We start from the raw sequence: 71,663 nt of genomic DNA, 5'->3' as shown, positions 1-71,663 counted from the left end.
TATCCTCAGCACTGGTACCTGGTACACAGCAGGAGCTCAATAAATGTTTTCCGAATAATGTTAACAGGGATATTAGCTAGGTTTTCTCACTGTCATTTAACTTGCATTTCTGCTTAATATCACAGAAACAAACACATGGAACCTAGAATAAGGAATGAGATACTATTATTCTGTACAGTTTAAAGGAATACCTGCATATACTCTAAGAGTATTTTGGGCAGAAAATAAAAAAGTTGGCAACATCTACTTGAGGGACTAGGGAAAAATTTTTAACTTTATAAACTTCTCCACCTGGGGAATTCCTGATATTCTCTCAGGCAGTAGGGACTTGATCTTGAGGCTTGCCTTTCTGAAACTTATTTCTGCAATGGCAAAGCTAGGCCTGCTTATAATTATGCCTAAGAGTCACACCCAGAGAGCCTCTTTTGTTGCTCAGCTGTGGCCTCTCTCTTCCAACCAACTCTGCACAATTAACTCAGTACTCTCCCCTCTACGTGGAACATGACTCCCAGGGTGAGCCCGGCCCTGACATCATGGGATTGAAAATGCCTTCTGAACCAAAAGGGGGAAAAGAAATGGGACAAAATAAAGTTTTAGTGGCTAAGAGATTTCAAATACTCGAGAGGTCATTCTGGAGGTTACCATTATGCAAGCTTTAGCCAGATATTGTAAACTACCACAGTATGCCAAGCCTCAACCCACAGTATTCCTGAAAACCCTAGGGAGTAAAACTGGGCACTATCCAAGTCTCTATAAAATATTTTCTTAGTAAGTTTTTTTTTTTTTTAGAAACTTAAGGCCTCCAGATTGTTCCTGTGCCAGATAGGCCCTGAAACCTAGAGGTACCAATCTCTCCAAGAACATCAACTGGTTTTATGCTTCTTATGGGGTATAAGGTCAACACCCCTTTCCAGCATGAAAAAGTTAAAATGCTCATTGCCCAGATATCCTTGCAGATTGAAAGATCAAATGAGAGGGAAGAGGTGTAATTGAGAAATTTGGACTTAATGACTGTGAATACTGACTCATTATATAGATATTTCTTTTTAGTGTCTAGTGTTTTAGAATAGCCAGAAGGAAATACCTTAAGTTGTTGAACTGTAATCCAGTAGCCTTGATCTTTGATAATGATTGTGTAACTATCTAGCAAAAAAAAGTTGTGCATGTTTGTATGGATCTGGATGTTTTGTACTGTTCTATCTCTGACAATACTACACTGTCTTACTTAACCAAACTCTAGTGTAAGTCTTAAAATGGGGTAGACCACAATACTAGTGGTCAATAAGAAGGGGGGTTAGGGGTATGGGATGTTTGCAGACTTTTTTATTTCTTTTTCCAGTGTAATGCAATGTTCTAAAATGATCATGATGATGAATACAAAAATATGTGATGATACTGTGAACCACTGATTGCATACTTTGAATGCATTTTATAGTGTGTGAATATACCTCAATAAAATTACATTAAAAAGCATCATGGAAACAAAGGCAGGCATTTTTTAGGCAATTGCTATGTAAATGAATTAATGATTCAATAAACCAGAAAGGTCCTTCACTCTAAAACTGAGTCGCCTTCATTTTTTTTTCAAAGAGGTAAACAAGTTTTCATTGTTGCTGTTTTATTTTTACTATGACTCAAGAATATCATTATTTGGTGAAAATTCATTGACAGTTAAGTCAAAAATTTGAGAAACTCTACTGAATGTATTATTAAGTATCCTGGAAAATCTTAGGACACTCTGACTATAAATTCTAAGTATGTATATTTCCTTTCATTTGGCATTTCTTTGGGTTTTTGTGATTGAGTTTAAGTTGTTTCCTATTTGTAATCTTTCAGTTTCTATTTTTTCCCTGCTTGCCAATTTTCAATCTTTACTGACACCTGCTCATCACCAAACCTTATTGAGATCCTACTAAGGGTACCATAGCTCTAAGTAAAAATGGATCGGCAGATGCTCTTTGAATCACTTTTAATGGACCTTTCAGGATCTTCAAAGTGAGAGTGGAATTGTAGTAATTGGAAGCATGACAATTCTTTGAAACGTTTTGGATAAATCTCCTAACAGGGTCTCTAGAAAGAAAAAGATACTGGCACAGTACTAAGAAACATTTTTTTTTTCTCTTCTTGTTGATCCACTTTCATAGCTGGCAATTATTTAAGGCTTTTATAAATATCTTAACTTAAAATATATTGAATCTTAGTGTTAAGTAATGTAACATAGGAAATATTTACCAATCATTAAGTGAGCAGTTAACAGAACAAAGGATTTCACCTGAAATGAAGTGACAGGAGATAATTTTTTAGTTAACAATTATACATTTTGTTTTCAAATCCTAGCAAATAGGCTCAGTCTTAACGGAGATTTCCTTACTCTTTGAATGCCATCTGATGGCTTTATAGGCCAGAGTTTCTTATGTTTTATGAATTGCTGTTCTAGTACACAGCCATGCCATGGAAAGACTATTAATTAAGAACTGTGAAATCACAGTTCACAATTTTAAAGCTGTAAGGGACCTCAGAGTCTGGATAGTTCCAGGTTTTTCAACCACGGCACTACTGACATTTTGGGGTGGATAATTCTGTTGTAGCTGTCTTGTGCATTGTAGGATCTTTGTAGCATCCCTGCCCTCCATCAGCTTGATGCCGGGAGCAACCCTCAACTCCAGTGGTGACAGCCAAAAATGTCTCCACACTGCCAAATATCCTGGGGGGGAAGGGGACAAAATCATCACCCCCACCGCAGGCTAGTCTAATTCTCCCACAGCAAAATCAGAAAGTTTGGAGAAACTGGCACCAGAATTTATGCTAACCAGACTCCTCCGGTATTATCTGACCACCTTGGAGAGGTATAGAAGGTTATTGCTAACATTGTGTGAACTGAAATCTTTTAGTCTTTAATAATTGCACATAATCAAAGACATTGCAGAGAACAAAACAAAACAAAACAAAATTCCCAATCTGGCATAAAGCAGTTTTTCCATGAGAAGCTGTTTCCAAATCTTCCTGTGATCTGGCCATGGGAGCCAAAATGAATTGAAGCCTTGAAACCCATAAACTACTGAGGCTATGTGCTTGCCGGTGAGAGGCAGGAAGTTTGGTATAAAACAAAAAAATCCAGGAAATTTTATTTTTTATTTCAGAATAATACTAATCCAGGCTGACTGAGTACACCGAAACTAATCTTCCAAAGGTTGCCTTCAATGAGAGACCATATGGAACATCTTTTTGCAGTGAATTTATAACTTCCATTTTTAGTGACCGGCATTTATATGAAATGCTTATAAAAATGTCTTTAAGGGATGTAGAACTGCTTTGTCATTCCTCCAAAGTGAAAGGTGTAAAAGTCCATAAACTTATAAGAGGGTGAAAACGAAATTATTTCATGGGTTATTATACTTATGATTGTTCCTCCAAGAGAAAACAATCTAAAGCTTTCTACAGTCTTCTGGCTTCTGACATCTCTCCCTCTGGAAACAAAAAGCAACATAAGGCCACAGAGCAAATACTAAGATGTGCCATTTGATCAAGAGCCACCATCTCAAGCGTTCCCATAACAGCTTTAAAGCCTTATGCAGCCAGAAGACTGTTGGCAGGTATTTATTAAGAATTTAGATCTTTTCTTAGATTGAGATGGCCAAAAAACAGATTTTTGTGTTGGGGGAAATGTGTTGTGAATACATAGGAAAACTCAGATCACTAACAAGATGGCCTGTAAAGCTCAAAAGCTTGTCTTTACAGGGCTATATCCTCAAAGGGCCAAGGAGAACTCTCTCAGGTGACTCCCTCAGCGCTCTCAGGTGACTCCCTCAGCGCTCACCCCTCTCCCCCGGGGACCCCTGCGACTCTAGAGCGCCCACGCTACTTCCTGCTCTGCCCAACTCCTAACTCCTCTCTCCTGGAGTCGCCACTGTGAGGTCTCTACTTTCCAGGATGCTACCTGGCCCTTCTCCGCGCTTACCTCAGCCACTCTTCCCTTCCCCTTTCCCCTCTCCTGCCGCCTCGGGTCCCCCTTCAAACCTCGGCTTCCTCGCTGAGCCGGGGCGCTGAGACCGGGGGACGGGAGGGGAGCGGAGGGACCCCGGCCGCGCCCAAGGCCGCCATGTCGCACGCTAGGGCTCCGGGCGCGGCCGGGCTGGGCCGCGGGAGTCGAGGGGCTGAAAGGCCGGGCCGCCCCCGCCACCGAGGCGGGAACTCACCTTCTCCGAGGCAGGGGCGGGCGTCTACAAACTACTGTCCCCCTCCCCGCCAACGCCGCCAGCCGGGAGTGGAGGTGGCGGAGAGGCAGGGACAACCGCTGCCGCCGCCGCCGCCTCCGCCGCCGAGCAGGCGGGGCAAAATGAGGAGGCGGAGACTGAACTTCCTGAGGGGAAGTCGCCGCCACCGCCGGCGGGTGACTGGGCGGTGCCGACACCATGGCGGCCGGGTGAGTTAGCGCGCGCGTGCGCACAAGCGGCCACAATGACCCGGGAGCCCTACCTACGCGTCTTCCTGCCCCTCGCCGCGTCCCTCATCTCGCCCCGTCGCCCCGCCCCCTCGCTCACGTCCCTCACGCCGCCCCATCGCCCCGCCCCTCACGCGCCCACACGCCGCCCCGTCGCCACGCCCCGTCGCCACGCCCCTTGCGCGTCCCTCACTCCGCCTCGCCGCCCCACCGCCCCGCCTCCTCCTGGAGGTGTGTGTGCAGGGTGGCACGTGCGGACCACGCAGGAAGGAGTTTGCAAGTCCGCGGAGCCTACCTGCAGCTCCTGCCTTGTCTGCCTGGCCTTTCCTTACGGCCTTTAACACACAGAGTAGATTAGGTAGATTAAGTGGTCATGAGGCCGTCCTTGGTCCATAAATGATTGTTCTCCCTCACATATACACACGAATACATATGTATGTATAAATCTCACTGTTGTCAGTGGGGAATAACTAAGACGCAAGGCAACAAATTCGGGGAGCACAGATTCGACAGCAATCCAGTTGTGTCCCGTCTTGGCATTTCCAGGCAAGTTTTGTTGTTTTTTTTTTTTCCTCTCCAATTTTTGAACATTTTCATTATTCCAAAAAAAAAAAAATAAAAATAAGAATAAAAATACAAGTGAAAAAGAGCACCCAAATCATCCCACCACCCCACCACCCCACGGTCCCCTATTATTCATTTAATTTTTGTCCCCGTTTTTCTACTCATCTGTTCCAGGCAACAGTTTTTAAAGGAAAAGGTTACACAAGTTTTTAGTAGTTGGTGGATATTGGGATACTCCAATTGTCCTTAGGGGTACATAGTTAACTAGTTCTTTACCTTGTGGTTTGTTTATGGTGTCTGGATGTCCCTAGGGTTTTCCAGAACATTGTCACTTGAGACTTGGCGTACTGTGGCAGTTTGTGATATCTGCAGAGACCTGCATAAGGGTCATTTCCAGAATGACCTCCCAATTCTGTTTCAAATCTCTTAGCCATGGTAGCTTTTGTTTTCTTTCTTTTAACACCATCCATCTCTCATCTCCCAGAGAAACCATGGACTCCTGATTTGTGTTCAGCATTTTCTTGCTCTTGATGTATATTCATACCACATGTGGTATGAACGGATAAAGATGCAGTATTCTAGGACTTGTTTGTATCACTCAGCATTTTGAGATGCATCCATGCTATTGCATATAGCTATTTATTCATTTTCACTGCTGTACCATATTCTGCCCATCTTCCTATTAATGGGCCTGTCTCCTGGTACACTGGGCAAGAGTTTCTCTTGGGTATCCTCTCCTTTCCTGTCCCACTGCCATTGCCTTATGTCAGGTTCTCATCCTCTCTAGCTAGAACCCTGGCAATAGCTTCCTAACTGATCTTCCTTCCTCAGGCTGCAGCTGCTCCAATCCTCTCCCCATATTGCAGCCAAAGGATTCTATCTTATTCCTAGCTCACCATTTTTGGAAAAAGTCAGACCACACGTGACTTGGATTCTGCCCGCTTCTTTGATTCCATCCTCTCCCATTGTCCTCGCCTTCCGACCTGCTTTCACCTTATGATTCAGCAGCCTTTAACCTTCAGTGATTCATGTAAATACCATGCCATTGCGTCACTCGCCTTGTTGTATATGCTGTTCCCTCTTCCTGGGATGTTTTCTCCCTTATTTCCTGATGAACATTTGCCCTCCAAAGTAAGTACTGTCCTGAATCCAGCATTTCTCCCATGCATTTTTTTATACTTTATAGTTTTACCACATATGTATGCATCCCTAAATAACATGAAATATTGCTTTGTATGATTTAAAACCTTTTATAAATGTTATTATAATACTCTTTTTTCCTCTGCAATTTGCTTTTTACACTCACTGTTTTTTTTTTTTTTTAGATGAACCCATGTTGGTATGTGAGGTTCAAGTTAATTCACTTTCACAGCTCTATGATATTCCACTGTGCGAATAAACTATGAACTATCCATTCTCCGGACACTGAACTTGCTTCCCATTTTTGCCCTTACAGACAGTGCTGCTTTAACGTTGTTGTACAGCCTCCAAGTGCACACACATGAGAGTCATGTCAGGGTTTGTACTTGGGAGATGCTGCTGCTTTTTAACGAGCAGGCCTTAGGTGAATTTCTCACTTCTCTGAACCTCCATTTCTTCATGTTTGAAATGGTGATAACACCCACCTCAGAGGGCGTTGTGAAAACATGGGAGATAGTGTAAGCAAAGCACGAGTTCAAGCATTCAAACAGTTGTTCAGTTAGAATAGTGTTCAAATGTACATTAAGCACGGGGACACAAGAGGCAATGGCCTGTGCCAGGATGGCTTGTAGTTGTCTGCACATACCACACTATTTGTTTTCCTCCACCCAGGCTGCGTCCCTGGGCTGAAAAGTTCTCCTCTGGTTCTGGCTCTCTCCCTTCCTCATCTGTGTCTGCTGCTTCCGGGAAGCCTGCCCTGATTGCTCAGGCTGCTCCTGGATCTTTTTCACCATGTTTACTCATTCCTCCATAATCCCCTTTCAATGCCATGGTCTTGAAGACGGGGCTTACATTTTATTCGCCTTTGTCTCAGGGGCACCAAGCCTAGTAATCAGTCCCACGTGCTGATAAATGCACCTAGAATAAGTGAATGTAGGAATTCTTGGGAGGAAAGCAATTTGCAACTAAGGATTTCTTGGAGACAGATGGAGAGAAAGGGAAGCCAGCATGCTATTTTAGTAAGAAAGTAAGGACCAGACAGTGTGATGTTTAGTCAGTGATTTAATTATGTAAGATATAACAGACTATTATGGAGGGAACCTGTCGGAACTTATCTTGGAATGTGGGTGCTAGATTAAGGCATATGAACTTTTTCTTTGATTTGTGTCCCTCCCAGTGCTTATGAAATGAAGGAATGAATCTGTAAGTGAATACACTTGGAGGCCTATTTAACATTGTCAGGCATTAAGTCATTATTTATCTCAAGCAGAAGTTGGCAAACTGTAAAAGGCCAGATAGCAAATAATTTCTGTGATGCAGACCATATGGTCCCTGTCACAACAATTCAACGCTGCTGCTGTGTGAAAGCAGCTATAGGAAATATGTAAACAAATGAGCATGCTGGCTTTCTTATAAAATATTTTTATGGTCTCTGAACTTTGAATTTCATATAATTTTCCCATGTCACAAAATATTCTTCTTCTATCTATTGATCTCCCCCCCACCCCCAATCATTAAAAAAGGTAAAAGCCACTCATAATTCACGAGTCTAAAGGAAACTTACTGGTCCCTGGACTAAGGGAACTTTAGCTCCAAATACAAAGGAGGTCCAATCCAGTGATATGGGGCCATTCTTTCAATAAATGAAGCCTTGGACAAGATCTAAAATGTTGCATCTCCCTTGATTTGCCACCAGTGGTGGCTCAGGATGGGACCATTCGACAGCGGGGCCAATGGGAGTTTTTCCAGTCGTCGTATTAATGCAGGTGCATAAACTCTCCCAATGACCCCAAACTTATCCCGAACCTTTACTATGGGCTTGATTTATGTCTCCACCTTCACCCTTTCTTGTGTGCATTCCCTGAGTTGCAGAGTCACAGCCAGCTAAGGGGAATGCAGTCCCCTTCTTAAGGCATCTGTGGTTAGTGGGGCAAAGGCTCAGGACGATCATGTGAATTTGGGCTATGGTTAAACTGTTTGGAGCTGCAACCTGGGGTCTGGGAACATATTCTACCCAAGATTCAGGTTAGCAAGATGGGATGGTTAGGTTCATGTGTCACCTTGGCCAAATGGTGGTACCCAGTTACCAGGTCAAGAAAGCACTGGCCTATCTGTTGCTGCGGGGACATTTAGTGGACTTAAATCATCAGTACTTTGATTGCATCTGTGGATAATTACATCTGCAGTTGGCCAAGGGGAGTGTCTTCTGCACTAAGAGACATTTAATCTTATCAGTTGAAGCCTGTTAAGGGGGGAAGTGATAACTTCAGCAGTCAGAAGAGAGAACCTTCATCTCTACTTCAGCCAGCCAGCCTCCCCTGGGCAATTCATCTAAAACCTTCATCAGAGTGCCAGCTTGTAGCCTGCCTTAGGGAATTTTCTCTCATGCATCCCCACAGCTGCATGAGACACTTTTATAAAATCTCATGCTATTTACAGATATCGCCTGTTGGTTCTGTTTCCCTAGAGAACCCTGACTTATAAACAAGTGGAGCCCTTTCTTATATTAAGAATATTCTGGAGGTCTATGTCTACTCTTGGGATGCACAGCACACTAATAAGTCTCTCCCAAACTGCCCTCTCTCCTGGTCTCTTCTCGTCAGCTTCTTCAACCTTGAGGCTGTGACTGGGAACCCAGGATTGCCCTGTTCGCCTCACGCCTTTTATAGGGTGTGGGGGATCAGTGGTTGGTGTTCTTGGCACGTGTGAGTGTGTGTGTGTGTTGGGCTCAGCTGAAGTGGATGGTTTGGACCTCCTCTTCCACTGTGATCATTTTCATTATCCCCTTGTCTGGACTTTCCCAGCTCAGACCTCTGTCCTCGACCAGGGGCCCTTTGGTTTGAATACCTTGTTTTCCTCCCTTTCTCACCACCTTCCTTTATCCAGACACAGAAAAGAAAGGAGCCAATGCCTATTAAAATCTTTTAAAAATGGAAAAGTTTCCTCTTCTTGAAGGGAAAGGAAGCTGAGATGATTGTGAAGGTCTCTAAAGCGTATGTCTGTGATTTTAAGTTCTACATCACACTGTCACACACTCAGGTTCACCATGGCTCCTAGTTTGATCTCTCAGAAAACATGGAATGAATCTACCTTCTCTTCCCTACTTCAGCTATGTGAAGAAAGCTCTCCTGTTCTTCCTGAATCTTCTCTGGGCTAACCGTCTCCAGTAAGCCAATAAGAAATCCTTTAGAAACTCGAGATGTACTTTTCCTGATGACCGAGACTGGTGATTCTCAATGGTGGCAGTTCTGTGCCTTAGAAGGCATTTTAGAAATGTGGGGGAGGAGGACTTTTGGTTGTCACAATGATCATGGGGTTTTACTGGCATATTGTTGTCAAAGCCAGGGACACCAAGAAGGGGCTTGGGGTCCCAGTGGAAAAAAACTGGGGGCCCCCAGCAAGCAAGGGCAGATTGGCAAAAAAACCTTAATACTGGATTTGTGTTGATTTGCAACAAAGTAGGGGCCTGTGCCCCCTTCCCCACCACCAGTCAGGTAACTCGTCCCTGCATCTCCTGTCTCATTGACCCTCCAGAGGTGCTAGATATCCTGGTAAACAAGGAACAGTCTTACACAATGAAGATTCTCTGTCCAGCCTGCACGACTTTGAATATCCCGATGCACATTTCAGGTAGGTGAAAAACTAGTTCATCATTATCTGAAACTGGAACTCCGTTTTACGTGCACTCATGAGTCATTTTTGAAAAGCTTTAATATACACTGAATTTTCCCAGAATACAACTTCTTGTTAATCGAAGGGAGATTAAATTTCCTTCTGTTCAGAACTCAACTAAGAGTTGTTCATTGTTTCAGAAAATCATGTCACTGATAAAGTGCCTCTTGTATTTGTGTTCCCCAAATCACTTTTTAGCATTTTTAGCTCCCACTGTATGATTCTAATCAGAGGTGCAAGCGTCCAACCACTTTATGATGTCTTCTAGTACGTATGCATATTGAATATTTCACACATTTAATTTATAATGAATATATGTTATTTTATTATAAGTTAACTTTCATTTTATTTCTCCCTTATTAGGCTAGTATTTTAGTTTCCTGGGCTGCTCACGCAAATACCATGCAATGGTTTGGCTTAAACAATGGGAATTTACTAGCTCATGGTTTTGAGGCTAAAAGAAAGTCCAAATCAGGCATCATCAGGGTGATGCTTTCTCACTGACGACTGGCGCTCTGGAGCTGGCTGCCAGCGATCCTTGGTCCTGGGCTCCTTTGTCACATGACAACGCACATGGCGGCCTCTGCTGGCCTCTCTGTTCTCTTCTGGGTTCTGTTGAATTTCAGGTTCTGCTTGCTTCCCCTTGTTTTGTCTCTCTTTCTGTCTGAATTTCATTCTGCTTATTAAGGACTCCAGTAATAAGATTAAGACCCACCTGATTGAGGTGGGCCACAACTTTAACTGAAGTAACCTCATCAGAAGGCCCTGCTTACAATGGGCCCACAGGTGCATAAACTTTCCCAGTGACCCAAAACTTATCCCAAACCATTACTGTGGGCTTGATTCATGTCTCCACCTTCACCCTTATTTGTGTGCATCCCCTGAATTACAAAGTCACACCTAACTAAGGGGAATGGATTAAATTTAAGAACAGGTCTTTCTGGGTTACATACAACTCCAAACCACCAGAGTTTTTTTTAGTTTTGTGAACTAGTAAGTTATATTATGCATGAATTTCATTTCAGAGTAGCAAAAGGAATGTTATGTGATATTTACTATAATGAGGGACTAAGTATAATACTTCCTCTGGCTGATGTAACAATTATCACAAACTTGATGGCTTTAAACAACACATTTATTCTCTTAAGAAGCTGGCAGTCAGAGGTCTGAATTGGGTCTCACTGGGCTGGAATGAAGGTATTGGCAGAACTGTACTCCTTCTGGAGGCTCTAAGGGAGCTGCCGTGTCCTTACCTTGTCCGACTTGTGGAAACCACCTGCATTTCTTGGCTTGTGGCCCCTTCCTTCATCTTCAGAGCCAGCAACATGGCATCTTCAAATCCCTGTTTTACTCTGACCCTTTGCTTCCATCCTCACTTTTCCTCTCTGACCCTGACTCACCTGCTTTCCTCTTTTACGGACCCTTGGGATGACATTAGGCCTACCTGGGGTAATCAAGCATCCTCTAACCATCTTGAGATCCTTAACTCAATCACATCTGCAAATTTCCTTTTGCCACGGAGGGTAACATCATTACAACTTCCAGGGATTAGGGCAGTGGCATCTTTTGGAGGTCGTTATCCAGCCAACCACACTTTAATAATGTTTCGGTTTGCTAAAGCTGCTGAAACGCAATATACCAGAAATGGGTTGGCTTTTAACAATGGGGATTTATTAAGTTACATGTTACAATAAGGCTGTGAAAAATGTCCAAATTAAGGCATCAAAGAGAAGCTACCTACTCTGAAAAAAGGCTGCTGGCATCCGGGGTTCCTCTGTCAGATAGCAAGGCACATGGCTGGTGACTGCTGGTCCTTCACTCCCAGGTTCCATTGGCTTTCTCTCTGAGCATCTGTGGGTTCTCTCTTAGCATCTCTGGGGTGTTTCTCTCTCTCTCTCTCTCTCCAAATATCTCTGCCTTTTATCCTCTCACAAAGGACTCCATTAAAGGAATAAGACCCACCTTGAATGGGCTGGGTCACATCTCAATTGAAACAACCTAACCACAAGGTCCCACCCTCAACAGGTCTGCACCCACAGAGATGGATTAAAAGAACTTGGCCTTTTCTGGGGTACACAACAGCTCCAAACCAGCACAAATAATATAATAATCATTGTTCTGGCAAGGTTGATACCCACAGGTATAGCTAATGCATCGGGCTTGATGTTCCCTCTCTCTTTCTGGTCTCAGGGCAGATTTTCTCCTTGACCATGGCTTAGACTGAACCTGTTCCAGTTTCACAGTTTCTAGAGTACAACCTAATCCCTGTGAGGCTGAGCTGCTGAGGAAAGAATTTATATGCTGCAACACCCTGAGTTGCTCGGCAATGTGTGAGAAAGTGCATTCATTTTGATGCTAACCTGTATTAAAGAATTCCTTTTTAATCTTTTTTTTTCCTCCTAGGAAATGTGTGATATTTACTTTTGGGGGTACCCAACTTTAAATATCTTAAATTGTTATGCTGTTCGAGATACATCGGAAGTCGCTGAGATACTCTCCAGCTCTGGTGGCTGTGTGTCCTGACCTAAAAATCAGATATATGGTCCTACAAGGTATTTTTGATCTGCGTCTTAAAGTCAAAGGAGTTTTCAGAGATGTGATTTGTTTGAAGATCATTAGAATCCCTGGCACCTCTTGTTAGTGTTGGGAGGATAATGTGGCAGAAAAAAAATGAAAATAAAATAGCTATTTAATGTGTTCTATATTAAATGCCAAGCCCTGTGCTATGTCTTTTACACATATTACATCATGTAACCCTCACAACAAGCCAGTGGGGTAGAAATTATTGCCCTTGTTTTGCAGGTTCCATCCCTAGGTTGTAGCAGCAGGCTCAGAATTCCATCCAGAGCTATTTGATTCAGAAGTCAGAGCCTGTAAACTACTATACCGACAGAGCTCCAGGACACAGAGTCCCCCATAAATAAATGTACCCCAGAAACTAAGAATATTAAATGGCTGGAAGATAAGTTCTAGCTCCAGATCTGCACGTCCTTTTCAACCTCAGTGAGAGCCGCCTGGGAATTGTATAATTGTCCCTCCATTGTCCTTACTCCTGGATAAGAAGGACAGAGCACACTGGTATTTTCCTGGTAGCAGACACATGTTTAAGGGAGATTTGATAGATTGGAACAGGGGTTTTTGCTTTCAAGGTCTGCTTCTCTCTGTCTGCTATGACTTCATTATCAGAGATGCTGAGAACAGGGGAATCCCAGATCTCCCTGCCCTTGGGGGGGAACTCCAGGTACAATCCTAGATGAGTAGAGCCCCTTGGAGCCTAAATAATACTGTTATATGGCGTATTTGCATATGCCAAAAGGGGTCAATTTAGCTTTTGCAGCTTCCTGCAAATAGTCCACCCACTGGGGAGGAAGTGGAGGACAGAAGACCCAGATCACTTGAGAAAGTCCAAGCCTGACAGCTGACGGGTGCCAGACCAGCAGCTATCACCATGCCTCTTCTCGTGGACCATTTCAGCTGTCTGCTTTTGATCGACGCAGGCATCTGGCTGCTAAAAATACCCTAGTGACCATGTATTCCACAGTCCACTGAAACTGAGCAGGACTGGAGCCCGGGGCTTAGCTTATACAGACAGTTGCTTCTTGCAGAGGAACTTCTGAAACATTTTCAGACCCAATCCCAGAAGCTCAATAGATCTTGGTCGTGTTCTGCTCTGTCAGCTTTGCTGGCTGGTAGACGAGACCCTTCCCAGGTGACTTGTCTTCTCGCCCACCCCATCCCGCCTCTCGGGAAAGTGGCGGAGGGGGAGGTGAGGGCCCAGTGGCTGAGAGGGGGCAGAGAAGGGGCGGTGGCCTGTCCATTTATAGCCTTGCTCTTTGGGATGCTGAAGGTGCTGAAATAGCAACGGTGACAAGAGACTTGGCTCAGTGTGAGGTATCTGCCGCACTTCCCTGACGGACCCTGAGATGACAGTAGGCAGAATGGAGAGCGTGGAGGTCTTCACTTCCGAGGGCAAGGGCAGGGGCCTGAAGGCCACCAAGGAGTTCTTGGCTGCCGATGTCATCTTTGCTGAGCGGGCTTATTCCGCAGTGGTTTTTGACAGGTAAGAAATGCCTTCTCCCCTCCTTTTGCTTTGGCTGATGCCAAACTCTAAACTACTTGCTCGCAAAACCATCAGAGAAGGGGGTGAAACCCATGTGATTGTTTTAAACAAAATGGGATTTCTGATCGTCAGTGGCTTTCTCCAGAGTCACTGCCAGAGTGGTTGGCTCTGGTTCCTAAGGGGCCAGTTGTAAGGTCAGCAAAAGCTTTGGGGCACTGCTCACACGCCTCCAGTGAACTCGGCGGAGTGGGTGTGCTGTGTGTGTTCAGGGTGGAGGGAAAGGGCGCGTAGAGTTGGGTGTGATGCTGTGGGAAATGTTTTCTTACCGAAGGTCCATGTTTTTAGCTTCTCTGATGTGATAAATATATCAGAGGATAATGTGATCGCTGAGACCTTAAAAAAAAATGTGTAATTGTAATTAACACAAGTAACACAGGAATCCATTTACTTTTGAAAAATTAGAGTATCAACAATGAAGCTGGAATCACCTTTTACCACTTCCTTTCCCACCCCCCAATTCCCTCTGTTTTTCCCCAGTAGCAACTCTTGTTATGATTTTAATGTTCTTGTACTAATATATATATATATATATATATATATACACACACACACACACAGACACACACACACACACACTTATCAAAATGTGTAGCCGTAGTTTGTATCATCCTTCAGACATCATTCTGGATGCCATACTCTTTTCAAGTTTTTGCTGTCTTCTCAAATGGGAACTGTGAATCTGTGGATACTTGTGTTAAATCCTCAAAGACCTGTTTCTTTTAACTACATGTGGATCTATCCATGTCAATCCACATACTATACTGATTATCAATTTTAACTTCTGTAAATATTCCACCCTATGAATGTATGAATATATCCATGTCCCTGCTGAGAGACATTTGGTGGTTTCCAAGTTTTCTTAAAACAAACATTCCCACAAGGAGAATCTTTGAGTGTGTCTACTTGTGCACAAATATGATTGTCCTCCAGGATATGTGGCTACAAGTTGGTGTAGTAGATTCTCCAACGTGGCTTTGTTAAATTGACATTCCCACCCGCTGTGCTTGAGTTCCCATTTCTCTGAAATCCAGTCCACATTTGACGGTCAAACTTTTAAATTGGTGCTAAATCTTTATTAAAAAAAAAAAACAAAAAACTTACACAGTGATTAAGTTATAACGACAAATTGTGGTGACTTGCCTGACATTGACGCGGGCTGAATCCACTCTACCTCCAGTAATGTGGGCTGCCTCATCGGCTCACTTCCCCGAGCATTCTGCAAACGGGCCCTGCTCTGCAGAGACTACTTGAGTAGCTTTCCCTCCTCTCTCCTCCCTGCCTGCCGAGACCAGCAAGAAAGAGGCAGAGAACTGGGTAGGAGGCTCACCGCCACCTGAGGAGCTTAGGTGAGCTGTGGTGACGGTGGAGCTGCTTGCGGGGAGCAGTTTCATTTGATTAATTTACTTGCCTGTGTGTTGAGGGTGGGGCGAGTGTGGTTTAGAGAATCAGTTGGTTCAAGGTTCAGACACAAAAGCTAGAAACTCGGGGACTTTGAACACTGCTCCTGTGTGTCGCCGAGTCACAGCCTGGCCTTGGAAAGAGCAGCTCTGTGTAGTGTCTCCAACTCTCCCAAAGCCAATATAGCAAATCAGTTTCCCTGTCAAGGATGCTTAGAGTTGAGTAGGTTTCCTGCCGTTAACAAAAGTACTACACTCTTATTTTAGAAAATTTACAAAGAAAAAGTAAATCATCACAGAAGGATAACTATTCTTAATGGTATTGTGTGTTGCCTTCCAGCTCGTTTTAAAACATGGGTTTCATTTGTACTTCACAGTTGGGATCTCCCTATATAAACTTACTATGCTTTTTTAATGTAATAATTTAGGTATCTTCTGCCCTACTATACACTCTTCATAACCATAGTATTTAATGGCTGTATGCTCTTCTATTAATCCCTCATGACTGGACATTTAGGCTGTTTATGTGTTTTTGTTATTATAAATAATTCGTATTCATTTGAAGTGATAATCACAAAAAAATATCTCTAGTGTACCTTGCAGATACACATGCTACATACAATGTTATATTATTACAGTAATAATAAAAATAAGGATAATTGGGGTAACTGATCTATAAAATGACTGAAAAATAATCCTGAAGAGATACTTTTTATAAGTGATTCCCCCCAACTTGCCATTGCACAGATGAGGGGCTGCTATTCCTTTGGGCATAGCTGAGACAGCCGGAGAGGCATTTTAGGGTCCCAGTGAAGCTCAGCTCCTGTGCAAGAGAAACCTGGCAGGTAGGACACAGTCTCCCACAAAAGTTTATCTATTCAGTCACTTTATAAAAGTGGTACCTTCTGATCTGTGTTACTCCAAACCCTCCGCCCTACCCCTCCGAGCATGAAAAAAGATTTTTTTAATTGAGTACTGCATTAAATGAGAGTTAATTCTTTCAAATAAAATGTGTTTTATATATATGTATATATATATATATTAGGAAGCATTACAATAAACGAAACCACCATCCAACTTCACGAGAACATTCCGGTAGTTGCATCTTCCCTAACTTATCCTGTCCCCTACTTACACCAAAGGTAGCCATTATCTTGAGATTATTCCCCTGCCTTTTTAATGATAGTTTTATCATATATGTGTATATTCCTAAATGATATGTAGTTTACTTTTTATGTTTTGATCTTTGAGGTTTTAAACAAAGGTATAGTATTGCATGTGATTTTTTGTCATTTTCACACAAATGTTTGTTTATTATTCATCCAGATGGCTTTGTGTAATTAATAAAATACATAAACTCCGTGTGTTCATGTGGACCACAATTTATTTTTCCACTATCCTGCTAATGGCTGCTATGGACATTTTTGCTCCCATCTCTGGCAAACGGATGCATGCATGAGTTTTTCCGGAGTGTGTGGTAGGAGTGGAATTACTGGGTCATAATGTATGTGCTATTCAGTTTTAAAATATAATACCCAACTGTGTCTTTGCTAGAATAGGCTTAGTTTAGCATAAACAGCAGTCATCAGTCTGGTTAGCATCTTTTTGACTGGTTGAAAAAAACAGGTGGTCTGTTTAAAGAGAAGAGAGCAAGAGTAAATCTGGGAAAATCCTTTCTGGCCTGGCAAGTATGTGGCACTTGGGTTGCTGCATTCCCCAGCACTCCTTCTGCTGAACTCCAATCTGGCCTCAGCACCCTTCCAGTGGGGCATTTCTGCAGCCACTCCCAATCAGGTGGCACTGGCTTTTTTTTAAAATGCAATTTATTGAAATATATTCACATACCATGCAGTCATCCAAAGTGTCCAACAGTTGTTCACAGTATCATCTTTTGGTTGTGCATTCATCACCGCAAGTTTTGAGCATTTTCATTAATCCAAAAAAAAAAAGTAAAAATAAGAATAAAAATAAAACTGAAAAAGGACATCCAAAACATCCCACACCCTCCTCTTCCACTATTATTCATTTACTTTTTTCTGCCATTTTTCTACTAATCTGTCCATATACTAGAAAAAGGGAGTGTGAGCTGCAGGGTTTTTACAATCACACAGTCACACAGTGTACACTATATAGTTACACACTCGTCTTCAAGAATCAAGGATACTGGATGGCAGTTCAATGTTTTCAGGTATTTCCTTCCAGCTATTCTAATCAAATAAGAACTAAAAAGGGATACTATATAACACATAAGAATAGCCTCCAGAAAAACCTCTTGACTACATCTGAAATCTCTCAGCTACTGAATCTTTATTTTCTTTCATTTCTCTTCCCTCTTTTGGTCAAGGAGGCTTTCTCAATCCTACGATGAAAGGTCCAGGCTCATCCCCGGGAGTCACATCCTGAGTTGCCAGGGAGGTTTACACCCTTGGGAGTCAGGTCCCATGTAGTGGGAAGGGCAGTAAGTTTACCTCTGAGTGGGCTTAGAGAGAAAGGCTGCATCTGAGCAACAAAAGAGGTTCTCTGGGGAGTGACTCTTAGGCACAATAATAAGTAGACTTAGCCTCTACTTTGCATTAACAAGCTTAATAAGGGCAAGCCCTGATTGTAGGCTCAGCCTACTAAACTGGTAGTCCCCAATGCTTGTGAGAATATCAGGAATTCCCCAGGTGGGGAAGTTTAATATTTCCAATTTTTCCCCAGTCCCTCAAGGGGGCTTTGCAAATACTTTTTATTCTTTGCCCAAATTACTCTGGGTTGTATCAGGGTTTCATGCTAACCTGTACAAACCAGCTGTGTCTCACTCCCTATTCAAAGTTCCATGTAATTATGGTATTTGAGTAAACTAACCATATTAAGTGTGGCACCGACTTTTGGAATGAATTTTATTTGCCATCCCTTTTAGATGTTTTTGTTGGGTCCTGGAAGAAGTAAAAGTGAAGTAGGTGAGGTCAGTTTGCCAAGGGACTGTCTTTCTAGAACAAGGGTATTTTGAAAGTGGACGAGACCCCAGGGTGGTGGGTGAACTGTTAAAAGTTGTTCTCTGTCCCTCTTGCTCTCCACTCTGAGAGCTCCTGCTTGCTTCTGTGTAAGGTGGGAATTTGAGAATTCATGATTCTCTTTTTTTTTTAGCTAATTTTACAAAATTTAAGAAAAAAAATCCTATAAATCTGAAGGAAGAGTATAAAAATTCTTTGCAATCTTAGCATTCAGAGAAAACTGCTGTTAACATTCCAGCATGTATTTCCTTCCCATTGTTTTGTGCAAATATTAATGCACAGAAAATATTTTCTTAATCCTGATGAGTTGTAGGTGGGGTGTTAGTGAGAGAATCACTACAGCAAATATACTCCTTGTATGCAAATTATTAAAAATGTCTGTGTGGGGGGTTATTTTACAATGGAAGGAATACAGCACGGATACAATATTATCTCCAAGATACATACTGAAGTTTAACATCTCTGAAATCATGATGTATCCTATAATCTATAGCTCATGGTTTAATTGAGAACATTTATTTCTTAGTGGAAAATAAAAATGGTGCATTTAATAACCAATGGCCTCTTGGATTCAATGTAATTAAGGCATATATATATATATATATATATATATATATATATATATATATGTATATATATGTATATATGTATTTTTTTCTCTGAAAAGAAGTGGAATTATTTTGTAACCTGCTTTTTTACTTCACAATATGTTCAGAACAACTTTCCAAACCATTGGTCTCCTACTAAACCTCTAGTGGCCGTATGGTATCTGTTTCAGTTTGTTAATGCTGCCCGTTGTCAAAATATCAGAAATGGATTGGCTTTTATAAAGGGGGTTTATTTGGTTACAAAGTTACAGTCTTAAGGCCATAAAAGCATCTAAGCTATGGTGTCAACAAGTATACTTTCACCAAAGGAAGGCCAGTGGCATCCGGAAAACATCTGTTGGCTGCGCAGGCACGTGGCTGATGTCTGCTGATCCCGGGTTGTATTCCAGCTCCTCTCTGTGCATTCTTCAAAGTGTCCCTCTTGGCTGTAGCTGCTCTTCAAAATGTCACCCTCAGTTGTTCGTGGGGCGTTTTGTCGTCTCTTCGCTTCTCCAGAGCAAAAGTCTGCTTTCAACGACTGTCTGCAAAATGTCTCTCTAAGTTGCAGCTCTGAGTTCCTTCTGTTTGTTAGCTGTTTTATATGGCTCCAGTGATCCAATTAACATCCACCCTGAATGGGTGGGGTAACACCTCCATGGAAATTATCCAATCAAACATTTCACTCACAGTTGATTGAGTTACATCTCCATGGAAACACTCAAAGGATTCCAGTCTGATCAACAGTGATAGGTCTGCTCACACAGGATTGCATCAGAGATAATGGCATTTCGGGGCCATAATACATCCAAACCGGCACAGTATCCCTGTGGTGGACTGTTGTATATTCATTTAACCAGGTGCCATATTTTGGATCCCAGGGTTGTTTCCCACTTTTCCTAGTGGATCTTCCCATATATGTCTGATTATTTATTAAAGATAAACTCCTAGAAGTAGTAAGTTTGGATTCAAAACACATTTTAAAAACTTCTGTACAGATTTCCAAATCACTTCACCAAAGGGGAGCCTATCAGTTTTCTCTGCTAGCAAATTTGCCTCCCCATCACAACCCTGGCCAACACAGAAAGCTGTCTTTTACTTTTTTTCATATTTTCCAACTTAATCTGTAAAAACTTATTTTAGTATTGTCTTAATTTGAATTTTTTATTATTAGAGAAGTGAAGATTTAAAAAAATATGTTTATTGGTCTCTTATTTTGTCAGAGCTGCTATGGACAAATACCATTCAATGGGTTGGCTCAACAACAGGAATTTATCTGTCACAGTTTTGAAGACTAGAAGTCCAAAACCCAGATGTTGGCAAGGCTGTGCATCCTCCCTGGGTGATGGCAGTTCTCCTCTACGTGGTGATGTCTCTCTCTCCTCTCTGGCTTCTACACCTTCTGGCTTCTCTTAGTTTTTGTTTCTACGACTGACTGTATCTTAATTTCCTTTCTGTATAAAGCCTCCAGAAATATGGATTAGGACCCACCCTGATTCAATTTGGCCACACCTAAACTAATGACATCTTCAAAAGTTTAAAGGTCCTATTTACAAATGGGTTCACACCCACAGGAACATGGTTTAAGATTAAGAACATGTCTTTTGTTGGAGTATATATAAGATTCAATCTACCACAGTTGGTCATTAACATTTCTTCTTTGGTGACTTGTCTATTTTCAACTGATGCCCTTGTTTTTAAAGTATATGGGTAGCTCATTTGTTTATTATTCTTTAATGTCCAGGTCTAATTGTTTGAATTCCTCTGTATCATTTCAGTTTTTTAGCTCTTTTGATTTCAACTGTTTTAAAGTCCTTAATTAGCTTTGTCTTTCTTAAACATCACATGTCTTTCATCATATTTTTTAAAAAAATCCATTTTTCTTATCTTATATGTACCTTTTTAAATGATGTCTAAGCTTTATTTTAAGTTTCTTTTTAGTTTATTTTTATTCTAATTGCTTATTGTCATTGTATTCTCCCATTTTTCATTTTTAGCTTATTTAGTTCATATTATGTCAGACAGAATGAAAAGATACATAGTTTAGCCTCAAGAGTGACTCATGCCTTCAACAAGGAGCTTTGATCTTTCCGGTTTCTCTAGTTGACTTAGAAGGGCTCTTCCAGCCCCCTGAAGTAGAGCCTCTACCTTTTTCAAACTCTAAAATCAGTCAGTTCGGGAAACTCAGTTGACCCACAGGCTAACATCCATGGAACACTATTCATCAAAATATGAATAAAATAGTGTCATCACCATCATCATCATCTTCAAAAATACCCACATCTAATGGGATGGATTCAGAAGAATTGACTGGACAAAGAAATTTGAAACACATTATGCAGTAATGTTGGAAAACCTCTTCTCCTAATAGCCAGCTACAAAAAATGAACTGTGAATTGGAAAAAAAGAAGGTTGTGATTTTTTTTAATCAATAGAAGTATTAGAACCAGTCACCTTGAACAGAAGTTAGAGTCATATTTCAGGTCAAAATAGGGAAAAAAAACTCCTAGAAATCAGAGCTGAAGCCACCTAAAATTCCCATAGGACATGGAACCCCTTACTTTTAGAGGCACCACCTCACAATATGTCAAACTGTAGGTTTTGCTTACCACGTCTGAATGGATTTTTGTAATTTTGCTTCTGAAATTGTTATGGATTTCCATTTTGCATTTTTGGTTTTTTAAATTTTCTGGGAACATCAGGCCCCAAACATTTTCCTGGGCTACCTAGGAGCTTTTAGGTCCTTGGCCCTGATCCTCTGTTACCTGAGAGGTAGAACAGGCCTGTCGGTTCTGCCTGGAGATGGAAAGGGCTATTTCCCAGGCTGTGCATTTCCAGCTGACACCCTGGCAGGGATGCTGTGCATGGAGTTGGGCAACAGAAGGGGAACTGGGTCATGTGACCCTGAAGCTCTCTTCCAGCCCGAGATTCTATGGGTCACATGATTTCTTCAGTAAATGCAAAGATTCCAGTGTAGCAAGAGAGGAGTGCTAGGCTAACGCAGGGATGGAGCTTATTTTCTGATTGTTATTTTATTTTAGCATCAAACACAAGAAAAGGCACAGGAATGCTCACTGTAGAAAGTTCTAGGAGCCAAAATACTGTTCAGTAATTCCATTTTAACGGTCCCAGATGTCTTGAATTTTGGGTTTATAGTCTAAGATTTCCTAACGTGCATCCATGGACCTTAGCTAAGGACCCACTTATAATTGGAGAGGAACGAAGTTATGTGGAGAGACACACATGCTTTTTATTTCTGGGGAGAAGCTTTCTTCACTTCCAAAAAGGTCCCCAACCAGAAGAAGGTTGAGGCCCATTGAATTTGTTAATCCTCTCTTACAAATGGGGAAACTGAGGCTTCGTGAGGTGAAAAGGGCCCTTCCCATGTCACCCAGGAGAGAGTCAAGAGCAAGCTGGATGTCTTGGCACCTTGTTCAGTCAACAACTCTCACAAATTCTTATCAGCCTATTAATAATATTTGTATTAGTAAAAGACAGGGTACCCATCTGCCAATTTCAGAAGAATCAAAGGCTGGTTCTGGGATCTGAGAATGGTTAGATGCAGACACTCATTGGTAAGAAACAGAGGTATACAGGTAATTAAAAAGGAAAAAAGGTGTTTATAATAGTAAACAAACCTAGTAGTTTCCTATTACTGCTCTAACAAATTACCACAAATTTGGTGGCTTAAAACCATGGAAATTTATTCTTACAGTTCTGGAGGTTGGAAGTCTGAAATGGGTCCCAGGGTTGGATTTCCTTGCCTTCTCTAGAGGCTGAATGCGTCCCTGAGTTCATGGCCTCCTTCCTCTATCTTCAAAAGTGGCAGCTCGGCACCTGCTCCCCTTCTGACCTCTTGCCTCCCTCTTATAAGGACAGTTGTGATTACATCAGGCCAACACAGATAACTCAAGATCATCTCCTTACTCACATCTGCAAAGTCCCTTTGCCAGGTAAGGTAACGTATTCACAGGTTCTGGGGATTTGAATGTGGACATCTTCATGGGGCCATATGAATTTTCTGAATTAATCCAATTCATCGCAAACAATGTTATGAAGGAGAAAGGATATTGGGTTTTTAAAAAATTACTTAAACAATAATTTGACCAGTTCCTAAATGATTCTGATTTCAGGAGTTGAAAGTGCTCAAGAGATTATGTACATGTGTGTGTGTAGGGAAAAAGAGCAGCATGAGAAAGAGTTGAGTACTGTTGAAGAAATTACCGTCAGCTAGGCTTTTTTTTTGTTTTGGAAATCAGGCCAGTTACGAGCTTCTTTATGGCCAGCAGAGACAGCTGGGCTTTCAGCCTTCGTAATTCTCTGTGGGCCTTGAAATGTCAGGATTAGCCATGGTACGCACAAGCACACATGAGGCCTTTTATCTGATACCAGCTGGTGCGTGGGAGGTGGGGACAAATGATGCTATAAATGGAAGTAATTTAAGAAAGGGATTAGAGAAATTCCTGAACAGTCAGTTCCAGAAATGAATGAATAAGGGTTTGTTAAAGTACAGCCTTAAACATTGGCGCTTGATGTTGAGGATAACTGTTGTAGGTGTAGAATTATGTTTTTAATTTGGCATGTTTAGCTGCAGAGTCAAAACACGTGGCTATTTCACATGACCAGTTGTGAGCAGTATTGCTAATTTTTATTCCATAATCCTTAAGTTCAGAAGCTAAGGAATAATCACCTTTTAGACACAGATTGGATTAAATGCTGTTGTCCCCTGAATGGTGTCATCTTCACTCGTTTGCACCTTAGGGTGTGTTTTGAGCATGACAGGAAGAGTGTGGTCACAGCTAGAGCTTGGGAAAAGCCTACAGCTCTGAATGGGGTGTGTGAACCTCATTTGCGTCCTAGAGGATTGCCTTTTCCAGATTCCACATGACCCCCGACCTCAGTGGAAGTGAGTCTCCCTTCCTTACACCCTACAGTGAGTTATCTGCCTGCTTGCCTCACCTTATGGGACACGTGTCCGTGTCCCAGCCCAGCCCGGGGACTCCTGAAAGCCGAGATCTGTCTCTTGTTTATCTGTAAGGCCCTCTGTTACTTAGCTCAATGCATGGCATATAATAGGTGTCCAATAAATACTTATAAAAGCAAGGAGGGAAGGAAGGACAGAAGTAGAGAAGGAATTTAAAATATCATGAACTTCTCCAGGTGTGTGAAGGTCGGGATATTGTTTAAGACACCCCACAATTTTTTGGAGGCTACGAGTTTCTTAAACAGCCCGAAAAGACAGAACTGTTGGTTCAGTTTTCTCTGGCTGGGTTTTTGGGAGGCTCTCCTGCCATGTGGGCATATTCTGTCTGTGTTTATCTGCCCAGTTGCCGATTATTACCATAAAAGGAGCTGAGCAGCAGGTGCCATTGCAGCCCACTTGACTCTGACAGTTGACATACCCCAGGGCAGGGCAGTCGAGCAAAGAGGGAAGGGGGCGTCCTCAGGTCTGCAGGTGGGAGCGGTGGCCACATCTGTTCTCTGTGCTGGGGGCAGTGTCTGGCGTGGGAGACCCCTCCCTGCTAGGAATAATATCCTTACGAGGGTAATAACAACCACTACTCTAAAGGGCTGATGTGGAGATTAAAAGATGGAAAATTGCTAGGAACACCTCTCTGGAAATTAGGATGTGCTATGAAAATGGGAGTTGATATCCTCTTGGGTGGATGGGAAAAATGGGACTTGGAGGTCAAATGAGACTTGCTGAGGGCCCCCAGCTAAAGTCTGGCAGGGACAAGGACTCCTTCTTCTGGAATACAAGTGGCTTTAGGACTTCATGTCTTTCTGTCTCTCTCCCCACTGGGGGAAGGATAGGGTGTATTTCTGCCAGGTTCTCCTGTGGTTGGGGTGTCTTCCTCTCTGGCTGCCCAAGAACTAACCAAGGCTGGAGGAGAGCAGAACCTCCGGGATCACTGGGCCCAGCCTCCCCGTGGTACTGATGGGATGGGGGGGATCGGGATGACTTCTACCGAGCCCTCATCCTCCACCAGGCTCTGTGCCGGTGCATTACATAAGCTACTTCATTTAACTTTCAGAATCACTCCCAGAGTGGGGAGGTTTCAGGGGATTAAACATTTCTTTATACTCTTCTTCTTGCTTGAATATTTTTCCTGTAAGTATATTTCACTAAAAAAAGTCATTAATCTAAAAGAGACCAAAATCTAGGTGTTGTGCTCCCGTGTTCACATAAGGAAACAAAAGCTCAGAGAGGTTCCAGGACTTCTCTGGGTACACGGTGAGTAGATACTGGAGTCCGGAGCTGAACCCAGCTCTGAGTTTCAGTAAAACCCGGCTTGCCACCACCGAGGGGAGATGGAGGCCCAGAGCGACAGGCTTTTTAGAAAACGTCTCCTACCTACCTACCTGAGCCCTTTCTGGCATGCCTCTCAGAAGGAGCAGGTTCACATTTTCTCTCATTTTTATATTCTTGCTCTTCAGTGTTGCATCAGCGTCACCTGGGAGCTTGTTAGAAACACAGAATCTCAGACCCCAGCCCACTGAGGTCTCAGACCCCAGACCCTACTGAGTTGGAACCTGCCTTTTAACAAGATCTCCTGTGACATGTGTGTGTACTAAAATTTGAGAAGCCTGCATCATCAAACCCACCCTCCTCCTTCTTCCCAGTTTCAGCCTTGTGGCTAAGCTGTAAGGGCAGGTAAGGTGATGGAGAGAAGGGCCAGTCTAATCCCAAGGAGACCTAAATTAGAAGACAGCTCACGATGCTTCCTGGGTTTCGCCAGCTTTTAAAGTTTGACTCTAGACTCTAGACTCAGGCAAAATGTTAGAATGGGAAATAAAACAGATTTGTGAACCTGGAGAAAATAGTTTGGTGGTTAACATTTGGAACGCATCAGGAGTTCAGTATGAGAAAAACAAAATCATCCCAAATTGATCATGTTTTCTTTTTATGAAGAGTAATTGAAATTTTATTGTAGCAGAGTGATGGCAAAGAATCTAATGAGGTAATGCGACAGTGAGATAATGAGTTGAAATGATAGATGAATTGATTCCAGGACTGATAAGGGATTATTTGAAGGGTCTTCCAGGCTGGGTGAAGCCTCTGTCGCAGCACCTTGGGGCTCCGTCTGCAACCTTCTCCTGGTCAGAGGGGTTATTCGTGCCTTTGAAGACATGGGGGCCGGAATTTACATTAATGGGTGTAATGCAGCTACAGTTCATGACAGATAGATTACTGTGATGGTTGGGTTCTTGTGTCAACTTGACCAGGTGATGGTGTCCAGTGTCTGGTCAAGCAAGCACTGGCCTAACCGTTACTGGTTAATAAACCAGAAGGCTGGTTTATTAAATCATCAGTCCACTGACTGCACCTTGACTGATTACATCAACGAAGGGTGTATCTTCCACAATGAGAGAATGCAATCAGCTGGATTTAATCCAATCAGCTGAAGACTTTAAAGGGAGATAGACAGAGGACCTTCACTTCTTTGGCTAGCCAGTGAAACGTTTCCTGAGGAGTTTATCAAACACCTTCATCAGAGTTGCCAGCTCGCTGCCTGCCCTATGGAATTTGGACTCGTGCATCCCCACAGTTGCGTGAGACTCTTTTATAAAATCTTATATTTATAGATATCTCATATTGATTCTGTTTCCCTAGAGAACCCTAACTAATGCAATTTTTCTATAAACGGGCCCTGGTAGAAGCGTGTTCCATCAGTTCGAGGGTACCTGGAGGTAAGTCCTGGGGCAGATGTATTCTTTCCCTTTGAGCCAGGCTAGGAGAGGTCCGTCATGACAGCCCCAGGCAGGGGTGTGCACCGGGTGGGATGAGCAGCGCATCACGGGTGCAGGGAGGGGGTGGGGTGGGGTGGGGAGACATCGCCCATACAGAATTAAAAACAATAACAAAGTCTACTAAAAGTCAAACTCTTTTTTTATGCTCACCGTGTCAGCAGTTCTGAACACTATGAGGGATAAATTCTGCTCCCCCCAAAAAATCTATGTCAGTCTAAGTTCTAAGTAATTGCTATTGAGTACATGCCAAATCAGCTCACTAAAAATTCATTTATCCTTCAATAAACACCATATTCTGCGTGGAAGGTGATTCAGAGGACCCTCTCGGTTGAGCAATTAGCACCTAAAACCTGTGGATGCAGCTATAAGAGTTTGTTTTGAGAGCAGGTTCTTGAGGTCCAGAATTGTTTGGGCTCGTGTGGACTGCATTTCATGGTGACACTACATATCCATGCATTTTAAGTCGATGAGAAATAAGCAGTGATCATAAAGGCGAAGAAGCAGAACTTTGTGGTTCTAAATGACCATTTGGAGTTTTACCTGAATTCAAAATTTAAAACAGTGAAACAGAATAAGAATGGTGAGGGCCTTTCAGTTTGGTAGGCACACATTTCAGACTATGCATATGAACATGAATATGTGTATATAAATAAAATATGAAGATATTATCCTAGAATATTCTAAAAACATAAATTTGGATGTAAACTATTACAGCAGTCCCAGGTGGTTTGTCTCCAGTGGGTGTCCTGGAGCAGACAGGCTGGAGCATGGAGTTAAAAGGAGAGCATGGTGGTGCTTGCTTCCAACTCTTTCCTCCCCAGACAATTTTCTGGCCCTCTTCTCTTTCTTTTTTTTTTTTTTTTTTTTTTATCATCATTTTATTGAGATATATTCACATACCACGCAGTCATACAAAACAAATTGTACTTTCGATTGTTTACACTACCATTACATAGTTGTACATTCATCACCTAAATCAATCCCTGACACCTTCATTAGCACACACACAAAAATAACAAGAATAATAATTAGAGTGAAAAAGAGCAATTGAAGTAAAAAAGAACACTGGGTACCTTTGTCTGTTTGTTTCCTTCCCCTACTTTTCTACACATCCATCCATAAACTAGACAAAGTGGAGTTTGGTCCTTATGGCATTCCCAATCCCATTGTCACCCCTCATAAGCTACATTTTTATACAACTGTCTTCGAGATTCATGGGTTCTGGGTTGTAGTTTAATAGTTTCAGGTATCCACCACCAGCTACCCCAATTCTTTAGAACCTAAAAAAGGTTGTCTAAAGTGTGTGTAAGAGTGCCCACCAGAGTGATCTCTCGGCTCGTTTTGGAATCTCTCTGCCACTAAAGCTTATTTCATTTCCTTTCACATCCCCCTTTTGGTCAAGAAGATGTTCTCCATCCCACGATGCCGGGTCTACATTCCTCTCCGGGAGTCATATTCCACGTTGCCAGGGAGATTCACTCCCCTGGGTGTCTGGTCCCACGTAGGGGGGAGGGCAGTGATTTCACCTTTCAAGTTGGCTTAGCCAGAGAGAGAGGGCCACATCTGAGCAACAAAGAGGCACTCAGGAGGAGACTCTTAGGCACAAATATAGGGAGGCCTAGCCTCTCCTTTGCAGCAACCGTCTTCCCAAGGGTAAAACTTATGGTAGAGGGCTCAACCCATCAAACCACCAGTCCCCTATGTCTGTGGTCATGTTAGCAACCATGGAGGTGGGGTAGGCGAATACCCCTGCATTCTCCACAGGCTCCTCAAGGGGGCACTACATCTTTTTTTTTTTTTTCCTTGTTTGTCTTTTTTCTTTTTTCTTTTTTTTTTTTTTTTTTAGCTTTCCCTACTTTTTTAAATCAACTGTATGAAAAAAAAAGTTAAAAAGAAAACAAACATACAATAAAAGAACATTTCAAAGAGACCATAACAAGGGAGTAAGAAAAAGACAACTAACCTAAGATAACTGCTTAACTTCCAACATGTTCCTACTTTACCCCAAGAAAGTTACATAATATAGCAACATTTCAGTGAACTTGTTCCTACTACATCCATCAGAAATTAACAGACCATAGTCATTTCTGGGCATCCCCAGAACGTTAAATAGCTTATCTGTTCTTCTTGGATTATTGTTCCCCCTTCCTTAATTGCTCTCTACTGCTAGTTCCCCTACATTCTACATTATAAACCATTTGTTTTACATTTTTCAAAGTTCACATTAGTGGTAGCATATAATATTTCTCTTTTTGTGCCTGGCTTATTTCGCTCAGCATTATGTCTTCAAGTTTCATCCATGTTGTCATATGTTTCACCAGATCGTTCCTTCTTACTGCCGCGTAGTATTCCATCATGTGTATATACCACATTTTATTTATCCGCTCATCTGTTGAAGGACATTTGGGTTGTTTCCATCTCTTGGCAATTGTGAATAATGCTGCTATGAACATTGGCGTGCAGATATCTGTTCGTGTCACTGCTTTCCGATCTTCCGGGTATATACCGAGAAGTGCAATCGCTGGATCGAATGGTAGCTCTATATCTAGTTTTCTAAGGAACTGCCAGACTGACTTCCAGAGTGGCTGAACCATTATACAGTCCCACCAACAATGAATAAGAGTCCCAATTTCTCCACATCCCCTCCAGCATTTGTAGTTTCCTGTTTGTTTAATGGCAGCCATTCTAACTGGTGTTAGATGGTATCTCATTGTGGTTTTAATTTGCAACTCTCTAATAGCTAGTGAAGCTGAACATTTTTTCATGTGTTTCTTGGCCATTTGTATTTCCTCTTCAGAGAACTGTCTTTTCATATCTTTTGCCCATTTTATAATTGGGCTGTCTGTACTATTGTCATTGAGTTGTAGGATTTCTTTGTATATGCAAGATATCAGTCTTTTGTCAGATACATGGTTTCCAAAATTTTTTCCCATTGAGTTGGCTGCCTCTTTACCTTTTTGAGAAATTCCTTTGAGGTGCAGAAACTTCTAAGCTTGAGGAGTTCCCATTTATCTATTTTCTCTTTTGTTGCTTGTGCTTTGGGTGTAAAGTCTAGGAAGTGGCCTCCTAATACAAGGTCTTGAAGATGTTTTCCTACATTATCTTCTAGGAGTTTTATGGTACTTTCTTTTATATTGAGATCTTTGGTCCATTTTGAGTTAATTTTTGTGTAGGGGGTGAGGTAGGGGTCCTCTTTCATTCTTTTGGATATGGATATCCAACTCTCCCAGCCCCATTTGTTGAAAAGACCATTATGGCTCAGTTCGGTGACTTTGGGGGCCTTATCAAAGATCAGTCGGCCATAGATCTGAGGGTCTATCTCTGAATTCTCAATTCGATTCCATTGATCTATGTGTCTATCTTTGTGCCAGTACCATGCTGTTTTGGCAACTGTGGCTTTATAATAAGCTTCAAAGTCAGGGAGTGTAAGTCCTCCCACTTGGTTTTTCTTTTTTAGAGTGTCTTTAGCAATTCGAGGCATCTTCCCTTTCCAAATAAATTTGATAACTAGCTTTTCCAAGTCTGCAAAGTAGGTTGTTGGAATTTTGATTGGGATTGCATTGAATCTGTAGATGAGTTTGGGTAGAATTGACATCTTAATGACATTTAGCCTTCCTATCCATGAACATGGAATATTTTTCCATCTTTTAAGGTCCCCTTCTATTTCTTTTAGTAGAGTTATGTAGTTTTCTTTGTATAGGTCTTTTACATCTTTGGTTAAGTTTATTCCTAGGTACTTGATGTTTTTAGTTGCTATTGAAAATGGTATCTTTTTCTTGAGTGTCTCTTCCGTTTGTTCATTTCTAGCATATAGAAACATTACTGACTTATGTGCATTAATCTTGTATCCCGCTACTTTGCTAAATTTGTTTATTAGCTCTAGTAGGTGTATCGTTGATTTCTCAGGGTTTTCTAGATATAAGATCATATCATCTGCAAACAATGACAGTTTTACTTCTTCTTTTCCAATTTGGATGACTTTTATTTCTTTGTCTTGCCGGATTGCCCTGGCTAGCACTTCCAGCACAATGTTGAATAACAGCGGTGACAGTGGGCATCCTTGTCTTGTTCCTGATCTTAGAGGGAAGGCTTTCAGTCTCTCACCATTGAGTACAGTACTATGCTGGCTGTGGGTTTTTCATATATGCTCTTTATCATATTGAGGAAGTTTCCTTCAATTCCTACCTTTTGAAGTGTTTTTATCAAAAACGGATGTTGGATTTTGTCAAATGCTTTTTCAGCATCTATTGAGATGATCATTTGATTTTTCCCTTTCAAATTTTTAATGTGTTGTAATACCTTGATTTTCTTATGTTGAACCATCCTTGCATGCCTGGAATGAACCCCACTTGGTCATGGTGTATGATTTTTTTAATGTGTCTTTGGATTCGATTTGCAAGTATTTTGTTGAGGATTTTTGCATCTATATTCATTAGGGAGATTGGCCGGTAGTTTTCCTTTTTTGTAGCATCTTTGCCTGGTTTTGGTATTAGATTGATGTTAGCTTCATAAAATGAGTTAGGTAGTGTTCCATTTTCTTCAATGTTTTGAAAGAGTTTGAGTAAGATTGGTGTCAGTTCTTTCTGGAAAGTTTGGTAGAATTCCCCTGTGAAGCCATCTGGCCCTGGGCATTTATTTGTGGGAAGATTTTTGATGACTGATTGGATCTCTTTGCTTGTGATGGGTTGGTTGAGGTCTTCTATTTCTTCTCTGGTCAGTCTAGGTTGTTCATATGTTTCTAAGGAAATTGTCCATTTCTTCTACATTATCCAGTTTGTTGCCATACAGTTGTTCATAATATCCTCTTATAATTTTTTTAATTTCTTCAGGATCTGCAGTTATGTCACCTTTTTCATTCATTATTTTGTTTATATGGGTCTTCTCTCTTTTTGATTTTGTCATTCTAGCTAGGGGCTTGTCAATCTTGTTGATCTTCTCAAAGAACCAACTTTTGGTGATATTTATCCTCTCTATTGTTTTTTTGTTCTCTATGTCATTTATTTCTGCTTTAATCCTTGTTATTTCTTTTCTTCTACTTGGTTTAGGATTGGTTTGCTGTTCATTTTCTAGCTTCTTCAGTTGATCCATTAGTTCTTTGATTTTGGCTCTTTCTTCCTTTTTAATATATGCATTTAGTGCTATAAATTTCCCCCTTAGCACTGCTTTTACTGCATCCCATAGGTTTTGGTATGTTGTGTTCTCATTTTCATTCGTCTCTATATATTTAGCAATTTCTCTTGCTATTTCTTCTTTAACCCACTGATTGTTTAGGAGTGTGTTGTTTAACCTCCAGGTATTTGTGAATTTTCTAAGTCTCTGATGGTTATTGACTTCTAATTGTATTCCATTGTGGTCAGAGAATGTGCTTTGAATAATTTCAATCTTTTTAAATTTATTGAGGCTTGTTTTATGTCCCAGCATATGATCTATTCTGGAGAAAGTTCCATGAGCACTAGAAAAGTATGTGTATCCTGGTGATTTGGGATGTAATGTCCTGTATATGTCTGTTAAATCTAATTCATTTATCAGATTGTTTAGGTTTTCAATTTCCTTATTGGTCTTCTGTCTGGTTGATCTATCTATAGGAGAGAGTGATGTGTTGAAGTCTCCCACAATTATTGTGGAAACATCAATTGCTTCCTTTAGTTTTGCCAGTGTTTCTCTCATGTATTTTGTGGCACCTTGATTGGGTGCATACACATTTACGATTGTTATTTCTTCTTGCTGAATTGCCCCTTTTATTAGTACGTAGTGGCCTTCTTTGTCTCTCAAAACATCCCTGCATTTGAAGTCTATTTTATCTGAGATTAATATTGCTACACCTGCTTTCTTTTGGCTGTAGCTTGCATGAAATATTTTTTTCCATCCTTTCACTTTCAGTTTCTTTGTGTCCCTGTGTCTAAGATGAGTCTCTTGTATGCAACATATTGATGGTTCATTTTTTTTGATCCATTCTGCGAATCTATATCTTTTAATTGGGGAGTTTAATCCATTTACATTCAACGTTAAAACCGTGAAGGCATTTCTTGAATCGGCCATCTTATCCTTTGGTTTATGTTTGCCATATTTTTCCCTCTCTCTATTAATATCCTTTATTGTACCCATACCGAATCTCTTTAGTACTGAACCTTTCTCCAAGTCTCTCTGTCCTGTCTTTGTTTCTCTGTCTGTAGGGCTCCCTTTAGTATCTCCAGTAGGGCAGGTCTCTTGTTAGCAAATTCTCTCAGCATTTCTTTGTCTGTGAAAAATTTAAGCTCTCCCTCAAATTTGAAGGAGAGCTTTGCTGGATAAAGTATTCTTGGCTGGAAATTTTTCTCACTCAGAATTTTAAATATATCGTGCCACTGCCTTCTTGCCTCCATGGTGGCTGCTGAGTAGTCACTACTTAGTCTTATGCTGTTTCCTTTGTATGTGGTGAATTGCTTTTCTCTTGCTGCTTTCAGAACTTGCTCCTTCTCTTCTATGTTTGACAGTGTGATCAGTATATGTCTCGGAGTGGGTTTTTTTGGATTTATTCTATTTGGAGTTCGCTGAGCATTTATGATTTGTGTATTTATGTTGTTTAGAAGATTTGGGAAGTTTTCCCCAACAATTTCTTTGAATACTCTTCCTAGACCTTTACCCTTTTCTTCCCCTTCTGGGACACCAATGAGTCTTATATTTGGACGTTTCATATTATCTATCATATCCCTGAGGTCCATTTCGATTTTTTCAATTTTTTTCCCCATTCTTTCTTTTATGCTTTCATTTTCCATTCTGTCATCTTCCAGGTCACTGATTCGTTGTTCAACTTCCTCTAGTCTTGTACCATGAGTGTCCAGAATCTTTTTAATTTGGTCAACAGTTTCTTTAATTTCCATAAGATCATCCATTTTTTTATTTAGTCTTGCAATGTCTTCTTTATGCTCTTCTAGGGTCTTCTTGATTTCCTTCATATCCCGTACTATGGTCTCATTGTTCATCTTTAGTTCTTTGAGTAGCTGCTCTAGGTGCTGTGTCTCTTCTGGTCTTTTGATTTGGGTGCTTGGGCTTGGGTTATCCATATCGTCTGTTTTTTTCATATGCTTTATAATTTTCTGTTGTTTTTGGCCTCGTGGCATTTGCTGAACTTGATAGGGTTCTTTTAGGGTTTGTAGACCTATTGAAGTCCTTATCTCTAATTTATCAGATCTACAGCTTCGTGGAGTACACTTTCTCTAACTAACCAGCAGGTGGTGTCCACGAGCCACCTGTTCTCCACAAGCCAGTTCTCCCCTGCTTAGCCTTTTTGGTGAGTGGGGGAGTGAGTCTTGTGGGGCCCAATTGGTGTACCAAGCTTGCGTGTGTAGTTGGTGTTGCCTGCCCTGTATGTGGGGCGTATTTCTGGGCAGTCGGGGAGGGGGGGTGGCCCTAACAATCAAATCTCCCTGATGATCCTAGAGTTTTAAAGCTACTGCAATAGTCTAATCCTTCAGTTCAGTCCTGCCACAGTTTGTCTCTGCCACTGACCCACAAGTCTTTGGTATTGGCGTATGGCTCCTGAGACTTGCAAGTGGGCCCCTCTTCCAGGCTGTGCACCCCGGGTCCTCTGTTGAGGGATGACTGTGCTATGTCACAGGTGAGTGCCGTCCCCCCAGGGCAGTTCTGGGCTGCTGGGCTGTGTAGGGAGGCTCCCAGTCTGCTCAAATGATGGCTGAATGGGGCTTTGTTAATTCACACTGCTCCACCTTCCCAGCTCTGGGACATTCAGCTGAGGTTGCAGGGAAGGCTAATGTCCACGCCCAGTTTTGTGGTGTGTGCCTGTTATTTGAAGCACTTCCGTCACACTGGGTTGTCTGGGGCAGCTCTGGGCTATGGGGCTGGCGATGGGCAGGAGTGTTTCCTGTCCACCAGGATGGTGGCTGTGAGCGGACACCCCCCTTTTCTTGGGAAGTTGTGTTGTTTAGTGAATTTTCTCAGCCACTGGATTATTGCCTTTTGTCTCAGAGCTCTCTTAGTTCTGCTCTTGACTTGACGTGCCCAAATTTCAATTCTTTGAAGCTTTCTGTATTGGGCTTCTTAGAGTAATTGTTTTAGAAAAAGAAAAAAGGATTTAAAAAAAAAACAACAACAAAAAAACGGCCCTCCTCAGAGATCTAATGGGTTATTGAAATGCTAATAGACAAAGCAACCAGGGCCATTAAGGAAAGGTCCACAGGGCAGAGAGATCAGCTTTGCTTCGGGATTTGCATATGCGCCTCAAGGCCTGAGCTCAGCCCTTCCCCTTTCTGTGTTCACCAGAACTCCAAAAATCCTCTGCTTTTATTTTGGAGTTTTTCGTGTTGTTTTTTTTCTATGCCTGTCTCCTCTCTGCTGGGCTGGCTGCTCTCAGAGTCTCTGGTGTCTGGTCTCAGTCTATCTATGGTTGGAGTTTGAATCAGTAGAATGAGTTTCCGATAAGAGCAGCCACTGCAGTTCTCCCTTCTCCTTCCTGGAGCTGACAGCCCTTCCTCCCCCGGGACTGAGCCTGGCAGGGAGGGGCGCGGGTCCCCTGGCCGCAAAAACTTACAGATTTCGCTGATCTCAGCAGTTCCACGTTTTCATGAGTGTTGTATGAAGTATGCCCAAAGACAGATTGCTCTGTGTTGTCCAGTCCACGCAGTTCCTGGCTTTTTACCTACTTTCCTGGAGGAGTAACTAAAACTTACAGCTCACCAGTCTGCCATCTTGCCCCGCCTCCCCCCTCTTCTCTTTCTTTCCTGCCTTGGGTTGGTGTTCCTGAGCTGGGTGCTGATACCCCAGAGGTAGGTTTCCATTTCTCCTTCCCCTTCGCAACCAAAGACACGCTCTCAGATTTGTAGGTGATCCAAAGCTTAGAATATAGAGCTCTGAGATTTGCAGGTGACCCAATGATAGAATATAAACATTAGAACATACAAGGTGACAGAATACAAATTCGAAATGATTTATCTTGACAGGTTGGAATGCCACGGCAAAAGACACAAGGTCGGGATAAAGGTGAAGGCCCTCTTCAGGTTAAGCAATTCAGCCCGGAGGACAATTTTGGGGGTGATGGATATGTCCCTGTTTTGGTTGTGGTGATGGTTTTGTGGGTATATACATATGGCAGAACTCATCAAACTGTACATATTAAGTATTGCAGTTTTTGTATATAAATGATACCTCAATAAAACTGTTTATAAATTAAATGCCATATGGACTAACTGAGGGAATTTCTGACTTGGCTGCAGTACCTTTGAGAAAGTTTGGGAGGTTTTAGCGATTTTATTTGTAATTGACCTTAAATTAATGTGATTTTTTTCACTTAAGAAACAGGTGGAAGCACAATGTGCAACCCAGGAAGCCTGTTCAGCAGCGAATCTGGACTATTACACTCTGTTCTGGGCACCATAATCTTAAAGCGTCATCACCCGGGGTCCCACCCTGCATGGCCAGGAGACAGAGGGGAGCCTCCTTGGCGTCCAGTTGACTTGGGTTCTTCAGCAACTCATTCCCTGCTAATGACCTTCAAATTCCTGCCAGAGAAATGGGATTCTGACTTGAGACCAATGTGAGACGTTCATAGCTCCCCGTTTCCAGGGATTTGGAGATCCCACTCCGTGGTCAGGGTTTCACGCGAACCCCTGTGTTCTCTTCTGCTAGGTCACCCTTGGACGAATTCCCTTCTCAAGTAGGGATCACTTAAGATGGGCTGTGGGTTCTGTGCAGTCTGATGTATGCCAGCCATACTTCCCCTCTGCTCTCTCTAAAAGCTGAAGGGAATGCAAGTGGGTGAGAAAGACATTATTGTGGGGATACCTTGATCTGCCCCCATTTATAAACATGAACATTTTAAGCCTCTGAGTACTTTTTGATTATTATCGAATCACAGCAGATGGGGGACACAGCATTTGTGCCGTGACATAGAGGCTGAGCCCAGGCCCGAGCTCAGAGAGTGTCCTCTGCATGGCTCTGCACCCTTCTCTCTTGATCCCGTCCTGGGACCACCAAGCCTGGCCTTGGGCTAACCCTTGAGTCTGGCTCCCTAGCTCTGGTGGTGCTGGCTCTTGCTTGGTTGCCCTGTGACAACCACCTTCCTTTGGCCACAGGGGCCTGCTGTAGGAACACCAGAGGGCCACCAGAATGGTGTGGGAATTCCAGAAACCATGTGGTACAAGGAACTGTTGAAGGAACTGAGAGTGTTTAACTTGAAGAAGGGAAATGGAGGGGAAGCATGACAGGGGTCTTCAAATTCTCCAAGAACTGACCCGACAAGGCTTGTTCAATTGGGCAAGGACTGAGATGGCCAGATGAGGATGTCAAAGCATGTTTTACAGGGAGGTAAATTCAAGCTTAATTTAAGAAGAAGCTTTGCGACAGTTAGGGCTGACCAAAGTGGAACAATTATTCTTAGGAGCAGGGAATTCCTTTTTTCATTGTGGGCATTAGAAAATTCATGGTCAGGAATGGACACGAGGGATGTCTATAGTTGGATGTTCTGCTGAAGGTTCTTCCTACAGGCTCTAGATTATGTGGTTATAAAACCTCTGTTTTCTTACACTTTTGAGAACCCTGTTGAGCTCACACTTCCCTGCACATAAAAATTTCATCATTTCTTTGCCTCAGTGGCCAGGATATCTCTTCCTTCCCTTGTAGGAGCATGCCTTTGGAGTCTGGAGATAATGAGTATCACGCCAAATTTCACTCACTCTTGGTGCCAGGTTATGTCTTGAAATAAACTTCCTTCATAGTATCTTATGCCCTTTCCTGTCTGAATGACAAATTTAATGTGGAGGACACTCAGCTTTCTGATGGGAATACCGGGAGGCTGGAAGTGTGGCTTGTGTACTGGGGATAAGGAACCTCATTTCCCTACATCTCTCCCTCACCCCTTCAATGGACATGAATTATTCTTCCTCATGGCTTTCACCCTCTTTTGGAGCTGGAAAAATACGTTGGATAACATCAGCAACATTAGAACGCTTGTAATTCTTACTGCTGAACAACACACAAAGCTGCAACCTCTGTCATAATGTATAGATATCAGTCTGCATGCAATATTATCATATTTCATGTCCCATCATATTTCAGATATTTAAGATTTTTTTATTTTTCGGGAAAGAGATGTTGTATTTCAATAATGAGAAGGCCCCCCCTCTGCCAATGCAGTGCTGGTGACCTGTGCCTTTTGTTCCTTTGGCCTGGGAGATGTCCTGGGTTCCTCAAGTCTCTTCTCCAATAAATTCCAGGAATGCCTTGTGTTGCCTCTACATGCTGCTCATTGCAGTCATTGGGATTGCAAATTTAATTGTTTCTTTCGTTTCTTGTGGTATCTCCAGTGCCTAATACACATTAGGTAATGAATTAACACTTGATGAATTGACTAAAGGGCACACATGCAGAGGACAGTAGTGTTTCCCACACTGAGGTCATTTAAACATATCTGCTAAAGGATCGTTAACAGCTGGACGGGAGCTTTGGAAGTCCCAGGCCCCTCATTTTGAAAAGGGAGAGCTGAGAAAGACACGAGCTGGCCCACGGAGTCAGTACTTGAACCCAGCGGCTGCTGCGGTGCCGTTTCCACCATGACCCCACCACAGCCCACCCCATCACGTGTTTTCTCCCTCCCTTTGCAGCCTCGTTAACGTCGTGTGCCACACGTGCTTCAAGAGGCCGGGGAAGCTCCATCGCTGTGGGCAGTGCAAGTTTGCCCATTACTGTGACCGCACCTGCCAGAAGGATGCTTGGCTCAACCACAAGAATGAGTGTTCGGCCATCAAGAGATATGGGAAGGTGCCCAATGAGAACATCAGGTCAGAGCTGGGCCCTCGAGGGTGGTGCTTTGGAATCACAAATGTCGGGATGGAGACAGCATCAGTGATACCCTCCCAGGCCCAAGGCAGCCGGGTGACGGGCTGAGTGCCAATCAGGAAAGAGCCTCAAAGTGCCTGGATGCATGCATTCTTCCCTTTGCCCCCTTTGGGTCTGGGAGCCCATCCAAGCAGAACTGAGCACCTACAGCAGTAGTTTCAAACTGCAGCTGCTGACCTGGAGCTGCCCAACAAGCAGCTGCCGCATGTTTGGCTGCCCAGTGTTTAATTTTTTAAAAATGTAGCCAATGTTTAAAATGGGGAAATCTCACAATTTTAAAAATCAGGGTTTCTGGCTTCTCTAAAAAAAAAAAAAAAATTGGAAGATTTGGCAAAATGGGCCAAAGCTCAATAGCACCTGCTGCCTTTAGGAGACTTCCAAGTCACCACAGCCCTAAGACTCCCTGTGAGCTTACATGTAACCCTCTGTATGCATTGCAGCCGAAAGGCCTTTGAGCTTGCAACCAATGGCCTCTCCTAGTGCCACTGTCAGAAATCTTAGGGCCAAGTACCAGGGGAGCCCCATTTCAAGAGCCTCCAAATTCCCGAGGCTCTGCCCAGATAGGAACTTGGTGGGGCTGAAGGCAGGTGCTTCCGAAGCCAGCAAAGGAGAGCAAAAGAGATGGGTTTGGTGAGGCTGGGAGCATCTTCACCATGTTGTACTTGCCAAGTTTAAATGCAGGATGGAATTGTCACATCCTGGTAATGTTTAGGAAACTGTAAAATGAAAAGACTATCAGCCTCCCCAGCTGCTGTAGTTCCAACTTACAATATGATAAGTAACATCTTACTTATTCTTTGAGGCCCAAAGTAAATATCACCTCCTGTGGTGGGGAGCTCAGTGCCTCCGTCTGGACAACTCCAGCTGGTAGTTTCTTCTGAGACTGCGGTGAAATCCACCACCTACTAGCCTTTACTCTTTGTGCTTCCCGACCATTTCGCAGGTATCTTGAGACAGTGGATCTGTCTGACACCCACACTGAGTCTTACTTTCTCCAGTTGCTGCCCTCGATTCTATGTGGGTTTCCTTGGTTCCCAGGCACCTGCGGACCCAGAAGGGCCTAGGTCCAGAAAGAGCTTTGTGACCCAAAAAAGAGGAAAGAGGGCCTGAGCTTTGCCAAGGTGGGGCGGGGAGGGGTCTCCTGGGAGAGAGCAGGTGGCCATAGGCTTTATCTTGTGCGAATGGGGCTGCAGAGCCTTTGACAACAGCGGGCGCCCCCTCTCTGCCGTCTTGGGAAGTACACCCTTCTGCCTCACGCTCAGCTCCCTTTGCTTTCTGGGGCCCCCCAGCAGCCCCACCTTGTCCGCCCCTCCCCCTCCCAGCGCCCTCTGCTCATCATGCAGACACCTCCCTGCTTCCTGCACTCTCTCTCCGTTCCTACCTGCGGCTGGCCCTGGACCTTTACTTGTGCTGTTTCCTCACCAAGATTGCCGTCTCCACATTCTCTCTACCCAATCATTAGGAATGTGATGTGGGAATCCATTCCCTCACTTTGCAGGTAAGCACGGCAGCTGATTTTAGCCCCACTTAAATAGCCACCAGCAAGATTCAAGGATGCTGAGTGACTTGCCCAAGGTCATGCAATAATTAGTGGAAACAGACTCAAACCCAGGTGATTAGACTCTGTATCCAGTGCTTGTCCTGTTCATTAAACAATCAGCAGCCACCCAGTCTGCTGCACCTCACCATGTCCTCAGACCCGTTACACCGTCTCCAAGGCCCCAGCCAACTCTCCTTTTATATTTGCTACCCATTCTTGGCTCCCCAGGCCCCAGCCATCATGGCCTTCTTGCTGTTTCTCCATCGTGCCAAGCTCACTCCTTTTTCAGGCCCTTTGCTTGTGCCCCTCTCCTCCTGCAGTGCTCTTTCCCCATCCTCGCAGAGATGGCTCCTTCTGTTTGTTCCAATTTCAGTTCAAATGTTCCTCCTCCGAGCAGCCTTCCCTGACCATCCTCGCTTCCCCTCTGTGGCCTTTATGAGGAACTGCACTCTCTAATCTCTGGATTTCTTTTAATAGGTCATTTTAGAGGCCTGTTACCCTATTTCATTTTCTGCACTTAATGCTTAACATTATTTTATTTCTGCCTCCCTTGCTCTGAGAAGCTTCACAAGAGAAGAAATTTTGTCTGGTTCAAAACCGTATTTTGTGCCCAGCACTATATCTGGCGTGCACTCGTGGTTGTGCATTTGTAGGAGTTTGTTGTGTGAACGAATGGAGTGACGGCTTCCCTGACACTGCCTTCTCTGCAGGCTGGCGGCGCGAATCATGTGGCGGGTGGAGAGAGAGGGCACCGGGCTCACGGAGGGCTGCCTGGTCTCTGTGGACGACCTGCAGAACCACGTGGACCGCTTCGGGGAGGAGGAGCGGCAGGAGCTGCGGGTGGACGTGGACACGTTCTTGGAGTTCTGGCCGCCCCAGGGCCAGCAGTTCAGCATGCAGTACATCTCGCACATCTTCGGAGTGGTATGGCCCCCTAAGCCCCCTGCCCTGCTCTGACATCCCCTCCTCTCCCCTCTTTCTCCCTCTACCCTCTCCATCTTTCCCCTCTCTCCATTTCTTCTTTCCCTTTGAGGAGGTGGGGCTTTTCAGAATGGTCAGCATGGAGGAAACCCCATCTGCCCCGGACAGTGCCTCTTTTCCATTAGGAATGCATCCAGCCCGGGCAGCCAGAGACTCTGCTGAAGTCTGCCCTCTATTTCCCAGATATGGCGGAAATACCTGCTCTCCCTTCCATTACTGGGCCCAGGAACAGGCTCCTAAAAGGACCCATGACAAAAATTCCAAAAATCAGAGTGTATGTTTCCTCATAAAGGGGACAGAAGAGGGGGTGGAGGGGAGAAGTGACAGCTGGGATTGCGCAACTGAGAAGTTTCCAGATGCTGCCAGGCCAGAGTGGGGAGGGGAAGCCAAGAGGAGGCTGGAGTCCTAAGGTGAGGAACCCCCACTCACTTCCCTGTCTTTCTGGACTTGTTTACTATGAGGTCACCCTTGTCCTAGCTAAAACTGGCACCTCACACACAAACTTTATCATCTCTAAATGGTTGATTTGGGAGGTAATTTATCTTCTTGCTTATCTGCATTTTTTAAACTTTCTCCTTTCCACATTGAAATCAAATACCCAGTCACCATCCCTTCTCACCTCCTTTGGGATTAGAACTTCCTTTTCTTGGTACTGATGAGGCAGGATTGATGGGGAGTCTGGAGCAGGGGGGTTTGGGGAGCCGGGTGTGGAGAGTTGGAGCTTGGTGGTGAGTGCTGCTTTGGAGCAACACAACCAGGCAAAGCCATGGTCTCCCACAGCCACAAGAGTCCAGGGGGTGGGGATGGGAGCCCCGTGGGTCAGGAAGCCCAGACCATGAGGCTTGGGGCCAGATGCTTCCACCTGGCAGCCCAGGCTCCTCCCACAGTACAGGTGAGGGGACAGAGGTGGGGAGGTTATTATAACAACAGTGGGATAATCACACTCAATATCTTTCAAGTCCTCGTCCTGTGCCAGTGCATCCCATATATGACTTCATGAAATCCTTACAATGTCAAGAGGAGGTTTGTGCTTTTAATATTCGTATTTTAGAGAACAGGAAACTGAGGCCCAGAGAGGTTGTGTGACCTCCCAAGACCACATGGTTGTCTGTGTCCAAGGAAGGACTATAACTAGTCAGTCTGATGTCATGGCCCCTAGGCTTATTGTTCTGCTCCATGGCCAGGGGTGAATTGGTGTGATGGTCAACACTAGATGGTGTGATGGACAACAATGGGTGGTGTGATGGGCAACCCTTAATGGCCTGATGGCCAACACTGGATTGTTTAATGACCAACCCTTGGTGGGTTGACATCCAAATCTGGATGGTGTGATTCCCAACCCAGGGTGATGTGATGGGCAGCCATGCATGGGTGTGATGGCCAACCTTGAGTGGCTGTGATGGTCAATCGTTGGTGGTTGATGACCAACCCTGGGTGGGTGAGATGGCCAACCCTAAGGGTTTTGATGGCCAGCCCAGGGTGGTGTGACAGCCAATGCTGGGATGTGTGATGGGCAACCCTGTGTAGTGTAGTGGCCAAACCTGGGTGGGGGTGATGGACAACCATGTGTGGAGTGATGGCCAACCCTGGGTGGTATGATGGAATAAACTCTGGTTTTTGTGATGGGTTCCCTGGGTGGCGTGATGGCCAACCCTTCGTGGGCTGATAGGCAATCCTGGGTGGTGTGATGCCCAACCCAGGGTTATGTGATGGGCAACCATGGATGGTGTGATGGCCAACATTCAATGGTGTGATGACAAACCAAGGTTGTTGCGATGGCTAACCCTGCATAGTGTTGATGGGTGTACTGGTTTGCTAATGCTGCCATTAAGCAAAATACCAGAAGTGGATTGGCTTTTATAAAGGAGGTTTATTTGGTTACAAAGTTACAGTCTGAAGGATAAAGTGTCCAAGGTAAGACATCAACAATTCGGTACCTTCACTGAAGGATGGCCATTGGCATCCTGGAAACCTCTGTTAGCTCGGAAGGCACGTGGCTGGCGTCTGCTTGCTCCCAGGTAGCATTTCAAAATGGTGTTCTCCAAAATGTTGCTCTCAGGGTGTTTTGTCCTCTTGTAACTGCAGCTGCTCTTCAAACTGTTACTCTCAGTTGCTCTGCATCTGGGCCTGTGTGGCTCTTTTTAAAGTACTCCAGTGATCCAATAAAGACCCATCCTGAATGTGTGGGGCAACATCTCCATAGAAATAATCCAATGAAAGGTCTCACCCACAGTTGATTGAATCACATCCCCATGGAAACACTGAACCAATAGGTTCAAACCTAATTAACACTAATACATCTGCCCCCACAAGATTGCATCAAAGAACATGGCCTTTTCTGGGGGACATAATATATACAAACTGGTACACTGGCAACCTGGCAAGTGTGATGATAAACCCTGGGTGGTGTGATAGCCAAACCTTGGTGTATTTTATGGCCAAACCTGGGTGTGGTAATGGCCAACCCTGGGTGGGTGTGATATATAGCCCTGGGTGTTGTGATGGCCAACCATGCTTGGGTGTGATGGCCAACCTTGACTGGCTGTGATGGCCAGTCCTGGGTTGTCGATGGCCAACCCTGAGGGTTGTGATAGGTGGATGGGTGTTTTGGCCACCCTGAGTCAGTGTGATAGACAAAACTAGGAGGTGTGATTGCCAACCATGGGTGAGTATGATGGCCAAACTTGGGTTGCATTTGGTCAACCCTGAATGGTGTGATGGCCAACCCTGGGTGGTGTGATGGAAAATGCTGGGGTTGTGATGGGCAAGCCTTGGTGTTGTGATAACCGACTCAGTGTCATGTGATTGCCAAACGTGGATAGTTTGAAGGCCCACACTGGGTGGTTTGATGACCAATCCTGGGTGGTGTGATGCCCAACCAAGGGTAGTATGATGGGCAACCCTGGATGATGTGATGGCCAACCCTCAATGGTGAGATGACCAACACAGGGTGGTATGATGGGCAAACCTGGCTGGTGTGGTGACCAACTTCAGTGGTGTGATGGCTAACCCAAGGTAGTGTGATGGCCAACCAAAGACTGTGTGGTGGACAAAATTCAATGGTGTGATGGACAACCAAGGTTGGCATGATGGTCAACCCTGGATATGTTGATGGGCAACCCTGGCAGATTTTATGGCCAAACCTGGGTGGGTGTGATGGCCAACCCTAGGTGGTGTGATGGCCAACGATGGGTGGTGTGATGGCCAACGATGGGTGGTGTGATGGCTAATTCTGGTTCAGTGTGATGGGCATCCTGGGTGGCATGATAGACAACCCTGGGTGGTGTGATCACCAAACCTTGATGGTTTGGTTGCCAACCCTGACTGTTTGATGGTCAACCCTAGCTTGTATGATGACCAACTATTTGTTTGTTGATGGCCAACCTTGGGGGATGTGATGGCTAACCCTGGTTGGTGTGATGGCCAGCCCTGGATGGCGCAATGGCTGTTTCGGTTTGCTAATGCTGCCATTATGCAAAATACCAGAAATGGATTGGCTTTTAAATTAAATTTTAAAATTAGGTTACAAATTTACAGTCTGAAGGCCATGAAAATGTCCAAACAAAGGCATCAGCAATAGGGTACCTTCACTGAAGAATGCCGATGGCATTTGGAAAACCTCTGTCAGCTAGGAAGGCATGTGGCTGGCATCTGCTCCAGGGTTCTGGTTTCAAAATGGCTTTCTCCCAGGACATTTCTCTCTAAGCATCTGGGAATGTTCTGTTTGTTTCTCCCAGGCAATTCTGGGCTAGCAAAAGTCTGCTTTCAACGGCCATCTCCAAAATGTCTCTCTCAGCTGTAGCACATTCTTGGTTCTTTCTCCCAGGATGTTTCTCTCTAAGCACCTGGGGGTCCTATCTTAGCATATCTTGTGGCAAACTCTGGGCTTCTTCTCTTAGCTAAACGTCCTTCAGTCTGCTCTCCAAGCACTTCTAAGCATCAGAGTCAGCAAGCATTTGGGCCTGTGTGGCTCTTTTTAAAGTACTTCAGTAAACCAATCAAGACCCATACTGAATGGACGGGGCCACACCTCCATGGAAATAATCTAATCAAAGGTATTACCCACAATTGGGTGGGTCACATCTCCATGGAAACAACCTAATCCAAATATCCCACAAGATTGGATTAAAACATGTCTTTTGGAGGGACATATATCCAAACTGGCACAGTGGCTAACCCTGGGTGATGTGATGGACAACCCCAGATGGTGGGATGGGCAACCCTGTGTACATCTGATGGCCTGCCCTGTACATCTGACAGTAGTCTGGGACTGGACCCACGGGGTGGCACAATCACCAAAGCTTAGAGGTGAAAGGATCCTTAGAGATCATCTAGTCCAATTTCTTCAACTTATATATGGAAACAGTGGGGCTTAGGGAAGAAAGAATTTGCCTAAGTTGCCATGGCTTGTTAGTGTTCCATCAGACTTAAAATCTTCTACTTTCTGAATGTCCAAAGATAATGAATGGAGAAAGTGACACTCATCCTATATCTATAATAGATAGCCATTTGAGTGCATCAATTCATGTATGTGATTATATTATATGTATTACGTTATATATATATATATATATATATATATATATATATATATATATATATCAGAAATTTGTGTGTAATTATTAATGTATTCTAGGTTGTATTTATTCTTAAGTATGTTTTAGTTTTCTCATTGCTAAAGCAAATACCATGCAATGGGTTGGCTTAAACAATGGGAATTTATTGGCTCACAGTTTTGTGGCTAGGAGAAGTCTCAAATCAGGGCATCATCAAGGTGATGATTTCTTTCTGAAGACTGGCGTTCTGGGGCTGGCTGCTGGTGATCCTTGGTCCGGGGCTCCTCTGTCCCACGGCAATGCACATGGCGGCCTCTCCTGAGCTCTCCCTTCTCTTCTGTGTTCCACTGACTGTCAGCTTCTGGCTGCTCTCTCTGGCTTTTGTGTCTGATTTCACTCTGCTGAGGAAGGACTCCAGCAATCCGAATGAAAGCCCAACCTGATTCATTTGGGCCACTCTGGAATTGGAGCACTATCTTGAAGAGATCTTGTTTGCTATGGGTCTACCCCGACAGGAATGGATTAAGTTTAAGAACATGTTTTTATGGGATACATCGCTCCAAACCACCACATGTGTATTTTACAACCCTGATGGCAGAGAATTGGAATCAGTTCCTATAAAGAACAACTTATTCTTAAGGAAAAGAAAATCACTTGAGTGCCACATAAGAAATATCTTTCCAGCTTAGAGAGAAATGTTTAATGTTGCACTCAATAGATTCTGAAATTGTGAACAGGGAGTGTAAAACTATCCACCAGACACAAAATGATAACAAAGAGATGTCATTTTTATTTTACGAACAGCTGCAGGAGTTGAGGGTGGGGAGACAAAGGAGGCAGAGGAGAGACAGACAGACACCCCCACATAAAGCAAGACAGAGCAGGGCACAGAGAGAAAATCCAAGACAGATAACAAGGCAGACTCATGTGAGACCCAGATATGGGCAAACCTGAACCAACATTCCTGCTTTGGGCGTCTATAAAATGCAGCCACCATAAGCTGTCAAGGTGGCATTGCAGATTTGCAATTCTGGAACTCTCCTGGGTTACTGATCTTGTGGGTTATTTGGAATTGTGCCAAGAACAGGAGACTAGTTGTTTTGCTCTCTGGGTCTCTATGATATCCAGGGTAAGATTTTGAACAACTAGGAGGGTGTTCTGTTCCTGGTCTAGGTCAGCTAGCTGACTCTTCCTTCTTTTCCCCTGGATAGATTAACTGCAACGGTTTCACCCTCAGCGATCAGAGAGGCCTGCAGGCAGTGGGTGTGGGGATCTTCCCCAACCTGGGACTGGTGAACCACGACTGCTGGCCCAACTGCACCGTCATCTTTAACAACGGCAAGTGAGTGTGTCTTTAACTGGGGGTGTTTTACGATGGGGTTGGGGAGACCTGATGGTGTTCTGTCCACTTGCCTTAAACCGAAAGCAAACTTTTGAACCTGACCCAGCAGGGATTTCAAATGGGCAGCAAATTGGAATTTTGTATTAGAAAAATTGTGGATGGGAGAAAGGTAACGAGGAGAATACCAACAAATTCTACATGGGTCACTTCTGAGCCTTTGCATGTCAGGTGGGTTAAATAAACCTCTAACTACTATTTTAAAAACTTGAAGCCTGGGATTATCTACCAGAGGTCATTGCAGAATAGCAGCTGATGAGACGGGGCTTGGCAGGAGCATCTGTCAGCCAAGGTCCCAGCAGGAATTTGAAGGCACACCCGCAGAAGTTTCCCCAAAGCTAATCAGATGAAGGGACCATTTCCAGGAGTGTGGGCAGAGTTTAAGGACCCTACAAGGGAGGGTGAGGTGCCCAGTGTCGCCAGCTCTATATCGGAAGGGATGATTTGGAGGAAGCACCGCTCTTGGGAGTGGGGCCAGCTGGCAAGAAACCAGCCACTGCCAGAGCCGGTGTGGGGAGACAGAGAGGAAACCAGGGGAGAAAATACCTCAACCTCCTCCCTGCATCTCATTTTCTTCCGATGGCCAAACCCCAAAGGGAAGCCCGAGTGCAAGGGAGCCTGGGAGATGCAGCTGTCACAGGTCAGTCCCCTGCACTCTACAATGCACAGATCGGGGACCAAAAGGGCAAAGGATGGGGATGCGGATGGGGGTACAAATGGAGAATAACCAGCACAAGGGATGAACCTCTGGTTATCCGTGGCTCCTGCTGGGGAGATGTGGGAGAAATGAGGCCTGAGCAACACTATTTCTTTTGCTTTTAGAGACCGGCTCTTACAATAAATGCAAGTTAACTCTGAGCCATCAATGGAACAATGAACAGGTTTTTCCCCCAAAACTTCCCAGAGACCAAAGATGTTTATTTCTGATTTTTTTTTTCCTAGAAACCAGCCTAAACTCCAAAGGATTAAGGCATATGATTCCCCTTTTCCTTCCTACTTCTGAAAGCAAGGGCCCACATGACACCAGGAAGGGACTCTGGTGAAGTCTGCCCTCTATTTCTCAGATGTAGCAGAAATGCTTGCTACCCTTTCCATTTCTGGGCCCAGGGACAGGGCTCTGAAGTTGACTCATTTAACAATTGAGAAAGCTACTCAAGAAGGGGAAGTTGACTTTGGACCTGCATGTTAGTCTTTTCCCAGCATTTCTGTTTCCCTTTGTGAGCCTCTTGGGGTCACTGACCTGGATCTCATAGAATCCTCCCCAGAGAGGCTGATGTTTGGAATTAGTCCAGGAGGCAGAGAGGACCACACTCAGTCACAGTTTTCTCAGATTCCACTCTCCTAAGTGGAGGTCACCCAGGCTTCCTCTTGGCTCTAGAAGTAAAAGCCATAGGAACCAAGGGACTTTCTGCAGATCATCTCCAGTGCCTGCTCTGGTTTCTTTGCACCTGTGAATTTAGAGCTGCTGGTTCTAGCCAGGCTTCTTGACTGTTGAGCAAGAGAAGGTGACTTCACAGTCACTGCCTAGCTGCCCGCTGTAGTGGAAAGAACCCTGGAAATAATGTTAGGAACCCAATTCTAGCCCAACACTTTTTGCATACTACCTGTGGGATCTACCCAGTCCAAACGCTTCCCAAGATAGGTATCCAAAGAAGCTAAGTTTATCCTTTCAGGGTGCTTGTTGGTCAGATAACAATGACATCTCATGCATTTTGCTGCACTCTAGTTTTAAATGCCTTGTCTCGTGACAGTCTCATCACCAAGTGTTTTTGGTTTGCTAAAGCTGCTGGAGTGCAATATACCAGAAATGGGTTGGCTTTTAACAATGGGGATTTATTAAGTTACAAATTACAATTCTAAGGCCATGAAAATGTCCAAATTAAGGCATTGAAAAGAGGATACCTTCTCTTAGGAAAGGCTGCTGGCATCCGAGGTTCCTCTGTCACTTGGGAAGGTACATGGTAACGTCTGCTGGTCCTTCTGTCCCGGGTTCCTCTGTCACATGGGACAGCACATGGCCACAGTCTGCTGATCCTTCTCTCCTGGGTTTAGCTTCTGGTTTCAGTGGCTTTCTCTCTCAGCTCCTGTGGGTCCTTTCTTCACACCCCTGGGCAAACTCTGGATTTCATCTCTTAGCTTCTGTCCTGGTTCTGGTTTTGAAGGCTGTCTCCAAAACATCTCTCCAAAGTGACTCTCTGAGTTTCATCTGCCTTTTATCCTCTCATAAAGGGCTCCAGGAAAGGATAAAGACCCACCTTGAATGGGCTGGGTCACATCTCCATGGAAACAACCTAGTCAAAGGTCCTACCCACAACAGGTCTGCACCCACAAGAATGGATTAAAAGAACATGGCTTTTTCAGGGGTGCATAATAGTTCAAAACCAGCACATCAAATTACAAGTGAAAATACTGAGGTCCAGAGAAGTAAAGTAAATTGTTCAGGGTTGAACACCCTGGAATCCAGAACTTCTCACTCTGCATCCAGTGCTCTTGCCGCTTTACCAGGCTGCATCTCATATGTGAACCCAGCTATAAGGGGCTAGGACAAAGGTGGCTGTGATGGCCAAAGTTTCGTTTGCATAACCCAGAATGCTGGGCACCCTTGGTTGCCATGTCGACTCAGCCGATTGTAACAATTTCTGTCTGGATGTCTGTTTTGTCTTTCAGTCATGAGGCAGTGAAATCCATGTTTCACACCCAGATGAGGTGGGTCAGTCCTTTCAAACAACCCTGCTCCTCTGACTCATCTCCCTCTCTTGCCTGGTTTGCTGGGCTCCTTGGCTGCTGTCTGTCCTTCTGAACCCCAGAGTCTTGTTTTTAATGAATGGTCTATTTTTAATGCATTTAAATTAATTGTTTTGTTCCTACCCCACCCACCTTCTGCCCTATCTTTGCTCTAGTAGTTGCTTCCCTTCTTTCCCATTTTTCACCTCTTACTGCTCTCCTTCCTCCAGCCTGGAAGCATGAAAGTCCCCTCAAGTACACACCATCTTTGCAGATGCCTGTGTCAGCCCCTCCACCCTGCTTTACCACGACACAAGGAACCTGATATCACTGACCTACTAAAGGACTGTGTGTTTGTTCAAAATCCTCGACCTCCCACCCCAACCAGGTTCTGGAAAGAGCACCAATAACTGTGACATTTTTGATGAATATTTGTTCATGATTCTCTGTTTACTGCTTCTGGCCAACTGTGAATTTTTGGTTTTGCTTAGAGTTTACTTTTTGACTTTTCTTAATGATGACTAAATGACTCCAGACTGGCCTTTTTCTCAGGCTGGGCTTGAGAGCCCTGGAAATGGTCTTTGGATTAAGGACAAAATGCTCTGTAGGAGTCTGGGCCTTGGGATCGCAGGGGTCAGGGTAGTGGGTGCATCCGAGTTGGGGTTGGCACATGTTGCACATGTCTTTGGATGAGTCACGTCATCTCCTGGACTTGGGTTCCCTGTCCGTAGAGTAAAGATCAAGACAAGAGCATCCTAGCAACCTTCTTTGTTTGAAGTCTCTGTCCTCATCTCTATAAAAAACACTTAAATAAATTGCCTACTGTGGCTCAATTAGCCAAAAGATAGAATTGCAGAGTGTTAGAGATGGATGGGCCGAGGTCCAAGGCGGGGACTTGACTTGCCCAAGATCAGAAGCTGGTTGGAGGGAGGGCCAGGGCTGAAACCCTGCTCTGACTCCCTCTGCAGCACTTAGTTCAAGCTGGTCACCACCCTTCCCCCCAATTCTATGCAAGGTAAAATGGGGTATACATATATCCATTATTTTCATATTTAAGTGATTTAAAATTAATTTCATTTTAAAATTCTTTAACACCATTGAAATAATGTTCTTGAGATATTGCAAGATTTGCAACACTCTGAAATGTTGTGACACATGAGCAGGAGCAAATCTGGTGGAAATTCTAACCCAGTTGGTCCCTGGGTCACTGATGAATTAGGGATATGTCAACATGATGAGCTGTGGAAGGCCGGTTTGCTTCCTTAGCCCTCTAAGGCCAAATGCTGGAGATCTGCATTCAACAGTGACCCAGGACTTGCTAGTGTGGAGCTATTTAGGACACTCATGGAGTCCTGAAAAGCAAGGGCTTCAATTTGTCTCATTTCCCATGTACCACTGAACTGGGAGACGGACTGAAAACAATCAGGTGAGGACAGCGCGGTGTGGTGAAGTGTGGATGGCACTTGAATTCTCATCTGGGCTCTGTCGCCCAGGAGTGGTGGGACCTCAGGGGAAGTTCCTTCATCTCTCTTGGCATCAGCATTCTTATTTGGGAAAGAAGGAGGTTGGTCCCCTTCAGGTTGGAAATACTAGAATTCAAACTGGGTGGTGGGCAGAATCAACAATGGCCACTCCATGCCCTCTGGCATTTCATTATTTCAGTAACAGCTACTGCAAAGACAAAGATGAGTGAGTGGGCAGCCATGTCTTGCCAAGCTCTATGTGAGTTGTTTGTATGTACACACAATATAGAATCACATTTTGAAGATATGTCAAGGTACCCAACTACTTCGGGGGAAGGCATCCTCAGATACATAAATGTCACTGTCGTTCAGTTGTCACCACAGGCACGTGGGAAGGGCTGTCTTTGACAGGGACACCTGTGGCACTGGAATCTTGCCCTACCTTTCAAACAGTGTCTAACTCATGGCTAACATGTCCACTGACCTCTCTGCAGATGCTCTCTCCAGCCCTCTGCATCCTGCCACTCACCATCTGGGTGATAGTTTCCCACTGGACAGGGAGGCTCCTGGATAATGGAGAAATACAGGACCACAGCTTAGGATCAAGCTTGCAGAGATCAACACCTGTTTTCTGTGGTTGTCTGGGCTTGTGCGTGAAAGTTGCATGGTTGAGAGACCCAGGGGTTGGTCTTCACTTGTTTGACTTAGCTGGATGTCAGTACTGCAATGAGTTTTGTCTTCAGCACATTTTATATCACTACGGGGATGAGGTGGGTGATGCTGGAGATAATTGGAGGGTCAGGTCTTGGCTGGAAGGGAACAGAAATACAATCTGCTCTTGCTAGCTACCTTCAACCAAAAAGTCACTTCTTCCAATAAACACAAAAGTGAGCCAGCCTTAGGTGATCTGCCTTTAGTTATCTCCAGTAAGCAAAGTCTCACCTAGTGTAGACTTGAACCATTGGACTGAAGGTTAAGGCAAGAGGAGGCTGAAAGTTAGACTTAGAATGGACCAAGATTGTGGGTAACTGAATGTGTAGGTTTCTGAAAGAGTGGTCCCCAGAACAGCCAGAAATGGTTTTTGGATCCCCTCTTGTTTGGAGTTTTCACCTTATTATTTCTCCCTTCCTTCGTTTCAGGCAACCAGGAGTTAAATGTATAGGGATAATTGCAGGCATGGAAGCTGGGTATGATTTTATGAGCAAGCCATCCCTTCACCAGAGTCCATTTGACTCTGAATGGCATTTTCTCAGAGCGTTAGTAGTGGAAGTCCCTGTCATCGCAGCTCTGCTCCTTGAAGCTTGGGAGAGCACAAATTCCACTTCAGTAGCCGTGGACTTGATTTACTCTCTTCCTCTTACTCTGCTCCAGAATTGAGCTCCGGGCCTTGGGTAAGATCGCAGTGGGAGAGGAGCTGACGGTGTCTTACATCGACTTCCTCAATGTCAGTGAAGAACGCAAGAAGCAGCTAAAGAAGCAGTACTACTTTGATTGCACGTGCAAGCACTGCCAAAAAGGACTGAAGGACGAACTCTTCCTGGGGGTGAAAGACAACCCAAAGGTACGCACAGACTCTCCTGCTTACTGGGGTTTTCCTGGCCATCTTCTCTCAGAGCAAGTCAAGGGGGGACTTCCCAGCAAATCTGTTCACCCCTGTCCATTAGTTTCCCAGAAGACTGTCCCACAACCCTTGGGAGATAGCATGGTAGGTTGCTCCATTTTCTCACTTACTGCAAAGCATTGTTACAGGGATTAGATGAGATGATTCATATAAAGTGACTGGTGAGTAGAGTAGACAGCAAATTTTACTTCCTCCCCTTGCCCCTTTATGAGTTAAGAAATGCTGAGAATTTCAGACAACAGATGTGGCCACGGGATTTGCTCTATTTATCACAAAGATATTCCTAGCCCCCCACATATGGGCAACATGGAGATCCTTCCACGTTCACTTGGTTGTTTTGATGGCTAAGTAGGTGTGTGGCTGCTAGTTCCTGTCCCTTCACCTTAGGGACGCTGTTTCCAGCTGGTGACAAAACGCGTGTGTCTTCCAGTCTGAATCACAGAGAGAGCATCTCTCCTGATATAAAAGACTGATGATCTCTGCTTGCACCTGCCTGGATTCAAAGCAATACATTTCCATTCTTTTCTATGTCAAATTGGGGTTCTCTATTAAAATCACTCAAATACATGTCTCAAAATAAAAACAATAATCTAAAGAACTGAGCAAATCTTTTTAAAAGCAAGTGCATCCAAAGTGCAAAAAAGCTGTTATAATGTGGTAGATAGAAACTGGAAAAAGAATCAGGAGACCCTTGTTCTAATTTGTTGAGTCTCTTCCTTTCAGGCCTCAGTTTCCTTAATTGTAAAATAGGGAGTCAGACTAACGCATTCATGGTTCTCCCAAGGTGGACCTCCTATGATATTACCGCAGTTGCTTTCCTTTCTTTTCCTGGTAATGCTTTATCCCAGCCTGATAACCCCTCTTAGTGTGCCAGCCGTTCTCACTGATCCCCAGATCTTCGACTGCCATCAAAATCTTTCTGGATTCCTTGATATTTGTGAATATAAACCTGGATAAAAATAAAAAGCAAGTATTTTAGACATGAAAAATAATGCCAAAAATATAAAACATTTCCCTCAATTGTAACTTTGGAGTCTCTTTGTTTAGGCTGCTTAGGTTTTTCTTTCTCTCTCTCGCCAACCTCTACTCACAGTTTTCGCAGTAGAAACGTGCCAATTTTTCAAGGTTAGGGAACCTGCATCCCCCTCTTCCCTCCCCTTCCCCTCCTTGCCCCACCCCTTACCCCTTCCCCCTCCTGCCCCCTCCTCCTCTGGCTCCTCCCTCTCATTTGGCCCCACCTCTGCTGGCTCCTTCCCCTCTGCTGGCCACTCCCTCCCTCATCTGGCTCCTCCTTCTCTTTCTCCTCCCAGCCCCTCCTCCTCTGCCCCTCCCCCTCCACTTGCCCCTCCCTCTCTCCCCTAGCTCCTCCCCTTCCTCTGGCTCCTCCCTCTTTCTCATCTGGCCTCTCCTCCTCTGGTCACTCCCCCTCCTCTGGCTCCTCCCTCTCCTCTGGCCCCCCTCCTCTGGCTCCTCCCTCTCTCTGGTTCCTCCCTCTCCTCCTCTGGCTCCTCCCCCTCCTATGGCTCCTCCCTCTTTTCTCCTCTGGCTCTTCCCTAGCCTCTTCCTCCCTCTTTTCCTTTTATTTATTTTGAGTTTCCTGGAGAGGGGGAGCCTCTCATTTAGGAAGTCCGTAAATCCTCTCTGTGGATCAGAACATTTTCCTGCCTTTACTCTGAAAAGCAGAGCTGAGTGGGACAGCCCATTTTCGTTCTCAGAGAAGGGGCCTGTTTAGCTTTTTCTACATATTGTACTTGTTAATTACAACTTTCAGCCTGGTTGTTTTGGGAACCTTGGCTGTTGCCTCTTTTAAAAAAAATTATTCACTTCCAGAGCTTAAAGTAACTTTCTTCCCTAAATATCAAATTGAGCAAGATTTGTTTACACCTAATCCCTTGGCATTTTCTGAATCCTGGAGGCATGCTTCTGATTACTCCAGAAAACCATTAAGAATTTTGCCTTTTGGATATCAGGAGACTTACAGTAGATTAGAGATTAGTAATCACAAACTAGATGTGATTTTATGAGCCATTGCTTGGGCGAGAAGCTTTGGATGAAGCCTACAATGTAGGATTGATGGATTGGTGGTTTATCTCTGGACCACCAATGACAGAACATCACCCAACCTGGCAAGCCATGGACCTTCTCTATCTAATGCACATGGTTCAAATGGACTTAGGGAAGCAGACATTCACTGAAATCATTTGTCTGAAACAAAGAAATCATCTGAGTTGACAGATGGCTAAACCGCACTCCGGGGCTGGAAAGCAGTGGTCCATGCCATGCAGGAAGGCAGCCAGCAGCCAGAAAGCACACCTCCATCACGGGGCAAGCAAAGGTTAAGTCAGGAGCGAGGGAGCAGGAGTCTGGGCACTGATGGATGTGTTGGTTGTTGGGGTGAGACCACAGGATGCGTCTGGGTAGACAGGCAAAAGAAATCCAGGGAGACCCAGATGTACAAGGATCCAGAAAGCAGTGTGGTCAAAATTGTGGCTATACTCAAGAATCTGCAGAATCCAAAGTGGATGAGGGGCCAGGAGAACAAATGCAAGCCCCTTCTTAGATGCTCCTGACCATGAAGCAAGCTGTCCTGCCCAGGGGCCGACTGTACCACAGGGTGAGCACCTATTGCCGAGCCGACTGAGGATACCTGGGAGCCCCCGATCTCCATCTTTAAAGGCAGATGTATTTTTTTTTTAATTCAGTTTTATTGAAATATATTCACATACCATACAATCATCCATGGTATACAATCAACTGTTCACAGTATGATCATATAGTTATACATTCATCACCACAATCTATTTCTGAACATTTTCCTTACATCAGAAAGAATCAGAATCAGAATAAAAAATAGAAGTAAAAAAAAAACACCCAAACCATCCTGCCATCCTACCCTATTTGTCATTTAGTTTTTATCCCCATTTTTCTACTCATCCATCCATACACTAGATAAAGGGAATGTGATCCACAAGATTTTCACAATCACACTGTCACCCCTTGTAATCTACATTATTATATAATCGTCTTCAGGAGTCCAGACTACTGGGTTGGAGTTTGATAGTTTCAGATATTTACTTCTAGCTATTCCAATACATGAAACCTAAGAGGTGTTATCTGTATAGTGCATAATAATGTCCACCAGAGTGACCTCTTGACTCCATCTGAAATCTCTCAGCTACTGAAACTATTTTGTCTCATTTTGCATCCCCCTTTTGGTCAAGAAGATATTCTCAATCCCATGATGCCAGGTCCAGATTCATCCCTGGGAGTCATATCCTGCGTTGCTAGGGAGATTTACACCCCTGGGAGTTGGGTCCCACTTAGGAGGGAGGGCAGTGAGTTCACCTGCCGAGGTGGCTCAGTTAAAGAGAGAGAGGGCCACATCTGAGCAACAAAGAAGTACTCAGGGGGAGACTCTTAGGCACAATTATATGCAAGTTTAGCCTCTCCTTTGCAGTAACGAGCTTCATAAGGGCAATTCCCATGATTGAGAGCTCAGCACATCAAATTGCCAGTCCCAATATTTGTGATAACATCAACACCAGTCCAGGTGAGGAAGTCCAACACTTCTGCACCTTCCCCCAGCTCCTCGGGGCAGGCTGGGGGCTGTAAATATATTTTTTATTCTCTGCCCAAATTACTTTGGGATGTGTCACTATTTCACTCCTGCCTATACTAACCTATCGTATTTCACTTCCTATTCAAAGTTCCATGTAATTGTGGTGTTTGAACAAACCGACTGTAGAGTTATACTATTTAGAAAATATAGATCCTGCACCAAATAGACATCTCTTCCCTTGGTCTCACATGGAAGTTGAAGTTTTAAAACACAGTCAATTTTGACCTTTACCCTTTGGCCTAGTTTGCCCTAGTCTTAACCAGATATGCTTCATTCATATCACTAATTGAAGTCTGGGCTCTTTTTCAGCTTTTTTTTTAACAGTTGCTGTATGCACTAATATTGACATTCATATCTGCCAAGCTCTAGCTCTGAGTTTCAGGTGTCTCAGAGATATGCATTGTTCCAGAGACCAATCAGGTTGTACACTAAGGGATCAGCATCTCAAAGTTTAGAGATAGGCATTACAATTCAGGGACAGAGTTAACTGCTGTAAGAGCTTACAATCTAGGGACTATTACAATAATCATGTCCATGTTAGGCTATGTTCTAAGATTCAGTTCTGAGTTTACACATTGTAGTTAGTCCATATTGGTGAGGCATTAGAGTGTTTGCCTTTATTTCTGACGTACTTCACTCAAATACTGTGTAGAGAATCCATTCACCTCGTTGTGTGTCTCAGAGCTTCACTCCTTCCCGTAGTTGCTCAGTATTCCATTGCATGCACACACCACAGTTCACCGTTCTGTTCCTCAGTCTGTGTACCCTCAGGTCACCTCCACCCACTGCAAATCATGATTACTGCCTCCATGAGCACCAGTTTGCAAATGTCCATTCATGTCTCTGCTCTCAGATCTTCAAATGACATACCCCATAATGAGGTTGCAGGACAAGGCGCCTGTATTTTTATAGGAAAAAATGCCCATCCTTCTGGTACTTTTTGGTCATTTAGTGAGCACAGCCTCACAAAACAATGTGAGCAGCAAATCTAAAGGGAGTTGTTGAGCCCAATTCCTTACGGTGAAAAACACTGGACAACCAGAGAACTGGTTAAATAAATTATTCTACCTTCATACAGTGGAAAACTATACAGCTATTGAAAACAGTGATAGTGTTTTTATATTGATATGGGAAAATATCCACAATATACTGAGTGAAAAATAAACAGGCTATAGACATAAATATACTATTTCAGTTAGAAAAAAGCATTTGATCCTACTGGCATTCACAAACATGCATGTGTGCACCCGTTCAGGGCAGACATTCAACCAGTACCCCCTGTTAGGGCCATAGCGACAACTAATTGTTGATGGCAGTGCCTCTCCTGTACCAGCTGTTAGATACTCTGAATATTATTCCTTTATATATATGCAGGAAGATGTTCGCAAAAATGCTGTCATCATTTTTGGGTGAGTTCTGGTAATTTCTACCTTTTCCTCCATATGTTTTTATATTGTTTTAATTCTTAAAGCTTGTATATGTCAATTTTACAGTCAGATAGATAATGAAGTTATTTTCATTTTGGAAAAAAGTTATATCGAACTTAATTAAGCAAAAAAAAAAAATCTGAGAAGAGCTTCTGATATGAACAAACAGAGCAAGCACTTTTGGCTTTGAGAAACTTGGCAATGTTTCTTCCAAATTATGGTGCTGTCTTGGGAACTGGCTTCTTACTTATGGTACTTCCTCACTACAAACATCATAAGCTCTGTTTTTTTTTTTTTTTTAACAAGGTCACCGGACTGCTTAGACAAATGCAATAAGTGTATTGAGTCTAGATTTCACAGAGACATTTGGCAAGTTCTTTCATGGTATCCTTTTGGACAGGACAAAGAAATACGGGCTAGATGCTAAAACACTTGCAATGACCAAAACCATAGTCCTCATTAATGAACTCCAATTGCAAACTGGAGTAGGATTTTTGGACCAAGCCCTAGGCCTCTGTCCTTGGCTCTGTGCTGGCCAGGATTTAAATCATTGACTTGGGTGAAGACAAAATTGCAAGAGCATACCTGTGGAATGTTTGGTTGACTTGAAGCAAAGAGAAAGCGTGGCAGAGATTTTGGGTGATAGATCAGAATTCAAAATGCCCAAGAAAACACAAAAGGGATCAAAGTGAGGTTCCACACTAGGGTCCAAAGTCCCAGGGTGGGGCTGATGGGCTGGCAGCAAGGCTCTGGGGCTTGGTGGGTGATGAGGGAGCTGGAAAAGCTACAGGAACCTGGAGCCTCATTTGCAGAGATGAGGCACCACACTGGGGAAGGCACTCACCTGGCCCCACACTGGAAATCAAAGATGGCAGCTCTGCAGAATTGAAGTGGGCTGCCTCGGGAGGGTGTCCGCAACTCACTGCCCTCCCTCCCTTCCCCAGCCCTCTCAGGAGGTGGTGAGGGAGATCATACAGTTCTCCAAGGACACCCTGGAAAAGGTTGACAAGGCTCGCTCAGAGGGTCTGTACCATGAGGTAAGAATTCACTTTTTTATAGGGGATGGGATTGCAGAGGATGGTGGAAAGGGTCTCCAGCAAGAAAGGGGAACGGGATGAGCATATTCAACCCACTGAAACTGGGTCAGAGGAAAGCAGAGGCAGCCAGACAAATGGCTTTGGGGGATCTTGGCCTCAGAGATGGTGGGAGTGGACGTGGCGGTGAGACAGGCCGGGAGTGGGTTTCTTACTTCCCATAACTGAATGCCTGTCTTTGCTACAGTTTCCAGGCTCTATCAATTGAGCCTGAAACCCTGGTGCTCTTGAAGCACCAGAGGTTCTCAAAACTGGCTGTATCCTAGAATCACCTTTGGAAATTCCTGATGCCAAGGCCACGATCCAGAACAACTTCTCCAGAATCTCTGGGGCCAGGAGGGGATCCAGGCATCAGTATTTTCAAAGTTCCCATGTGATTTCAGTGTGCAGCCAAAGTTGAGACCTGCTGCCAAATACCAACCTGCAGACCAGTTGCATCAGTTTGCTGGGGCAGCTTGTTGGAAAAACACATTTCTGTGTCTCACCCCACTAAGATTAGGTTCATCCAGCAACAGGACACAGAGGCCATGGTTGATATATATATTTTTAACCAGTTCTGTAAGGAGCTCTGGTGTGCAGCCGTGATTGGATGCCACTAGGGCATGGCAATGCAGGAGATTAATGTCTGTTCATTCCCATCTGTTTTTCCATCCTCCTGTTCTTTCTTCTTTACTCACTCTCTCATTGCACGTTTTGAGCCCTTACTGGGGTGACTAAACACAAGACATACTCCTTGCCCCCCAGGAGCTCTGTCCGGAGCGAGAGGCAGTCACATGAACAAAGTGTTGTTGAATAATATGGACATCTTGGTCAGGGGCATGAATTAGCAGTGGGAGAAAGCAGGAGGGGTCCACTGGCTCCAGGCCCCTGGCTTTCCTCCTTCTCTTCTGTTCTAGTTTGCCAATGCTGCCGGAATGCAAAACACCATAAATGGATTGGCTTTTATAAAAGGGGTTTATTTGGTTACACAGTTACAGTCTTAAGGCCATAAAGTGTCCAAGGTAACACATCAGCAATCGGGTACCTTCACTGGAGGATGGCCAATGGTGTCCGGAAAACCTCTGTTAGCTGGGAAGGCACGTGACTGGTGTCTGTTCCAAAGTTCTGGGTTCAAAATGGATTTCTCCCAGGATGCTCCTCTCTAGGCTGCAGTTCCTCCAAAATGTCACTCTTAGTTGCTCTTGGGGCGTTTTTCCTCTCTTAGCTTCTCCAGAGCAAAATCGGCTTTCAACAGCCATCTTCAAACTGTCTGTCATCTGCAGCTCTTCTCTCAGCTCCTGTGCATTCTTCAAAGTGTCCCTCTTGGCTGTAGCAAGCTTGCTCTTTCTGTCTGAGCTTATATTGTGCTCCAGTAATTTAATTCAGACCCACCCTGAATGAGTGGGGCAACACCTCCAAGGAAATTATCCAACCAAAGTTCTTGTCCACAGTTGATAGAATCACATCTCCATGGAAACACTCAAAGGTTTCCAAAATCTAATCAACACTAATATGTCTGCCCACACAAGATTGCATCAAAGATAATGGCATTTTGGGGGACATAATACATTCAAACTGGCATATCTTCATTTCTTCCTCTTCTCCATTCAAGCCAACCTCTTATCAGGGGAATGGAGGGCCTTACAACATGCCATGGGTTCCGCAGGCTTGCCTTCAGGGTGAATCGGTGCCAGCCCTTGTTTTGCCGTGCCTCCACCCAGTTTGCCTCTGGATAAATCTCAGAGCAGAACTGGTTTTCACTTGTATTAATTGGAAAGAATTGTGTGGCATTTAGGTCATTAGAGCAGCAAGGGAAGAAGAGGAAAATCTAGAGACCATCTTCGTAAGGTGCAGCCTAAGCCTACGAATCAGTCGGAAAGCCAGGCTCTGGGCTGGTTGGGGTCAGGCCCATCTTAATTCTCTCCAGGGCCAGGGCCTCCTGGGGGCCTCCCTTTCTTCTGATTCTTTCTACATTTCCAGAAGGACATGGCTGTCAAACCTCAGTGTGCATAAAGACCACCCAGGGGCTTATACAAACTACAGAGGCCTGGGTCCCAGCCCCAGTTATTTGTTTCCCATGGGTCTAGGGTAGGGCTCAGACATCGGTGTTTTAAAAAAGCTCTCCAGATAATTCCAGATGAAAGCCAGGGTGGAAAATCACTCATTTGGTTGTTAAGAACACAGACAGTGGAGCTCGGCTGCTGGGTTTGCATCCTCGCCCCATTACTCATGTTTTGGTTTTCTCATCTGGTAAAATGGAGATATTATTATTACCAACATCATTGCACCATGGTGAGAATGAGTATATGTACCACTGATTCTTATTCTTTGGGGTAGTTGTGTTCTACAAAGTCTCTGTTAACACTGATTTAGCAAATACTGAGCCATTGTCTCTAGGGGAAATACAAGGTGAGGTTCCTACAAGACTCTGGTCTCAAGGTTTTGTCAACCGATCAGTAAATAACCTTGTTGTGTGTGTGTGTGTGTGTGTGTGTGTTTATTTAAAGATACCTTATTTAATATATATCATTGGTTTATTCGTATTGAAGGCATGGCCAACAGCTCTGTAGCTCATGCCTGAATGAAGCTTTTCCAACACACATATTTTCTCTGTAAGGCACATTCCAGCCTTGTGCTTGGGACTGCTTCAGCACTATGCTGGGGGCCATTTCAAACAGTGAAATCACCAACAAAAAGATGTGGCATGAAAAATACTGCAAAAAAGGATACTTGTTTAAAGTATGAGAGCTGAAACAAGAAGGCAGAGTGTTGCCAAGTTTGATTTCAGCTGGGAACATGCCCATCAGGCGAGTCAAATTTATTGCCACTCTGCATATTTGCGAATGTTTGCAAAATGACTGTGAAAGTACTAGGAGTATTGGTTTTTGGGGTTACAGATAAATTATAGCAAGTAGGCAAATTTGTGGATATGGAATCTGCCAATAATGAAGATTGACTGTATATAGCTTTCCTAGCTCCTTGCTACCTCCTCACTCTGCCACATCAGCCATCTCGTCCCCACTTCATTCACATCCCTACATCTTAGGGCCATTCTGTTGTTCAGGTCGTATACTCCGGCTTTCCCACCTCTGTCAGCAATTTCCCCAACCTTAAAAGAATGAGTGTTCAATATTATCATGATGCAAGTTGAGCGTGTGCACTGGGGCCATGATCATGGTGGGCTCTGTGTCTCATTCTAGGTTGTGAAGTTATGCAGGGAGTGCCTGCAGAAGCAGGAGCCAGTGCTTGCTGACACCAACCTCTACCTGCTGCGGATCCTAAGCATTGTTTCCGAGGTCCTCTCCTACTTGCAGGCCTTTGGGGAAGCCTCGGACTACGCCAGGAGGATGGTGGATGGCTACATGTAGGTGACGTTCCTGGGTCTCAACCGTCTCGTGGAAGTGCGTGTGTTCCTAGATGGCACACGTGCTGCCACCCCTGCCTCCTGCACCCCCAGCAGGCATGAGTAATCGATCATGATTCTCTTTATGACTAAGTCTTTCCACCAATTCTCTGAACAGTAATAACCAAACAATCAGAGCTGCTACTCCAGATGAAACCTGTTTGTCATCTGTGGTCTTTCTCAAATCCTCTAGCCCATAAATCACTTGGGCAGAATCTTCTGCTTTTGATTCACTTAAGGCTGAGTCCAGCTTGATTTTAAGTGTTTAGAAAGGGTTTTTGCCCCTTAACAATCAACACAGGCAATCCCTTCATTTTCTAAATACTACCTAAAGAAGCAGAGATTATTTTATTTTTGAGAAATGCTTGTAAATGGTAAAATGCAATTCTTTTGCCTTCCCTCTCCCAATATCCTCTCTTGCTTCTGTGCCCACATTGTCTTGTGAATTTGTATTTCTGGACAAATGAGTAAGTTGGCACAAGAAGGTTCGTTTATGTTACTCATAAACAAAATGAGGGCAAATTATACAATAGTCTCAAAAAATCCTGCCAAGAGAATGCCAAAGACGTGAAAATATAATTCTGCCTGAGAAGGATGTTCAAGATATTTCCTCCTTGAACTTCCTTCTGCTTCCCATACTCAAATTCAGCATGCACTGCTGGCTCAGTTTCCCCAGGAGGACTTGGCGTGGTGCCCAGGCTGAGTCTCGGCTCTCACAGCCTCACTGTGTGGCAACTGAGTCCACATCTGTGCATTTGTCTGTAGGATGTGGAATGCCCCCTGCCAGGGCTGGTGGGAGAGCAGATGGACTAATCAACGAGGGTGCTTTGTAATCTCTGAAATGCTGAGCAGCTATGAGGAAAGTTGGGATTACGGGTTATGATTTTTTGCCACACCCCTACAGGAAGCTTTACCACCCCAACAATGCCCAACTGGGCATGGCGGTGATGCGGGCAGGGCTGACCAACTGGCATGCTGGTAACATCGAGGTGGGGCACGGGATGATCTGCAAAGCCTACGCCATTCTCCTGGTGACACACGGACCCTCCCACCCAATCACCAAGGACCTGGAGGCAAGTAACATCTCAGGACTGGGCTCTCCTACCTGAAGTTGAGGTGGACTCTGCCTTCAAAAGCCCTTAGATGGCCAGCCAGATCAGAAGGGAACTTAGAAATGCTTTAGCCTGCTCCCCTTGTCTTTCATTTGAGGAAATTGAGGCCCAGGGAAGATGAGTAATTTGTCCATAGTTCCGTAAGATGTTGATGGCAATGCTGAGACTTGAACTCTGAGTTTGTTGTACCATGAAGCCCCAAGCCTGGATGGAGAAAACCTAAACAGTGGTGTGTGTCTGCTTATGTGTGTCGGTACCATTGATATTAAAAAGCGTTCTGCACCGTGAAGAGTAGAGTTTGGGGGCAGAGGCTCCAGAATCAGATCACCGGGATTGATTCCAGCTTCACCACTAACTGTGTGACTTTGCAAATTTTGAATGTTTTTGACTCCAGTCTCCTTATCCATAAAATGGGGGGGGAATGATAGTTCCAAGTCCACGGGGTTGTGGCACAGGTCGAATAAGTTAATATTGCAAAACACTTGGAACACTGCCTAGCAAACACTGTGTTTTCAATAACTGCATGGTTTTTGTGTGTGTGCTTCGAGGGGCTGGCTTATTTGAGAGTGACAAGGCAGTTCTCAGTCTGTGCAATGTAAGGAAAGAGGACAGACTCCACCATGTAGGATTAGTTAGACTTAGATATGTCCTTTAACTTCTCCGATCCCCAGGTTCCCCATCTATAGATACTGGCCCTCAAGATTGTCATGAGGACCAAGTGAGGGGCAGAAAAGCGGAGAAGCCTGACTTTATGTCTGGTGTATTAAGCTAATCAAAGATGGAAGCTCTGTCTCATTCGCTGCTCATCCTCAGTCCCTTGAGTGATGCCTGGCCCTTGACAGATATTTGTTGGATGGATGGGAGAGCAAAGATTTTCCGTGTGTCCCACACTTTTTGTCTTCACAACACCCTGTAAGGTACAAAAGAATCTCACCCATTTTGTGGGTCAGGGGACTGAGGGTTGATGTGATTAAGTCACTTGCCCAGAGGTCCCACAACCCATAAGTGTGGGAGCCAGGGTGTAGCCAGGTCCCTGCTTGATGGTTCCTGAGGACACACATTCTCTGAACAATCCCTCAAGCTTCTCTTTCACAGGTGCACCTCCCGCTCCCCAACAAATGGGGTCCCCTGCCAGGATATTAGGTTCCCAGTGGCTGAGTCTGTGGCGGGGGGTGGGGAGGGGAGTAGGGGCGGTTGAATCTTGGTGGCTGGGGTCATTCACCCTGTTGTCTGCCCTCTGCAAAGGGTCAACGTCGGTCAGTGGCCAGCAGGTCCCGGGAGCTTGTCTTCACTGTTTATCCGTTTCTGTGTCCCTCAGGACATGCGGGTGCAAGCCGAGATGGAGCTGCGTATGTTCCGCCAGAACGAGTTCATGTACCACAAGATGCGCGAGGCTGCCCTGAGCAACCAGCCCGTGCAGGTCATGGCTGAGCCCAGCAAAGAGCCAGCCCCAGCCCTGTTCCATAAGAAGCAATGAGGACCTGCCCTGGGCGGGGTGGGAGTGGGTGGACGGCAAGCCTGGGGACGGGGAGAGATACTGGGGGGTGAGGAAGTCGACGAGGAAGTTGGGATAATTCTCAGCCTTGCTGCTCTGGGAACACACTGCCCTGTGTTCTCCAGTGTCATTTTGGTCCAATTCGGTTTAACCCCAGCCCAGCCCACCATGTAAATACTTACCGGGTGCTCGGCCTTGGAGATAAAGGAGTAATCAGGGAGGCAGAATGTTAACAAACAATTAAAGCACAGTGTAATAAATGTGATGTTAAACGATATGGAGAGAGGCTATATGGAGGAGGGTGTGTGTCTCGGGGATGTGGATGGGTGGTGGGAAGGGTTGTAGGGAAAATGACATCTGAGCTGCAGGCTGCAGCTCCCACTTATCCCTCACCCATGTCTGGGGCTGCTGGACTTCCCTCTCTACCTCCCACTACCTTCTGTCTGTCTCACCTGTGGCCTGGCATATTTGGGATTTGACTGCTTAGGATGGATGATGTCCAATTTCCTCTGGTTAACATGCAGTTATGAAGAAGGGGCTGTGTTTGGAACATTTTGTTCTCCTCATACAACTGAAACTTTTTCAGAATGATGCATATGCAGAATAGGTGGGGGCTTTGTCCAAACCACCAGAGGCCCCAGTTTAAAATCTAGGATCCAAGGAAAATTCTAGAAGAATTTCTAGAACAAGAGAGGAAGTGTCTCCTTACCTCACCCTCACTGCCAAGCCCTGTGGTTCCCTGATATTGCTTGGACAATATCAGATTTTTCTGGCCATTGGCTCCGCTGAATTAAGAAATCTTTGTGGGGTGAACTTGAGAGAGAAACTTGGAAACACATATATCAGATGATCACAGCTCTAGCAGAACTGGACTTCAGGGATTTTATTTAGACATGTACCTGGGTGTTCTTTACCAGCTTAGCCTTTATCATTGGGCTCCAACAAAACTAATCTCATAGCACTGAAAAATTATTGCTTCTCTTGCTTGATTTCTTTCTCTGTCTATACCCCAGGGGTTTCTGCTGTTCTCACCAGAAGGGACCTTCTAACTGGGGCCCTATATGCCTTGGTTAGGTTCTCTTTGGAGACATGACCAACTTATCCCCATCTCCTGTGTGGCTGCTGTGGTTTCCACCCAAGTGTGGGTCTTGGGAGCCAACCAATCCAGTTGGCCTGTTTTCCTGTTATCTTCTGAGACTCCAAACTTCTTACCAATGTGTTGGGGGATATTGTGAAGAGCCTTCCATTTGGGGATGTTTTGAAACCTTCTATGTCACCTGAGGCCACTCTTGGTCCCAGAGCTCTATGTGAAACCTCAAAGTCAGGTGATCCAATCAGGCCCCATGTTTGCCATCTCTGCCTAAAATGTTGGCTCCTCCATCCCACCTTTTCATCCCACTGCTTCCCTCAGAAACTTGTCCAGTGGCTGCAAATGCTGCAGATGTGCCACCTCTTTGCAGACACCTTCTCTGAGGACATCCCCTTCTCTTGAAGATTTCAGGGAAAGACTGACAGTTCTTCCAAGCCTAGAAGGCCTAGGGAGAGCACTGACATTTTCTTAGGAATCCAACTGGCACTTTCAGATTGTGACTTTTTTACCCTCATAAAAATTCTCCCCCAAACCCTCTTCCCTTCTTGGTCACTGTCATCTGCAAATCCCTTGGTCATTCCCTGTATTCATGGTCTTTTTTCCCCTCAAATTTGGTGGCTTCAGTGTCCATCAATACAAATCACAGATTATTGATTTCCTTATTCCAGGTGCCTTCCCTTTTCCCCATGTCTATAACACCCTCTTCCAGCCACACTAGGCACAGTCATCACCATAATTTCTCTATTTCTGACATCATAAACACTTCCTATTTTCGGGTCATTCCCTCCTCCCTTTTCACCTCTCTCCCTCTCTTTTCTTCACCAGAACTGTGACCGCAGGTATACCTCTAGTGTCTTCACTTCCATCCAGAGAAGCCAATTCTTCACTTTCCTTACCCTCAATCCTCCTTCTTTCTTGCCCATTCTCCCCTCCTGCTTGGCAGAGTCCCAATCCTGGATTAATACAACTGCCTGGTTTTTCCTCTCCCGCACCTGGAGGTGTTGAGCACAGCCAGGAAAACAGGCTCTCTGAGCACAGGTGCCTCTGCAAACTCTTCTCCAACTTCAGCTGGATGATTGGTGCAGCCCAGAAATATTTCTATGTGCTCATGGGGAAAAACCTTTCTCCTAGTAGCTACTTCAGTCCTTCCCTACTGCCTTTGAGTCCTCCGTTTTCAGCAGAACCTCATTTCCAACTTCATGGAGAAGATGGCAGCCAGAAGATGGGGTTCCCTCAATTTCCTCTTCCCACACCCACACATACATATCTGCATCAGTGTTCATCCTTCCTCCCTTCTACCTAGGACCTTGCCCTCACCATAGCTCTGCTCCTCCTGTGCTCTGGACCCCATCTCCTCCTATGTCCCCAGGCCCTTGCTCCACCTGTTGCTCCTGCTCCATCCTGGATGCTGACGTTTCTCCATCCACTGACTTTTCAGTGCAGTCGATAAATGTGCTGGGGACTCTTCGATCATAGCCAAGGAGTTTTTAAAAGATTTGTCTCTCATAATTATCATCTGCCGTTGTTCAGTCCCCTTTCTTCCCGACCCACTGCAGTCTGTCTTCCACTCCTGCTCCAACACCAAGATGGCTCTGACCGACGTCGACTCCAGACTGTCCCTTCCTTGTTTCAATGACTCCACTTTCTTGTGATTATCTTCTGGTCTGGTCTCTCAGTCTCCATTGCTGGCTCTGTTTCCCTGCCTGCCCCTCACATGCTGGCGTTTCCTGGAATTGGTTTTGTCCTTGGTTGCGCTCTCATCTCACCCTGCACACACTCCCTGGATGAGCTCGGCCAGGCCCTCTGTTTAACCATGACCCTGATGCTGGTGATTCTCATATCTGTATTCCCCAACCTTGCTCCTGAGCTCCACACCCACACACCCTCTCAGACCTTCTGCAACCACATCAAGCTCAGCGTGTCCGAAATGAAACTGTCTTTCCCTTTCCCTCCCCCGTATCTATTCCTCCTTAGCACACCGCCCCAAAACACCATGATTTGAGACCAGACTTCCCCAGCTCTAGTCAATTCCCAATTCTCTGTTGCACCTTCTATTTCAGACGAACCCACTCACTCATGGGTCCCTGAATGGGCCACAGTCCCCAGTGCCTCTCTTTCAATTTTCAAATGTTCTGTCTAAAATGCCTGCAAACTGGCCGACTCCTATTCTCCTTTCAGCACCCAATTTGAGAATCACCTCTTCCGTGAAGCCTTCCCTGAGTACCCTGGGCTCAGCAGTCTGCCCTGACTCAGCCTCTTATATCACCGTGAACTCCCCAAGTATGACACTATTTCATGGCATTGTAATGGCCTTTTTACTGATCTGCTTCCTCCACCAGACTCGGGGCTTCTGGAGGAAGGGCTGTATGTCCTTTTATCCATCTTTCTATTCCCAGAACCTGGCATGGGGCCTGGCACAGAAAGGATGCTCAGTAAATGTATGTTGAATAAACGAATGGATGGATGGATAGCAAAAAGGACGTGAACGTGTATTTGGAGGTTTCGTTTTTGGATGTCAACAAGGCCCATTAAAGTCCCTGTGTTTATAAGCAAATAGAGTTGGTTTCTTTCTTTCTTTCTGACCATCTTTTGAGAGCAGTGGCGTCTAATATAACTTTCTCCAATCATGGAAAAGTACTTTCTATCTATGTTGTCTGCTAGCAACATGTGATTACTGAGTACCTGAAATGTAGACAGTGTGACTGAGGATCTGAATTTTTAATTTTACTTAACTTGAATTAATTTAAATTTCAAGAGCATGGGTGGCCAGTGGCTATGGCATTGGATGGTGCAGTTTTAGAGAAACCCTTTAGGATAGTGTTTAAGAGCATGGCCACTGAGCCAAAGGGTTGTCACTCACTCCCCAGCTCCCCTAACATTAGCTGTGCAACCTGGGACTGATTATGTCATCCATGCCTCAGTTTACTTGTTTCTACCTACCATGTAGGGTTGCTGTGAGGCTGAAATGGGAAGCCCTTGGAACAGTGCCTGGTCCATTGAAAGTGCTCCTTGAGTGCTAGCGATTATTAATTTTTCAGCATTCCAACCAGGGTGTCCTTTCTCCCATTAGAAAGTGAAGTTGAAAGGTAGAGGCAAGCAGTGGTGTGGCAGAGCCAGCTCTTATCAGCTCTCTAGAGCCAGCTGTGTGCATCTCTTTCCAACTCCGTGTTTGTCAACATGACACTGATAGCTTGAACAAGGTCACCGTGGGAGTATTTACACCATGGTCATTGGCTTAATTGTAGAAGAACACATTTAATTCATAGTGTCTTCAATCCATAGCAATGGTGTTTTGCTCCATGGGAGCAGCAGAAGGGATCGTTAGATCACTAAAAAACTCTTTACCCAAACTGGGGAGAAATCTGCATCCTGAAATCTCTAACCTGAAATATCAAATGAGCCTTAAATCTCTGATTACCACCCTTCAGACTAAGCAACCAGCCCACTGAGCCACCAAAGTGTGGACAAATACATGTATTAAAGGCCAGACACATAGTTACTGCTTGTCTGAATCACTCAGAGCTGATTTCTCCAAAGGATCTAGAAGGGAGCAAATGCAGTCAGGGCACATACTGGAGCAGCAGCACTTCTGAGAGAGTCCAAAGGGCAAGCTCCAGACCATGCAGCATGGTTGCAGATGACCTCACCCACTGTGTGAGGGGGGTAGCTCCCTTCTGGAAAGCTCCCTTGGACCCTCCTGGCCCTGCCTTTACACACATGGGCTGGAACACTCAGCACTTTATCCAAGCTCACCTGGGCCTCTTAGGTAGCATCATTACATCACTAGCATCCACATTTCTTGGTTTGTGGTCCCCAGCCAGCGATCCCATCATTCTGACTTCTGTTTCTATCACATCTCCTCTTCTGATGCCCGCTTCCCTCTTTCCCTCATAAGGGCCCTTGTGATTCCATTGGACCCACCCAGGTCATCTGGGATAGGGTCCCCATCTCTAGATCCTGAACTTCATCCCATCCACAAAGTCTCTTTTGCCGTGTAAGGTCCCATAAGCCACAGATTCTTGGGGTTGGGATGTGGCCTTCTTTGGGGGTCATTATTCTGCCTACTGCAGCAATCTTGCTGTCAGCCTTTGGACCCACCATGCAGCTGTGCCGTCACAGCTCTGAGCAGAACACCGGGGGCTTGGTCCCAGCCTCCAGGCTCTAGGGGGATGAACATCACACTGACAGGCATGTCCCTGCAGCCTCCTCCCTCTTCCTTGGTGCTCAAGATAGGGCTTTTACATTCTTACCTGCTCCGATTTTGTGGGCTGGAGCTCTAGCTTTCTGCTCCTCTGTTCTGGGCAGATGTGATGTGTGTGGAATCCCTCTGTAGACCTGAGAGCGACAGGGCATAATGAAGAGCTGGGGCAATGCAGGGAATTGCACAAAAGCAGCAGAGAGATGGCCAGATATGTGGTTTGTGCCTTTTGTGTTTGCACCTTTTCACCTTTTTCACCACCTGACTCCTTACAATGTGTTTCTTGAGGGAAAGGATTAGCCTTCCTCACTACAGTAGGTGTTCAGACACTTTACACTCAACATGTTTGTAACTGAACTCACCATTTCCCTCCAGACCTGAGCTCTGCACCTCACCACCCACAGAGCTGCTCAGGACCTGGGACATTGCCTTAGATCCCTCCCTCTCTTTCATCTCCTCGTATGGGCTTCTGTGCCTTGTCTTTTCAGCCCAGCATCTCTTCCCCACCCTGTTAACTCCATCACCCCTCTCCCTAGCAACACTCCCTTTCTCTAGCAACACCCTCCTCTAGCAACGCCAGTGTTTCCTGAGACAGGATGATGGCCGGCGAGTGGGTGGTGTGCCAATAAATGTTTAAGGACAACATTAAGAGCCTTGGTTTGTAGCATCAGCTGAATGGGAAAGCCCCATCTCCTGGCCAAGCGAATGCCCTTGGACACTCTGAGGGTCAGCGGGAGCGTCACCGTGGCAACACGGGCAGGTGTGGAGCTCGTGCATCCCTGTATCTCGTTCATCCCTGCATCTCGGGGTCTCACTGGGTCTTGGGTTGTGGGATGGTCTCCCTGCTGGGCAGGGAATCTCCTAAGGATCGCTGTTAGCATCGCACAGCCCTGCTTGGGGTGACGGCGACTAGGCTGTGCGGGGAAGGTATATTTAGTTCCTCGTTTTTTTCTAAAAAGAAATGTGAGAAAATATGGGATGGACAACTTGGCCGCAAGTAAATGTGGAAAAGTGCTCTGGGGATCGAGTATGGACTAGGTTAGACCCAAAACAAACGAACAAAAAAGCACTTTCTTTACCCTAATAGCAGTCTGTTAAAAAAACAAAACAAACCAAAACTCTGGAAATGTTTCCTTTGCATGGATATAGACACCAAAACCGGCTCTTCACCCATCAGTAGACTCCCGGGGCTGAGCGTCCTCTGGAGGTGAGAGGCCCACAGGACAGGCGGAAAGGAGGCTGGAGGGACACTAGCCAAGGTAAAAATAGCTGATACTGCAGACAGCTGTTTATTCTGTTTATTTAAAACAGGCTCCTGGCCCTAAGTTCTCTGGGCACCTGTACAAATCCAAATTCACATCTAAAATTAATTCTTCTTTTCAGGCAAAAACATACAAATGATCCCCTCCAAAACCCAGAGTGGTTCCCGGGGGAGACCGCGGTCAGGAGACTTGAGAGTTCTGCCAG

General features: G+C 44.5%; 2 protein-coding genes across 5 annotated transcripts in view; one reads left to right on the top strand and one right to left on the bottom strand.

The window, feature by feature from the left end:
* Positions 1–4,327, bottom strand: part of KRCC1 (lysine rich coiled-coil 1) — a 20,498-nt gene extending 16,171 nt beyond the window's left edge. For 2 of the 3 annotated variants that reach the window (XM_037807542.1, XM_037807541.1), the window contains exon 1: positions 4,197–4,327. The gene's annotated coding sequence lies outside the window, so the exon portion shown is untranslated. Of the gene's footprint in view, positions 1–2,232; positions 2,273–4,196 lie in introns of all 3 variants that reach the window. The other variant, XM_037807543.1, reaches the window with a different exon arrangement.
* A 9,413-nt stretch (positions 4,328–13,740) lies between these two features.
* SMYD1 (SET and MYND domain containing 1) lies at positions 13,741–65,153 on the top strand. Of its 2 annotated transcripts, XM_037807135.1 has the most exons (10): positions 13,741–13,877; positions 38,261–38,437; positions 40,746–40,959; positions 46,784–46,914; positions 49,639–49,677; positions 52,530–52,719; positions 58,770–58,862; positions 62,099–62,262; positions 63,206–63,374; positions 64,732–65,153. In XM_037807135.1, exons 1-10 carry the CDS (start codon positions 13,741–13,743, stop codon positions 64,888–64,890), a joined length of 1,473 nt encoding a protein of 490 aa, XP_037663063.1. In that variant the 3' UTR covers positions 64,891–65,153. The 2 variants fall into 2 exon arrangements, with proteins under 2 accessions (XP_037663063.1, XP_037663064.1); XM_037807136.1 differs by lacking the exon at positions 49,639–49,677.
* Positions 65,154–71,663: the final 6,510 nt, after the last annotated feature.

This window comes from Choloepus didactylus, chromosome 17 (assembly GCF_015220235.1).
Source record: "Choloepus didactylus isolate mChoDid1 chromosome 17, mChoDid1.pri, whole genome shotgun sequence".
NCBI lineage: Eukaryota > Metazoa > Chordata > Mammalia > Pilosa > Megalonychidae > Choloepus > Choloepus didactylus.
This window is presented reverse-complemented; position numbering and strand designations above follow the sequence as displayed.

Coding starts and splice junctions, on each gene's coding strand:
- SMYD1 (XM_037807135.1), top strand. CDS start 13,741: ATGACAGTAGGCAGAATGGAGAGCGTGGAGGTCTTCACTTCCGAGGGC. Junction 46,915..49,638: donor GTCATCTTTAACAACGGCAA/GTGAGTGTGTCT, acceptor TTTGTCTTTCAG/TCATGAGGCAGTGAAATCCA. Junction 52,720..58,769: donor GGGTGAAAGACAACCCAAAG/GTACGCACAGAC, acceptor TCCCTTCCCCAG/CCCTCTCAGGAGGTGGTGAG.